Genomic DNA, 72,089 nt, shown 5'->3' with positions numbered 1-72,089 from the left:
TCTTTCTTGCTCTGGCTGCATTCCTTCCAAATAGATAAGATCATCCAATTTGATAACATGTATCAAGTGACCAATTTAGGAAAACTTTTAATACAGCAAATTGGTGCATCGGGGGAGCAGAATAGATATTTTTCATCCCAAGTTAAGAATGGATGCTTTAGCAGTTGGTTATATGGAATTACAAGAATAAAATAAAGGAAGAGAAGAGGAAGTAGGAAACGAAATGGTTACAAGAAACATGACCGATTAATAAAAACGCTAAAAGGAAATTATAGAAAATGCTAATTGGCTGATCAGAAACAAAGACTAATTGTCAATCGTACCAACCGGATATATTGGATTTGACTTTTCTCTATTATACTTTCTCTTCATTTTTTTTTTTTTAATAAATTCCACTAGGCTTGTGGCCTAGGGCTGATTTTATATATTTTCTCAAAACAAAGCAAGGTAATGTCTTTACAAAGGTGGTCATACAGACCAATAGAAATCATGATTAATCTAATGACCAACTTAAGTCTTATATGATGACTTAAGTTGGTACTACAAATGACTAAAATAACAAAGTAGTAAAAAACTAAAACTTGAAGAAGAAATCTGCTAATCCAATCCTGTAAGCAAATGAGGTTAATATTTTCCTGCATGTCAACCAACTTGTGTCCCAAGTTTGAAACCTTGATGCACAACTTGGTCATCAACCCATGTATATCAGCAGTATATTTGTGTATACCAGCATGATACACGTGTATATCAGCCCCTGCAATCTCGCCCAACCTCATGTCTGCACTTATGTAACCTTTAACTAACAATAACTCATGTTTGGTACTTAAAAAACCAGCTGATATACTGCAATATACACATGATATACTGCAGAATACTAGAGTGGTCCCATTGATCTGAGTGTTGATGAACATCCTCCAAGGTTCCTTGTAGGAATTTACACCTTGTAAGATATGTACACACAACCTGTCTCCTGGAAATGCAGCAAAACCAATTCTGCATGGCCATACAGCTGCTACTGATGTAGTTGCTTCCCAAGTTTGTCCTTTGCATATTGTTCCTCTGTTGTTCCTTGTTACCTTCTTGCAATTATGTATGTAGCAGTGTAGGTGTATTCTTAAAGCATAAATCCCTTTGTTGCAGCCAAGGCAGTCTCCATTAGATGACAACTCTTCTGCAGATTGAGCACAAAGTGCTAATACCACTGCACGAAGTTTTGCCAGCATATAAAGACTGGTTGACCTTGTAGATTGCCTTAAATCCCATGACACCAGATCTGAATCATGTACACATGCCCTCCTTATGTAACTTCTGTGAAAATCACCTTTTTCACACTGTTGCACAGGACCTTCAAAATCAGATTCAAACCAGCTGCCTGTACTTGAATTATCAATATCCATCCTCCTTCTTTCTAAACCTTCTTGAATCTCACCACACTCCTTCCTTGATGCCAAAATTGCAGTGGAATGAGCACCAAGTGCTAATACCACACATTGCAGCCTTGATACCAAAGAGTTCATGTGTGTGCAATTCTTCTGCAATTTCCATACTGCAATTATCAAAGGTATCAAGTTCTCCAGGATTTCCACATGTGAATCCATGAAAAACCAGCAATCTTGGCCCTTGGTACACTGATAAAAATGCATACTTATCATGTTTTGTGCAAGAATCAAAGTAGCATTGATCTCCTCTCTATTGAACCACTTCTGTTCCATAGCATGACAGATATGATTCAATGTAGGAATCTTCCTGATGCCTTGTACCTTGTTCCCACTACAAAGTTTGTAACCTGCAAAAAAGAACACCTGGTTAGAAATAAAACTTCTCATCTTACTCTCCTCCAAATGGACTTGAGTAAGATGAGACATGATGGATTCCACATCAGACCCCATCCTCAATATTTCCTTTTTGTTCTGATTCTTAAATAGGGACACTGCAGCTTGTCACTATTAAGAATCTTTCTTCCCTTTGAATCCAGTTCTGCAAATGAGTTGACCTCTACCTCCCCATGATCAAGGGCATAATTACCAAGATGATCACCCAACTGGTTACCCTCTCTCATAATATGCAACACCTGTACCTCTGCATGGTCCATGATATCTAGCAGCTCCTCAACCTCAAATGTAATGTTCCATGGAGGTTTCCACTCTCTATCCAATATATTCTTTAATAATAAAGAATCAGTTTCTAGAATGAAGGAATAGACATGTTTGGACAAGCAATATCTTGCAGCCTGCAGAAGTGATTTAGCCTCAGATTCAGTATTTGTACACTCTCCCATTCTCCTAGCCTCTGTATATATCAGATCCCCTGATGAATTTCTCACACAAAAGGCAAAGGAACTTCTGCCTGGATTACCTCTACTTACCCCATCTGTGTTGCACTTCCAAAAACCCCCAGGTGGAAATTTCCACATGACCTTGGTGACTTGTAATTTTGGCACAAACAGTTCCAAAATCTTCAGAATGTCATGCCATCTATGTGGAATTGTTTTGATTCCAGGTTTCCTACTTCTCACCAACTGCTGAACATCAGTAGAAGCCTGATAAATAACTCTGCTAGTTGACACCTTGTCCCTATGCTTATCTCCATTTCTTTTCTTCCAAAGCTGCCAAACTATGATAGATGGGATAGCATAGAAAATATTCTGAAGTCTGGATGGAACATCAGCTGTCCACCATTGCATAATCACCCGATGCAAGTGCATACCATCAATATTTATTCCAGCTGCTGCACAAAAATATTTCCATGTTGCTTGTGCAGTGGTACTTCTCAAGAATATATGGGGGACAGTCTCTTCCTTTGATTCTAACAACAAAAGCACCTGGAAGGCATATGATATCCCCAACTCTTTACTACCTCATCAAGAGGAACTTTGAAATGCCATACTCTCCACATTAGAAAAGCTATCTTGAATGGCAATCCCTTGACCCAAATTTTCTTATATACTTCATTCTTTTCACCTTTGCTCCCTAAATATTCCCATGCAGATTTGACACTAAATTATCCATTTTTCTCCAACATCCACCAAGGCTTGTCAATCTCTCCAGGTTTAGCAGGTGGCTTTACCTCATTCAATATGTATTCAGCCAAATCCTCAGGAAAATTATTTCTGATGGCAGGCACATGCCACCTACCATCAGTAACTACATCAGAAACATTCTCTATGGCTTCATTACATTGAAATTCAGGAGGGACAATAAAATATAATAGGCCTAGACCAGACCAGTTATCAAACCAGAATAATGAAGAGCCCATTCTCAGCTGCTACCAAATTTGATGATCCATCAGGTCCCTAGCCTGCAACATTTTCCTCCATACATTTGACCCTTGTTTCCAAAGGACTAGAATTGGATTATTCTTCTTTAAATATTTGTTGCTCATTAAAGCACTCCATAAGGATGGTTTAGTCCTCAAATTCCACCATAACTTAGCAAACAATGCCATTGACATGTCTGCAAGTGATCTAAATCTCAAACCTCCCTCCTGTACAGGCAAACAAACCTTTTTCCATTTTGCCCAATGCCTGCCACTCTCTCCTATATTATTACTCCAGTAAAACTGAGCAAAGATCTTGTGCAACTTGTCTATTACAAAAGATGGAGGATGCACAGCTGCCAAAAGGTGCATAGGCATTGCCTGCAGAACATGTTGTAGGAGTACTGCCCTTCCTCCAAAGGACAAAAGTTTTCCTTTCCAACTCTGCAGACTGTTTCTTACCTTTGCAAGCAGTTCTGAGTAAAATGCCATCTTACTCCTGCTGTAATATATAGGGCAACCAAGGTACATCAGAGGAAACTCCTTCCTAGAAATACCAGTTACTCTTTCCACCTTTTGAAATATCTCCTCTTCTACCATATCATGTAAGTACACAGAACTCTTTGCTTTGTTGATCAACTGTCCTGAGGCTGCTTCATACTCAGTCAACACCCTCATGATCAAGCCAAGTGAAATCTCACACGATGATGTGAAAATGATGGTATCATCTGCATAGGCAAGATGATTGATTTTTGGACTCCACTTAGGCAAGCCAAAACCAGTAAACCACAAGTTATTATGCAATAAATTTAAGGCCCTTGACAGAACTTCAGCTGCTATGATGAAAAGTGTAGGAGACAAAGGGTCACCCTGCTTAACACCCCTAGTTGAATGAAAGAAACCATGTGGTTGGCCATTGATAAGCACAGAATACCAGTTATTCCCAACTAGTTCATATATGAAACTTATGAACATCTCACAAAATCCCATTTTCCTCATCACTTTATTGAGAAATATCCATGACAGCCTATCATAGGCTTTTGTCATGTCAAGTTTCATCACTACATTAGGCACAACCTGATTCCTTTTCTTGGTTCTGAGTCTAATATCAGTGATAATCTCCTGTGTCAACAAGATATTCTCTACTATACTCCTACCCCTCACAAAACCTGCTTGATTCTGAGAAATTAAATCAGGCAGTGGGTGAACCATCCTTTCATGTATAACTCTAGAGAAGATCTTATTAACAAAGTTGCTCAAACTTATTGGTCTCATGTCACCAAAGGTCTGCACATCCTGCTTCTTAGGCAACAACACCAGATTTGTGTGAGTTATGTACCTCTGAAAAAATCCCACATCATGCTGAATATATCCCCTCCAATAATTTCCCAGCATGCTTGAAAGAACATGCCTGTAAAACCATCAGGCCCTCCAGCACTTGCATTATTCAATCCAAAAACTGCATGCTTGACTTCTTCCATAGTAGGATCAGCAGTCAATTCTTCATTCTGTTCATCTGTGACCATGCAAGGGACATGCTTCAAAATGTCAAACTGAGTAGGAACTACTGTTTCATGGAATTGAGCTTGATAGAACCTAACAACCTCCTCAGCAATTTGATGTTCATTTTCAAGCCATTGACCCTGAGAATTCTGTATTCTTTTCAACTGCAGTATTTTCCTCCTTCCTTTAACATATGCATGAAAGAATTTAGAATTTTTATCTCCTTCTTGGAACCATGTCATGCCAGATTTCTGTTTCCAATATTCCTCCTCTATATGCAATGCTCTTGTCATCTCAGCTTGCACTTTTTGAAGTTTCTCCCTATTGGCATTTGAAGGATCTGCCTTAAATAGTGCCTCATGAGCTTTGATGACTTCTTCAAGATTTGTGATATTTTGGAAGAAATCACCATATGTTATTTTACTCCACTGAGACAACACCTTCTTCAGCTTCTTAAGCTTGACATTAAAGGTCATGAAAGAATTGACCACCACATCTGTCTGCCAATTATCCTTCACAACCTGTAAAAAATCTGCATGCTTTGTCCAGAAATCTAAGAACTTAAAGGATTTCTTAAATTGTTGCACCTCTTGTTTACATTCTACTAGAAGTGGAGAGTGATCAGACCCCAACTTAATTAAGTGACTAACTTCCAGGCCTGGAAATTGCTGTTGAAGTTCAAAATTTCCAAGGCATCTATCTAGCCTCTTGAACACACATTCATCTGCAGCCCTTCCATTCCACCAGGTGAAAATGCTTCCTTTATAACCCAAATCACTAAGATTACAGGTCTGAATACAGTGTCTGAAGTCCTCTACTTCATTCAAAGTTACAGGTAAGCCACCATATTTCTCCTCCTCATCTACAATGACATTGAAATCCCCACCAACAAGCCAAGGGAGAGTCATGTCTGATGCAAGATTATACATGGAATTCCACAGTTCAATTCTCTCAATTCTGTCACACTTAGCATAAACTAAAGTGACTATCATATCAAGACCAGTATTCAAATTGAATAATTTCAAAGTAAGCTGCTGAACAGTGTCCATTAACACTGTGACTTCATACTCCTCATCAATGAAATCCCATATTTTTCCAGATACATTGTTCATAGCAGTCTTAATTCCAAGCCTTCTCCTATAAGATTCTAACTTATAAGCCTGTTGAAATGGTTCCATCAAGCCTATAAGAAAGAACTTATATTTTGTATGCATTGTTAAAAACCTCTTGAAAGCTTTTTTAGTGTTTACTGATCTTATGTTCCAAATTAGTGCATTCATCACTAAAGTTGGGATTTAGATACAGTTCTTCTTGTGTGCACCCCAATGGTATGAGATGCATGATTCTCTTTGACAGGTTTTCTCCTTCCTTTGCCAATAACCTTCTCTACCTGCTTGGGAGATAAATTCCCCTCCCTTGCAGCATTCATAAAGTTCTGAGCAATAGACTCTTCATCTAAGTCTATTTTTGGCTCTTCCCCTCTAACTGTTGCTACTTGTAAGTTACCAACCTTGGGAATAAGAGGTCCTTCTGATACTTGTATTGCAATCTGATTATGCTTTCCACCTGTATTATCTTGGCTTTGTTGATGACTAAGAACTTCAGCATTTTCCTGTCCACTATGCATGGACTGATTAGAGGCATAAGCCTGTCTCTTTGCACTATTCTTAGCTTCATGCACTATATCTGTATTCATGACTTGTTGGATTTTGGTTGGACCTTTGGATGGAGTTTCATTGGCCTTAATATCTGCTACATACTTCAGCTGCATTGCTGGAGATTGCTCAACTTGAGTTTGTCCCTTTGCCCTATCATGATTTTGATCCAGCTGCTTCTAAGTGACATTTCCTTCCTCCACAGCATCATCCATCCTGTCAAAAATATTGTGGATTTCTTGGGAGGCTGAAATAGAGTTAATAGACTGTGTAACACCAGATTTTGTGCCTCCTACTATTTCACATTCCTCCCCATCTTCCTCTACCTGCTCACTCCACAACTTCCTTGCACTACTAGTGCCTCCAGCCTCAGCAAATGTAGATGAAGGAATATCATGACAGGTCTGATTAATGGTGACCTTATCTACTTCTGATTGAAAAACTGTTTCAACCCATTCTTTAGTCTTAAGAGGTAAAGAATGTGGCTTACCAGGAGTAAATACAGTTGCATTAGTATTCAAGACCCTCTCAGCACAATCAGCTGCCACCTCATTAACCTCAGGTGCAACAACCAACTGTTTCTGAGCATCTACTACATTTACATGCTCTTGCTGTACTTGTACCTCATCCAAGGCCATAAAAACACCTTCTTGTATACCATAATCATTTTCTAATGGTGCAAACTTGTTGATAGTTTGCACAACATCAGATTTATGTACTTCACTTGTTCTATTTGCACCACCATTCTCCTTTCTTGTTGTCAAAGCAGCCTGGTTTTGAGCATTGCTTCCAATCTCAACCTGTTTCTTTCCATTATGAGTCTTCCATTTATACAAATTCTGCACATTACCAACTACCTTGCCACTCTCCAACACCTTAATTACTTGTCTGGGATTTCTATTGTCTTCATTTTGTGCCTGCTTGCTGTTAACCTGTTTTGCCTTATTTGCCATCTTGTTTGGTTCCTTAACATTGTTAGGGACTGCAGCATGCTTCCCTTTATTTCCATTAACACCATTAACTTCCTCCTCACTCTCCTTCTCTAGTAACAAATCAGGATGCAACTTCCAACATCCTTCTTCAGCATGGCCTTGCAAATAACATTCCTTACAATATTTAGGCATGAAATCATAATGAATTTTCACCCACCTTGATTTAATTTCTCCAGTTTTGCTGTCGACAGCCTGTAGTTGCACTCTTTTAGGATGTTCAACCAACAAATCCACTTCAACTTTCACACGAGCACAACTTGGCCTTGTTTTATTTTTGGTTGCCACATCCAAAGTCAATGGCTTGGCTACTGCTGAGGCCATTGAAAACAACTGCGACTGACCGAAATAGTTTGGTGCTAGTGTAGGAAACAAGATCCAAGCAATGGCAATGGAAGTCTCCTCCTCAGGATTAAACCAAGGATCCCATTTGAGTGTCCTCATGGGATAATATCCTCCACTCTCCTTGATCCAAAAGGCCGATTTCGACAATAATGTTACATAATCTTCGAACAATTCACATTTGATCAGAACATGTCTATTGAATAGGAGTCCTATGGTGGCAGTACTCTTTAGTTCACATTGTTGTGGAATCAACATATGTAATGCATGCAAATCTGGCAGTCCATAGCTAAATTTCCCCACTACTGCATATTGTAGTTTCTCATGAATTATCATCCTGTCTATTTCTTCCATGGTATATTGTATTGTTGGTTCACCATGGTGATACACAATAGGTTTCATAGGAATAGGTAAAACAGTCGTGGCAGTCGACTGTTTTGACTCAGTAGCATTCAAAGTTGAAGGTTTCAATAATTTGGCATAGTCTAGGGTTTGCATGGGGTGAGATGGAGGCAATGTAGGTTGCGCAACCTCTTGTGGAGGCTGCATGGTGGCCGGAGAGGCCATGAATGGCCTGAAAGTTGTCCTCTCTCACTAGGTTACCGCTCGCCACCTAGAGAGAGAAGCTTCTTCGTTTTAATTAATTACACATTTAGATAACTTTTTTTTTTAATTTTAATTTGTAGGAATGAAATCCCACAAAAACAAAAACACTAATTTAGAAAGCACAAATGAAAATAGGTGGATCCCAAAATTGGAGTGCCATCTTCACGCCGGTGGTTATATGGTAGCTGAAGCTTTTAGCAATTGTTGCTGAGAATCGCGGCTGGATGTTGAAGATCGAGTGAGTAGCCGAAGCTCGATGTTAGCATTAGCTAAACTAATGCGTATATGAGTTTTGATGATTGACAAAAGATGAACAATGATTGACCATGACACCATGAAGAAGACAAAGCAGGCCTGAACAAAGCTAGACCTATGGTTCATTGATTGAAGCAGATGTTCCAAACACTGTACGATGTCTGAATGAGCAAGAATGAAATGCACATGGAACTAGTCAAAGACCTGATCGATCGCAAGAGACAGCTGCAAGCAATGCACACGAATTAGGTCCACAAACATGTTCCATCATGCATAGTCAAGCAGACATGCAGACGGAGAAGATGACCTAACCGGGCAAACAGAGATATCCAGTGTATAACATCAATGATATATGAATAGAATAATTGTACAAAGCAGGCATCAAAAGGGAGAGTAAATGACTCAGGAGGAGAAGCAGTTCATTGAAGAAATAGAACAAGTATCCAAAACATGTTCTATATCAAAGAGTCTTCAGATGCAGAGGAGGAATGATCACAGAATCAGGTGCAGTGGATGAATAAATAGCAGTGGTGAGAAAATGAAGGAGAGGAGAGGTGAAGTGACTCAGACTCAAAAGACAATGTTCAGAAGGAAGAAATTGTTCAGCTAAAGAGTTTGCAGACAAAGCATGTGAATCAGGTTAACAGAAGAGCCAGGTCTGCAAACATGCTCCACCACAGAGAAAGAACAAAATCAGAAGTCAAAGAGTGAGTCAAGATTGAAGGCATGAGTTATTCCAGCAATGAATAAATGCATGTGAAGAAGACAAACACAGAGCTACACATGATCAATGAAACAAGTTTGTCAACATGTCCATCATCCATACCAAAAGAAGACTCAAGAAGACGTCAGAAATATGAACGTGAAAGGAATGATGAAACAAGTATAAGATCATGTTCCATGTCAGGCAGTGCAGAGATTCAGAGGCAGACGAACCAGGTGGATGAAACAGGTTCGTGAACATGTTCCAGGGCAAGTCCTACATCAACTAGGATTTGTAGATTTATGGAAAGAACTTGGCGGTCAAGTATGAAAGATTGCTTGCCATATTTGTAGGGATTAGTAAGCCTTCTACATGTATTAGAAGCGGACTCAACAAGGCAAGAATCCAAATACTACACAAACCCTACGTGCGTGTCATTGACCGACTAGAAAAAGGTTTTGAGTTTTCCAACCTGCGGAACATAATGTTATAAATACCCAGGTCTTTCCAAGAAGAAGTTTGCACACCCACAAAGAGAGAGTTCATAATATCATGCTGTCAAATGAAATATCAAGCATATTCAAGAATTTGGGGTTGTGTCCCTATTTCACAAAGAAGGATCGATGGAGTTGTTTTACTGAATGATGTGTCCTAGTTCTGAAGTCTAGATTTGTGTATTAGGTTGGTATATCGAGTTATCTTTATCCGCCTATTTAAAAGCTTATAAATAGATACAAATAATTGTAACTCCAAGTAGGAAGTTTACTACTTAGAGATAACTTGCTAGTTAGAGGCTGGGTAACAAGGTTAAGGTAAGGGTTAGATTACAGAGGTTGTAATTTGTAACGCGCAATTGACTCATTGTTTTAGTGAAGTTGTTGGGGAAATCCTACAGGTCCGTAGGTCGTGGTTTTTATCACCTTTTGAGTCGGGTGGTTTTCACGTAAATATCGTGTGTCCTTTACTTACCTGCAGTTTACTATTACGCATAGACGCTAGCATAGAACAAGTAAAGTAGCATGTTCCTTCCTATAAACGTGAATTGGATACGCATAGGATAGGCAGTAGGTCGTGCAATCTAACAACTGGTATCATAGCAGGTTCTCCTCAAAAGCTTAATACCTTGGAGAAGTTCATGATGAATGCCGCACCTCCTACAGGACACTCAGAAGGTTAGTCCACCAGAAGGTCGCCATTTTTCAATGGACAATATTATCAATGGTGGAAGGCGTGGACGGAAGATCACCTGTAAGCAGAAGATTTTGAGTTGTGGGATGGGGTGATTGAAGGACCTAAGTATCCCATGAAGAAGGTTGAAGATGGGACTGCAGTGGGGAAAGAAAAGGCTGAGCACACAGAAAGTGACTACAAGATTCTTGAAAAGAATGTCAAGGCCAAGAATGCGTTAATTTGTGGTCTTGGACCTGATGAATACAATAGAATCTCACGGTGTACACAACCATGAAAATTTGGTATTCTTTAAAGAAAGTGCATGAAGGAACCAACCAAGAAAGGAAATTCAGAAAGGCAACGCGCTCCACTAATTATGAATATTTCAGGATGAAGCCAGGAGAGACCATTGTTGAGATGTTTACCAGGTATACCTCTATTTTCAATGAACTGACCTCACTTGGAAAATTCATCTCCACGGAGGACTCAGTAGATAAGATATTGCGAACCTTGCCAAAAGAATTTAAGATGAAAGTCATAGCAATTAGGGAAGCAAAAGACATAGGGGAGATGTCTCTAGATGAACTAGTGGAAAACCTAAAGACATACGAGATAGACATGGAGAATGCAAGAACTGAAGAAGCAAGCTCAAGAAGGTCTTTAGCTCTTAAAACCACAAACTCAGAAGAGGAAGAGGACATGGCTCTGATCATCAGAAATTTCAAAAAATTCCTAAGAAGGGAAAATCAGACGAGCAAAAATTCTGAAAGAGGCGGGAGTAACGATAGAGGACAAGTGGATGGTTGTTTTAAGTATGATAAAACTGATCACATAATCAAAGACTGCCCACAATAGAAATAGAATGGAAGAAGAGAAGGGCAGAGAAGGAGAAAGAAGAAGTAAGCAAGAACATGGAGACAACCAAGGCTATGGTGGCAGCCTGGGGCTCTGATGATGACTCAGAAGACGAAGTTGATCACACAACACTCATGGGCAATGATCATTTAGAGTCAGATATAGAGGAAGGCATCAATATGAGTACAATGAGAGATGAGTCACTTGGTAAGCCTACAAGTTTAAAGGATCAATTAATAAAGAGTGAGGTTAGCAGAGGCAAAGCTGAGAAGCAGAAGCAGCTATTGAAAGAACAGGTTGCTCAACTTAGTTCATCCATCTTGGGTCTTCAATATGAAGTTCTAAAGCTGATGCTTAGATTGGGAAAGCGTGAATTGAGTAAAGAGCAACCAGGGGTCGAGTCAGAGCAAAAAAGTATAAAAAGGGAGCTGGTCTTAGAACAAGAAAAATCGAAAGATATCAACTCAAGACTACTTCAAGCAGAGCATGATCTTGAAAGAGCTAATATGTGGACTCAATCCTCTCAGCTGCTCTCAAATCTTACGAGTCAAACGCACAACATTAGTACTGGATTGGGATTTGACAAGACGATAGAGCTTGGAGTATCAGGAGAAGTACTATGCAGTTTGTGTGGTAAGATAGGGCATTGTAGACTCAAATGTCCAGTAAATATGAGCCATGAGTTGAAGAATGTAAAGATTGCGAAGAAAAGAAATAATATAATAGATGTTGGCAATACAGCGACGTTGCCTGATTGTACAAAGAAGGAACTGATCCATCCCAAGATTGATGGAAAGGGACCCAAGTTTGTATGGGTGCCCAAAACTAACCCCTGATTGATTTGCAGGTAAGATGAGCAGAAGAGCAAGCTAAATCGATATATGAATAGTGCTTGCTCAAGATATGGAGAGAGAAAACATCATTAATTCTGCTCACTCTCAAGATAGAAGGAAAATAATATTGCAAAAAGAAAGTTATGAAAAGAGAAGGTAATCAGATAGGGGGAACTTTGCGTGGAACAGGTAGGTAAACCTGGTTCACCGTAGGAGGGTTAAGCCACCGAAGAATGAACATGTGATAAGGAAGAGAAGGGCTGAAAAGGGGAAGAAAGTAGCCATCCAAAACATCACAAAGGGTGTTTATCAAGATTGTGGATACTCATGCAGCCATGAAATAGGTTTAGGAACCCGTTCCTAATAACAAAAGAAGATGGTCAACATAAACATGTGGTGTATACTCCGGAGATTAAGGATTGAAATTCAGGATCCTAAAGCAAGCAAAATCGGATGACACATTCCTAGAAAATTGTGCTAGCATTGGGAATGATTAATGCTGCACGCGTATTCCTCAAAATTGGCTAGGAAGGTTGTCACCGATTGTGTGGTTTACAGAGTAATTAAAATATATCACTCAATCTTGTACATTAAGTTATACATCCTATACAAGGTAGGTTCATGATCTTGTAAAGTCTAAGCATGATGATTGTCACAGAAGCACGCCTCAAATCAAGGATTGCAAATATGCTTCAGGTATGTTTCTTTTCCCTACAGTCAATTATATACTTAGATCATGAAACAACTTAGACAACCTGTTCTACCTAACCTAGCCATATCTAGCAATCCTTATTATGCATAGAAGAGAAAAAAGGGAGTAATGATGATAAGCCTTGAAAAGACACAACTATCAAATCCTACTCTTCCCAAAAAGGACTATTCAGCTACCACCGTATCCCCACATAAAAGGATACAATCCCTTCACAAATTTCATCCTATCTCTCTCACCTCAGAGCCCTAATGAATAAAATGTGCTAATACTTCACAAGCTCCGAACAGTCTCCCTCCTCCCCACACTTCCTTGATCCCTCCAAATCAGACAATATACTTCACCTTACCCTCACAAACACACCTTTACCTGATGTCCAAATGATTTTACTGACTTGAAAAATGAAGGGGGAAAGAACATTGGGTGGAGCTCGAAAATAGGGAGAATATGTGAAAAATACCAAAATAGGGGATATAATGGAAGAAACCAGTGTTACAACAACTTTTCAGGAAAATAAGATAGATGCTACCTTAAGCTAATCTAAAAAGGATTCATCTAAGCTATTAAGAAACTAAAGCTATGGAGTTATGAGGGTTCATGGAGAAGTATGGAAGGTTGAAACAGAGAAAGAACCCCTCACCATCAAGAAAAGAAGTGTAATCTGGATCTTGGTCATCATGGGCCTAATCGGTTGAAAAAGATGGTGGATCTTCTTGGGGGGAAAAGGCGGATGAAGATGAAAATCTATTCAAGGGAAGGAGAAACAGATGACGAAGAGATATCCTCCCAACTGAACCACCCCCTAACTAGAACTCCATCGGATTAGAACCTCCACATTGGTCACATTCACTTTGAAGTGATTAGGAGCTCCCCTAAACCTATTCTTTTACAAATCTTGGAAGTCCAGTTCCATTGATCTGTTGTATATGGTTGTAACTCAAGGACTAGAATTTTACTTTTTGACATCAATGAAAAAGTTATTGCATATCTTACTAATTTGTGCCTAAAATTGTATGACATGAATGTTTTCTTGATTAAACAAGTAAATGTTCATATCTGTGTATATGCGATAGCCCAGTGGCCATGAGTTAAGTATTGGATGAATATTACTAACCATAGTCTGGGATTATTTTTTTAATGAAGCCAAAAGGGGGAAGATTGAACTGTGCTAACCAGCTTTATGACTTTGATGGTAACATGATTAAATTAAGTTCAAGTCGAAGTTGTGAGTGTTTGGAACAAGTTAAAACATGGTGCAATGAGCACAAAAAAGATATGGAGTTTGTCATCATCAAAAAGGGGGAATTTGTTGGCATTAGCTAGACTAATGCATATATGAGTTTGGTGAACAATGATTGACCATGATACCATGAAGAAGACAAACCAGGTATGAACAAAGCTAGACCTATGGTTGATTAATTGAAACAGGTGTTTCAAACACTGTGCAATGTCTGAATGAGCAAGAATGCAATGCGCATGTAACTAGTACAAAGACCTGATCGATCACAAGCGATAGTTGCAAGCAATGCATATGAATTAGGTCCACAAACATGTTCCATCAGATACAGACAAGCAGACAAGCATAGTCGAAGAGGTGAAGAAGATGACCTAGCCGGGCACACAGAGATATCCAGTGTATAGGATGAATGATATATGAATAGAACAACTAAAAAAAGCAGGCAGCAAAAGGGAGAGTATATGACTCAGGAGGAGGATTAGTTCGTTGAAGAAATAGAACAAGTATCCAAAATATGTTCTATATCAAAGAGTCATCAGATGCAGAAGAGAATGATGAAAGAATCAGGTGCAGTGGATGAATAACCAGGAGTGGTGAGATAATGCAGGAGAGGAAAGGTGAAGTGACTCAGACTTAGAAGACAATGTTCAGAAGGAAGAAATTATTTAGCTAAAGAGTTTGCAGAGAAAGCATGTGAATTAGGTTAACAGAAGAGCCAGGTCTACAAACATGTTCCACCACAGAGCAAGAACAAAATCAGAAGTCAAAGAGTGAGTCAAGATTGAAGCATGATTTATTCCAGGAATGAATAAATGCATGTGAAGAAGACAGATACAGAGCTACACATGATCAATGAAACAAGTTTGTAAACATGTTCCATCATCCATACCAAAAGTAGACTCAAGAAGAAATCAGAAATATGAACATGAAAGGAATGATGAAACAGGTATAAAAACATGTTCAATCTTAGACAGTGAGAGATTCAGAGGTAGACGAATCAGGTGGATGAAACAGGTTCGTGAACATGTTGCAGGGAAAGTCCTACATCAACTAGGATTTGTAGATTTATGGAAAAAACTTGGCGGTCAAGTATGAAAGATTCCTTTCCATATTTGTAGGGATTAATAGTAGGGATTAATAAGGCTTCTACATGTATTAGAAGCAGACTCAACAAGGAAAGAATCCACATACTACACCAACCCTACATGTGTGTCATTGACCGACTAGGAAAAGGTTTTGTATTTGCTGACCTGTGGAGCATAATGTTATAAATACCTAGGTCTTTCCAAGAAGAATTTTACGCACCCACAAACTGCGAGTTTAGAATATTGTGCTGTCAAAATATATATCCAGCATATTCAAGAATCCGGGGTTGCGTCCCTATTACACAGAGAATGATCGATGGAGTTGTTTTATTGAATGATGTTTCCTAGTTCTAAAGTCTAGATTTGTGTATTAGGTTGGTTTATCGAGTTGTATCTTTATCCGCTTATTAAGAAGCATAAAAATAGATACAAACAATTGTAACTCCAAGTAAGAAGTTCACTACTTGGAGATAGCTTGGTAGTCAGAGGTTGGGTAGCAAGGTTGAGATAAGGGTTAGATTACAGAGGTTGTAATTTGTAACTCGCAGTTGGCTCATTGTTGTAGTATGTTAGGGAAATCCTGCAGGTCTGTGCATCATGGTTTTTATCACCTTTTGAGCCGGGTGGTTTCCACGTAAATATCATGTGTCTTTTACTTACCTGCAGTTTACTATTTCGCATAAATGCTAGCATAGAACAAGTAAAGTAACGTGTTCCTTCCTATAAGCGAGAATTGGATACGCATAAGATAGGCAGTAGGTTGTGAAATTTAATAACTCGAGATTGAAGGTTGACATAACCAATGATGTGCGTTGCTTTTTGGTTCTTCTGGTACTTTCTTCTTCATTTCAGCTGCTATGACTATGCTTTCTTTGTTCTTTATGTTCCAATTTATACTGAGCATATTGATTAGAATCGTCATATATCCATAGTATATTTTCAATTGTTGTTAGTTTCTAATTGTTGTTGTGTGATGTATCTTGTCGTTGTTTTGGTATTCTCCTTCGCTTTTTGTTCTTGATTGTTGTTAATTTATGCATGTCTTCCTTTCATATTGCTTGTTGCTTGAATTCCTCAGAGCTGCTTCTATGTTTATGAGTCGCCTATTACATTTATCTTGTTTGTGCTCAATGGAATGAGTACTCAAAGGTGTTGCGGGTACTAATTTGGTTGTTGAGGCTGCTGCTATTAAGATGTGATCGTGTATTATTCATTCTTTGACACCACTAGTGATGGAAACAGACTCTATGACAGTGAAAATTATCTTAATAGAAAAATGAGAGGTCCCTTGGAGTATAACAACATTAGTGAAAGACATTAATGTGCTGAGAAAGGATCATGTAGTTCAGGTGGAACATTTACTCAGAGAAGGAAATGGACTAGTAAAGTTTTTTAACCAACTTTATTTTTCATTTTGCAGGTGTCCAATAGTTCAATATACTCACTGATCTTCCTCTTGTGGCCAGATAGATATTAAACACAGATAAAGCTTAGATTCCTTATTTGAGGTTCAGAAATGAAAGAAAGAGGGACATTAACATACCAGAAGACTAGTACTGAAATCAGAAACTCTACAGTTACAAAATAAATATGCAAAACTCTTCCTTATTGCCATGGATTTTCTTAGCCAGAGATTAATGACACAAACTGTGGTATCAGCGTGTTATCATGCTCATTCTATTATAATGCTACAAAATTTGTGTTCATTAAGATCTGGTCAATTACCCTCATCATGGCTCAAAGATCAAATACAGTTGTTGAATGTTACTGCTGACGTTGGATTAAAACAAGACACACTTCACTCCATCCTTGAAGCTTGAAGTTAACTTCTCTAGACTGTTGATATGATCCATAACAATAGGTAAGATCGTTGTAGGTGTATGAGATTGTATCAAGTCAAGGACCAAGGATCTGAAGTAGATAAATTCTTGTTGTAGTTCTGATATCCAGTTCTTAGTTGTTTATGCCTCCAGTGGTTTATCTGGAGTTTTGTTATTTTTTTAAATTTCTGTAAGACTCTTTTGATTTTGAATACATTGCCACCAAATAGCTAGATTTGGTGGTTTTAGGAAAAAAAAGAGATACACGCCGGATTAATATAATTGGTTTATTATTTAAGTCAAATAAACATGAATTTAACTAAACTCAAATTTCATTGGGCTAGTCCATTTAATTGGGCTACAAATGATGAGCCTACTTTGTCAAGCCCACGATGTCATCTTGTTATAGAGGCCCAAATTGGTGCCACGTGTCAAATAATGTGGAACGCCAAGCCAAAGAAGGAACCAGTAGGATCATGCCACATGTCAAAATAGCGTAGCATGCCTAGTCAAATCAAAGGCCAATAATGATGCGGCACATGTACAAATGATATATTCCGGCCAATCAAATATAGTCATGTAACTTCAATTGGTCGGAATGATATTGTCCTTACCACAACGCTTCCATCCTACAATTATTTATAGGGGTCTCATAGTTTAGAAAAGAGACCAAAATTCTAACAAGCAGCCAGAGAGAGCTCGTGGATCAAACACCGCAAATTTCTCAACAAACTACAAGCATTCAAACGCTCACGTATTTCTCTAAAAGTTCGAGAGATCAAGACGAAAATTCAAGATCAAGCTCTATGCCCTTGAATTCAAGTACAAGCCAAGATCAAATTCATATTCAAGATCAAGCTTCAGGCCTTGAATTCAAGTACAAGTCAAGATCACGTCCACAGAATTCAAGATCAAGCTCAAAAGCCCTTGAATATATTATCAAAAAGAAGAATCATAGGAATCATAGAGATTGTAACACTCCCTATATTGAAATAAAATACTATGATTGTTGTGATATTTTCTTATCTTCACCATTATTTTCTCAATGTGAACTTTATTGTCTACGGTTACAACAACTATTGGTTGGCCTTTAGACAATAAAGTAATACAAGATCAAACTTTATTCTCGATGTGAACTTTATTGTCTACATTTACCTAATACTGGATATTCGTACAAAATAACACTCAAGGCCTGTACCAGTTAAATGAGATGATAAAAATAGGGCGCCCCATGAAATATTTACTCATAGATTGGGTTTCTTAGATGTTCTATAAATAGAAAAATTGACTAGTGTTAGTGCTAGAATTTCAATGATAACAAGTCTTATTGGGCAGGAAAATACTCAAGTATTTCATCCCAACTCTTTGGACGCACACAACCCATATCGTCAAGGCCCAGTTCACTTAAAAGAGCTCAGCCCATCGAAGTGAAGGATCACGGTACTGTGTCTACACAATCCAGACGCAAAAGGAAAGAAGAAATCTAGATGCGTTAATCAATTAATGTAGTCCAATAGAACATCTGCATAAACAAAAGCAAGTACCAAGGATTTGATTGATGAAGTAATTAAGGAAGCAAGTACCAAGGACTTAATTAATGGAAGCAAGTACTAAAGGCTTGATGAGAATCAAATCTTACCAGCGTGAATCAACATCTCACAAAAAAACAAATATGAAGTGAATATTGAAGACCAAGGAAGGTTAAAGCGCAACATTAAAGCTCTTACTTTATTCTTTGAAATAGGATCATCAATTCCTTTTTACAAGGATTAATTCTCTTGTGTTGCCATCTCTATCAAAGAGAAAAACAGTCATACTCCAGCAATTATTTAAAGGCTCTTCTGGACTGATGAAAGACATACTTTTGTCTCAACTTCTCAAGTTCTTTACTCTACTTTTCATAAGCATTGTATTTCTGAGTGATTTACTGTGTAAACAAAAAAGAGAAGAAAGATAAAATAGAGTTTGTGAGGCATTGTATCAAAAGATTACGAGAGTTTGAGTGCAAACGTATGTAACGACCCATTTGGTCGTTTAGGCCCTTTTGACTCTTTTACCCCTACTGACCCTTCCCCTAGGTCCGTTAGAGCATGTTTGACTCGTCGGAATGGGTAGCATGGTTCCCTAGTATCACGAACCAAAATACAGTCGTGATGGCACCCATACTAACCCCCTGGTGGGCGAACCATCCCTTTAATTAATTACTTATTCAATTACGAAAAGACTTAAATAACAAGATCAAATAATGATAAGTCTAAGTCAATACCATAAATATAAAGTGTGAAAGATACTAAGTCATAATACAATCCCCAGAAATGAAGTCACTGTACAAGAACAACTAATCAACGATGTCTAAGAGTAAATACATATGTCTGAAATACACATGAAAATGTCTAATGGAATAGTAGTAGAAAAATAGGAAGGAACTCCAGGGCTGCATGGCAGGTAGGTAGCTCACCCTCGAAATCATGGCAGCAAAGAGCCTCAAGGCTAGATATGGGGTCTAGAAGAAGATCCTGCCTCAAAATCTACACTCAGGAAAAGTGCAGCAAGAGTAGTATCAGTACGCACACGTACCAGTAAGCATCATATACCGACTAAGTTTATTTTATGCATATAAGCACAAAATCAACATGATAAATAGATAGGCACAAATAACCACTCAAGTCACAGAAGATCACACAACCGAATCATCGCCTAAGGTGAAGCACCTAAACACAAGTCTGCCAAGTTTCCAATATTACCGCAAAGTAACCACAATCACGAATACAACCAACAAATCCAGTCAATCGATGTAAAATGTGATGATGATATATGCAATTCAATAAAATGGATGTCATGCAATGCAATGGCCCATACTCACTCTGTACACACATGCTTCGGGCGGAATATCGACGTCTCGGCAGTCATGACCCTCAGGGGACCCATGGCGTCCCTGTACCACTCGCTCCGGAATGTCCCATCGGATCACGAGCACACATATCTTCCGCTCCGGTAACAACCTAGGATCGCGGATTCACATAATGCTTTCATCAAAAGTGTCATATTTTCTTGCATAGTTGCTATAAATCTTTCATCATCAGTACCACATTTCGTTCATCAAATCACTTCCACACTATTTCCATCATGTATGAGTGTATGAATACAAGAATGCTAAATCAAATGCAATCAATGCCAATGAACATGCAATGGAAGTCACAAACACCATAAGCCATATCAAGACTTGCATAAATCACAACAATCATAGAAATGGAATCAACATCATGTTTCAATCACCATAGTGAATCTATCATATCACGCCACTCCAATCATCTAACGAAATACACCACATGTTACGATACATAAAATAACAACGACGAGCCCACATAATCAGAAGTCATACCAACGTAATTGTATATCCATCCCAACATCCTGTCCGAACACCTTACATGCTTTCTCCCGTCAATTCTACACATACATACGTTTCACTAATCAAAGTCTAACTAAAGTAAGTTGTAAAGTTCCTCAAATGCCGAACTGGTGCCACGAACTACTCCACCTGGGCCTTCCCTTACCGAAGAGCCTCAGAACGATCGAAGTCTAACAATTACTAATTCTAAGTAAGTAAATCACCACAGAATATTCAACTATTCAGAAAAAGAATCGGCTGTGAAAGTTACCTAAAATTCCCAAAATGCCCCTAACGAACCTCAAGGGAAAAACCGAAAATTAAGGGCGAAACTATATTACTCAAGGTCTAGACAGTCATTAACCTTAATTTCTTTAGAATTATAACCACAATTGGTCCTTCAGTTTCATCAATTACACCAAAATCCCCAATTTAGAAAGGAATCCTAATTTCATAATTTGAATTCTTGAAGCAAAGGGAGATTTAAGCCTAGAGTCTAATTACCTCATTATTAAATAGTAGAAAACAGTGATCAAATCAATCAATACTCAATTAAATCAAGGGTTTTAAATCAAAAGTCTAGGTTTCCATAACCTATCTTCCCCATAGTTCATTAACCACCATGGATGCTAATAAATCAAGATTAAATATAAGGACTTACCCCAAGATGATAGCACCAATACTTCTTCAGAATTCGCCCACAACACTCCCTTAGATTAGCAATAATGATTCGAAATTGGGGAATGAAATAAGGTTTCTGATTCAGCAATCTTCGCTGGGGCGAACGAAGTCTCGCTTCCACGATCCCGACTCAGTGGATACTCATCCGTCAGGGCGGACATCATTAAATGACTCAACTTTCCATTCCTACGACCAAGTCTTGCTTGGGCGGACCCGCAGGGGCGAACCTACTCCCACCGAGGCGAGACCTCAGAAACTAAAAAATTCCGGTTTCACTAAGTTTTAACCTAAAATCCTGACATCCATCTGAGACCTCCCGGATACAAACCAAATATGCAGACACAAGTAAAAACCTGCTACCAGCCCATCTGTGACCTCAGAATTCTTAACGGAGGTCACATAGACTCGGTCAACCCCCAAACGGCTAAAATCAAGTTTCCAACCAAGTACCTAAAATGCCCTCGAAAGCCTCGGGAACCGAACCCCCCCCCCCCCCAACCAAGTCATAAATGACCCTCCGGACCTCACGTGAATCGATAAAAATCCAATAAAGGTCCGTTTACCCAAAGTCAACTATAGGTCAAATGTTGTCACTTAAGGGTTATAATTCTTTCAATTTTCACTAGACGAATACCTCAAAAACTGGGTCGACAGGAGTAATATGGTCAAAACACGTATAACGACCGAACGATTCGTTACATTAGATACCAATTAAACAACCGTTCGTCCTCAAACGGACAAGGAATGAAACGAAGGAAAGGTACCTGACTGGGTGAAAAGATGGGGATATCTACTACGTATATAGCCTCGGTCTCCCAAGTTGCCTCCTCGATTGGACGGTGCTTCCACTGAACCTTCACCGAATCTATTTCCTTTGACTTCAACTTTCAAACCTCTCTATCCAAGATGGCTATCGGCTACTCCTTAAAAGACAAATTTTGATCAAATAGAATCGAATGCCATTGAATGATATAAGATCCATCCGAATGGTATTTCTTCAGCACGGACACATGAAACACCGGGTGAATACCTGACAAACCTGGAGGAAATGCCAACTCATAAGCTACCTCTCCCATACGAAAAAGGATCTCAAATGGCCCAATGAACCTAGGGCTAAGCTTGCCCTTCTTCCCAAACCTCATCACACCCTTCATGGATGAAACCTTCAAAAGAACCTGCTCCCCAACTATGAAATGTAAATCTCCGACCTTTCGGTCTGTGTACCCCTTCTACCTGCTCTGAGCCGCTAGAAGCTTTTCTTGAATCAATTTCACCTTATCCAACGACTCCCTCAAATGATCGGTACCTTAAGGTATCACCCCAAAAGCATCAAACCAGCCAATCAAAAATTGGCATCTTCTCCCATATAAAGCCTCAAATGGAGCCATGTCGATACTCAAATGATAGCTGTTGTTGTATGCAAACTCTGCCAAGGGTAAGAACTGGTCCCAATGACCACCAAAGTCGATAGCACAAGCTCGGAGCATGTCATCTAAAACTTGAATCGTCAACTCAGACTGACCATTCGTTTGAGGGTGAAAAATATTATTAAGATCCTACTGAGTCCCCATCTCGGCTTGGAAAGTCCTCCTGAAATGGGTCGTGAACTGAGTACCTCTATCAGAGATAATGGAAATGGGCACTCCATGCAATTGAATAATATCTCGGATGTAGTTCTTGGCCAACTTCTCTACATTATAGGTCATCCGAACTGGAATGAAGTGCGCAGACTTAGTCAACCTATCAACAATAACCTAAATCGAATCGAACTTCCCCAAGGTCTTCGGAAGACCTACCACAAAATCCATGGCTATCCTCTCCCACTTCCACTCTGGAATGGGCATTCTCTGAAGCGTACCCCCTGATCTCCAGTGCTCATACTTAACCTGCAGGCAATTCAAAGACTGAGAAACGAACTCAACAATATCACGCTTCATCCTATCCCACCAATAGTGCTGTCTTAAGTCACGATACATCTTGGTAGCACCAGGGTGAATAGTGGGCCTCCTCTAAAATCAACTTGGTCAAGCCACCAACCCGAGGAACACAAACACACCCCTTAATCCTAAAAACCCCCTCACCATCTAGAATTGCTTCCTTGGCCTTTTCACTTAACACTTTATCACAAATCTTACACAACTTAGCATCCTCGAACTGCTTTTCCTTAATCTGATCCAAAAGCGATGACCTCGCCTCAACACAAGCCAAAACCCTACTTGAATCTAAAATATCGAGTCTCACCAACCCATTTTCCAAAGTCTGAACATCTCTAGCCAAAGGCCTCTCCTTAAATAATAATCAGACCAAATGACCCATACTCACCGCCTTACGACTCAAGGTATCCGCCACCATATTGGCCTTGCTCGAATGGTACAAAATGGTCAAATCATAGTCTTTGACAACTCCATCCATCTGCGATGTCTGGATTTCAAATCCCTCTAGTTGAACACATGCTAAATACTACGGTGATCAGTGAAGACCTCACAATGAACCCCATACAAGTAGTGCCTCAAAATCTTCAAAGTAAAAACTACCGCCGCCAACTCCAAGTCATGAGTGGGGCAGTTCTTTTCATGAACCTTCAATTGCCTCAAAGCATAGGCAATAACCTTACCATCTTACATCAAAGAACAACCCAAACCTATACGTGAAGCATCATAATACACGGTGAAATCCTTCCTCTCAACTGGTAGAGATAGAATAGGAGTCGAAGTCAATAAAGTCTTGAGCTTTTGAAGCCTTCTTCACGCTCATCAGACCACTGAAATGGCACATTCCTATGAGTCAGACGATTTAAATGGGAAGCGATCGAAGAAAAGCCCTTCACAAACTAACGGTAACAACTGGTGAGACCCACAAAACTCTGGATCTCGATCACAAAAGTGGGCCTAGCCCAATCTCATACTGCCTCAATCTTCCTGGGATCCACCATAGTCCCGTCCTTATACACAATATGCCCCAAGAAGGCTACTGAATCGAGCCAAAGCTCACACTTAGAAAACTTAGCATAAAGCTCCTTTTCCTTCAATAATCCAAGCACACTCCTCAAGTGTTTCTCATGATCTTTCTTGCTGCACGAATACACCAAAATGTCATCAATGAAGGTTATGACGAAGGAATCCAAGTATGGTTTGAAAATGCCATTCATCAGGTTTAACGACACGCTTGGTTGTTATAGTCTTTCTGATACTTTTTCACCTTTCCCTGAGCTTGTTCGCTCACTTGTGACCAGAGGAAACTATTGACACGTTTCTTGAGGTGTTTAGCTATGATCTGAGAGACGTTTTGGGAAATTTGGACATTAAGCGAAAAAGAATTGACTCAAAGTTGACTTTTAGGCAAACAGACCTTTTTTAGGAATCCGTCGATTCCGAGAGGTCTAGATGGTCATTTAGAATTTGTGTGAATATCGGGTTCAGTTCCCAATGTGTTTGGGTGCCTTTTTGGACTTGAGTTGGGAAGTCAGATTGAGGTATCAGGGGTTGACTCGATCAACAAGACCTCCGGTGGGAAATCTAAGGCCACGAGTGTGATCGTAGCGTGTTTTCATGTATGTCTGTGTATATGGTATGTGAGCAGATGACCTCGGGTGATAGTCGGGATTTCGGGATTGAGTTTGTGATTATTTAGGGAAATTCTGGTTCTGGTGCCGCTATACTGCATCAGCGACACCGCTATAGTGATTGCCAGGCCGCTTTTATTTGTGACTGACCGTCATGGCGATCTGAGTGGCATTCGAGGAGGGACCGCCATAACGGTCCCGTAGCCGCAGAAGCGGTATTGGGCAGGGATTATTTCATTAACTAAGTATTAAAAGCCCTAATTCCCTCATTTTTTATTATTTCGACTTTAGAGATCTTGAGAGATTTTCAAGGTGATTCTTGGGGGGGAACTCTTGGGGGTACATTCTCCTATCTCCTTTACTATTCCATTGTCCTTAATCACCTTAGAAATTCTTTTATCATGATAGTTCATTAAGTGGTTATTGATTAAAAGAGGGTTACATGAGTTCTTCTTCCTAGGCTTCTAAACCTTGATTTGTTGGTTGGGTTAGCTCTATTAAGCATGGAATTGATGACTAGAACATATAATTGCTTGCTTTCTTCCTAATTAGTGGTTAAATTACGAGATTTGAAGTTAGGTTTATACCCAAATTTGGGGGTTTTGCCTAGAATTCGAATTTAAGTAAATTGTTGGTTATTCTAGCTTGATATTGATGGGAATTGACCACCTATATCTTTAATTTCATCTTGGAACCTTTAGATTCCTAATTTCACCCTTCTAATTCATAAAACCCATTCCATAAGTTGGGGATTTGGGTCTTGATTAGACTTAGGTTTGATCGATGTTCTTCTTGATTCTAATTCCTTGATTCGAATATGCTTAGACTTTCTTTATCTTGAGACTCAAAGGAAAGAAAAGGCTGACATGTGATTGTGGAGACTTTGATGTACGGCATTCCAGGTAGGTTACAGTTTATCCTATGGTGAGACGTCGTTTAGCTAAGCATATATTTAGATGATATTGTCGGAGAATGCATATAAACCTTCGGGTATGAAGTTGGGTTGGATGTTGTCACACCCTAATCCTACTAGGGTGTGATGGGCACCCGACCCTTACTTAGGGCCGAGCGAACCCTCTAACTCTTATTACATACATAATCTCTTTGGACTCTTATATCAAATAAAATGAAATACATAGTAAGACTTTCAGAGACTTTCTTTTCATCGTGCTCAAATCAAACAAAATCTGTAGTCATAATACATAATGACACAACGGCTGGTGGAGCCGCTTACAAGACTGACATCCTATCCCCACGACTCTGTAGGCAAAGTCTCTAACTTCAAACAAAACCTCATAGCATAATACTCCGACCCGACAACACTCCAGAGGCAAATGGAGCTTGCCAACTTTGCTGGAACATCTTCTATAGTGACTGCTACTCATATGGGTGTACCTGCGTGGCATGAAACGCAGCCCCCGAAGAAAAGGGGTCAGTACGGAATATGTACTGAGCATGTAAGGCATGGAATACAGAAAAGAGGATCATAACTGAAACAGAGATTTACCAGAATCAAGTATGACCCTTTTAAAACATCAAAGCACTTGCCCTTTTTAAATGAAAATCATGCATATCCACATCATATATCATATATGCAGATAACGTGTCCCGGCCCTCCAGTGAGGGACTCGGTGGATAAAATCATACCTGTCCACATCATATTTCATATATCCGTAACGTGTCCTGGCCCTCAAGTGAGGGGCACGGTGGATAAGGTCATGCATGTCAACATCATATATCATGTGTACATATAACGTGTCCCGGCCCTCTATTGAGGGACTCGGTGGATAGAATCATGCATGTTAACATCATATACCATATATACATAACGTGTCCCGGCCCTCTATTGCGGGTCTCGGTGAATGAAGTCATCATATGCCATCCTGGCCGCCATCCCCGTATCATCATATCATCATATACATATACATATAATGTGTCCCAGCCCGCAAGTGAGAGGGACTCGGTGAACAATGCAGTGGAGTACGCACGAGAACATATCCTGGCCCGGGCTCAGTGAAGGACATACTGAGGATTGCACGAACAGAGTAGTGCGAAACCATATGCACATAAATAAAGACTCGATAGACAAGTATACTTACTGACACTTGAAGGCTCAGAAACAAGTTTCGGGTCAATCCGACTTAGTATAAGGAAGTTATGGCGTTTTAAGTACGAAACCTTCTTCGAACGTTTCAGAAGCTATTTTTGGAAAATCAAAGCAATAATCATGTTAGGTACCTTTCGAATATCGTTATGGATCAAATCAAATAGAGCTTTTGGAACCATGTGTACGTATCAAAATATATCAAAGACTCAATGGAATAATCAAACGTGCTATCATTTGAAAATCAAGACATTAGTCATATAAATTATCTCTTGAATGCCATTCGGAAACATATCAAATAGATCTTCGGACATCATAGGTACGCATCAAAACCATATGAAATAGCTTATGGAAGTCAAGAATATTAGCCATCCTAGTGGCGGCTCTAAGAATAGGAATTTCTTTGAAATCGTACATATACGTCATCTGCTCGTTTCATAAGGATCATGCCAAAAGAAAGAAAGGGCAAGCCTTACATACTTGCTCCACGTCCTATTAGCTACGCTTATTCGTCCAAGCTTGCTAGTCTACATTCAAGAAGATTCACATAATCATTAGATTCATCATCGTATACATGTCTTAGTCCTTCAAATGAATTCATTTATAATCTGCCAAAATTTCGGCAGCATTTCCCCTGTAAATACTCCATCCCCGAGGATCTAACTCGGCCAATTTATCCACAACAATCCGAGAATTCAACTCGGCCAAATTATCAACAACAATACCAATAATCATACTAACAACTTCAATAATCAATCCAATATATATTCTAACATTAACAACCCTTGTCACATAATTCAACGACTTTTCATTTATATCCAATTCAATCACATATAGTCAAGTTAACACCAATGATCCCACATTCAAGTATTAATCCGAAATCATTCTAACATGGTTCAAGATTACTTTAAACAATTCACATAATATTCCAAACAACCCAATCAACATATTACTTCACCCGAAACCTTCCAAATTCAACAAGAACAATGACAACACATTTCCTTCCTTTAATTCATGAACTATACCAATAATTCACACACTAACAACATTATTCTTATAATTACAAGAAACCATATTAGAATCACATTAATTTTTCCAATAATTTCTCAACGATTACAACTTCATTTCAATTCATCCAACCTTCATTTTCATCATGGAATTCACAACCACAACAATCAAAATACTAAATAAAATCACTTCATCACATCTTATCAACATACTCTCTATGTTCGGCCACAACTTACACACACCTACTTTCATGAATTTCATTCATTTCTTCACTCTACAACATTTACAAACCATCCACAACATATAAAAGAGGATCAAACCTTACCTTTTCCACTTAGCTCTTCAACTTGGCTAGAGTTGTGCCTTGCAAGAATGAATGGTTTTATTGCTCCAACAACCACTCCATGTTAATTAGGGCCTTCAAATTAGTTGGAATACTAGAAGAAAATAATTTTTCTTTGTCAATTTTCCATGGCTCAATTTTAGGAGCCACGGTCGAATGCCTTTCTCTTTCTTTCTTCATTCTTTTTTTTTTCTCTAAGGTTCTAGAGTTAAAATGATGAATTGCCCTTATTTAGTCATCACTTTCCATATATATACTTAGGACCTTCAAGTAAAAATATGGACACATGGCCATGGGTGGGACCCACACAACACACTCCACACGGCCAAGGGCCCTTTCATGAACCTTCAAGATTTTTTTTTGTGAAATTCCCTTTTTGCCCCTACCCTTCCTCAATATTACCATGAACCATCTTGTGATTTTCCCTTTTTACCCTTAGCCTTTCTCAATATTTCCATACTATTAAACAACTCATACATTGAAATAATTTTGGAAAATAGTCTTACCCTTAACTTACCACGACTACCTTGAAATATCTGAATGTGCAAAATACGGGATAAAACATCCTCCCCCCCCCCCTTTAGAACATTCGTCCTCGAATGTTCAACTGACCTCATGGGGTGTTATAATACTTCGGGGGGTCCCTCTTATAGTTGTCCTTTTCTTCATGCCTATTCCTTATCTTTTACCCTATTTTCCTTATAATCGAACTTCTGGGTCTTTACATGAGTCCTCATTCCACGTCATGGGTTTTCTAATCCACTGCGCCAACTCATTATCCTTGTCCTTCCCAGGTCATGTCTCCTCTGTTACTGTTTCGTCACAATGTCTTAATAGAAGTCACGTTTTGGTACGTAACCTTCTCTTCTGACGATCCAATATGGCCACAGGCTGTTCCTTGCCCTCACATTTCTCGACACAAGTATACTTGTCTTTGATTTCTTTGTATTGGCGATCATTTCATCCATCATTATTTCTTGTTGGCTCTCCGGTGTGGATTCCTTACAAATATGATCGAGCATCGCTTCACATCGATGATTCATATAAGTTCATAGCGTATATTCTCATGCTCCGTATAATTAATGGTGCATGAACTATTTTCTAGTATTCGATGAACTCTTTTATTTCATTCATAGGCACTGCGTTCTTTCTTTCTTTAAAAAATTTACAAATTACCAATCATTGGTACTTTTATTATAATAGTCATTGTCATGCCCTCCATTATCCTTTGTGAATTTAGCTGGTAGACCTTTCCTGCTCTTTTTATTACTCTTTAAAACATGTCGCTACGTACTTAGGTACGACGCCCATTTTCCCGATACGAGGGATTCAAATCATGGCATAAACATATCATAATTCATGTTGGCATGAAGCATTCTCTTAAGGTGTCTTCCATCCTTTCCCTTCATGCCGGCCTCACGGTACATTCATTGTTAACTCGTTTCTACTTCTTTCATGTATCCTCTTGATATGCCAATATGTTTTGAACTCTGGCCTCGAGCTAATAAGTTTTCCTCCTTTGGAGCCTGAAAGTGTTGCGATTCCTTTAGAGTCTGATATAATATATTCTCCCCCCCCCCCCCCCCCCCCCCCCTTTTTAAAAGGGCTCCTTATACGCCAACAGTCCTTTTGTGAAGTCTTCGCTTAGTTTATACCTTACTCCTTATCTTTCTTTCCAACTCTGTGCATAACATATCGAAATTTCTTACCACAAGTATTTTCTTTCATTTTGCACCTATATCATCATTCTTGTCAATATTCTCATACCTTTCTATCCATTATTAGTCCTTGCACTCATTTAGCTCACTTACTTGTAATTCCTCTTAACTATGCGTTTGCGTTGCAGCTGTACGTCCATATTTTTCGAGCGTCCCGTTACTTTTTCTCTTAGCACAGAATCCTTACAGTTTACACTCTCTCTATCCCCGCTCATCGAACCTTTAACTATATTTATGATGTTATGACCGAGCGGCCTCCTATGTACGTTCCTTGCATTTCATTCCATTTCCTCTAAGATCAAATCTCTCAGACCTCACATGAATTCGTATTCCATACCACTAACTTCCCAATCAGCAGCGTCGACTCATCATCCTTAACCCTTCTTGGGTTTTCTTCCTCCTCGATCACTTTTCTTCTCTTGTTATTTGTGGCATCGGCTCTGAAGTTCGTGAAATTTTACCTTAAACGCGCAAATCCGTCTCATTCCCAAATCATCCTTTCAGGAAAGCATTTCCATGTCCGAGGCAACCACATTAATATAGCTGCACGTTTTATTCCTTTATATACCTTTCAAGGGCCTAAGTCTCCTAACATTGTCACAAGGTTTTATCATTCTTTCTCTTACTTCGCATTCCTTGTCATGGTCACTATTCCTTTAGCCCTACTTATTGAAATTGGTTCTCGAACCTCACACACTCCTCTTTTGTTCCATATTACCACAGTTTACCATTTTCACGTATCCATCCTTGAATTTTTATGCAAATAGTCTCGTGCTTTGCCCGTCATTTCTTACTTTTCACTTCTTTCTGACATTTTGATCTCCTTGCCTTTCATTAACTCACTCTCTTTCTTTTCCAAGTGTCATTGTATTAGAACTTTCCAATCTTAACCAGTAAAGAAAATAACATCAGCTTACCTTATAATATTTGTGCCGTTTATCCTTGTTGTCACCTGAACTTCGGTACCCTTCTTGATTAATGCCTTCTATACCGTAGCGCCGATTGCTGGGGTACACATCACATGCCCGTCGATACAATCACATATGAGATATCATACACATTCATATATATATATATACAATTACTACCAACTCACCCATAAAATACTTCCAAACGCTATTCAACCCTATCCTAATTCCAGAGTTGGGATGCACTTTCTGTCTCTTCACCAGTCTAATCTGCCTCGTCCTACGCGACCCCTTATGGTCTCCCACCATACCGTATACTCTAATTTCCCTTAGGATACTCTAACTTCTTATTTGTCTCTTATGTCTAAATCTATAGAATTTCTTGCACACTTCCCAAGGGGTCACCCATCCTAGGATTTCTCCCATCTTAGCACGCTTAACCTCGAAACTTCGATGGAATCCAGTGCCTTAATGCTGATATAATCACGTCCACTTCCTCGCATGACCTTTATTACATGATCTGGAGAAAGTCGAAGTCTTACAGATTCCGAGACATTTTCGTAACACGTCCTTCCGTTTATAATTACTATTTTACCCTTTTCAATCCTCAATATTCACCTTTCACTTTCGTGTATAACTCCCTTTTGTCCTAGATTCCAAGATTCCCGATGGTAACAAATATACCTTCGTCGCCGTTACTTATGCATACTTCGGATATCAGTCTGTTCGGATTTCCACTCACCATCCTTACATAATAATCTACAGCAAACTAATTGTCGACTTTCTCTCAATCCTCTAACAGACCTTATTTCTACTAAGCCTCGAATGTTATCCATTACAATCCTTCGGACTGCTAATCGTCCTTCTCGCTATTATTCTTCATGTCATGCCAAATCCATATCTCTTCTAAAATATCACATCACATTTATTGTCTTTTTACGATATTTCCTCTCCACGCTTCTTCCTGTTAGGTGTCCCTAGTTAAATGACCTGATTTTGAAAAATTCTGACCGAGTCTCTTTTACCATTCTTACTATTCAGAATCTGTACGCAGCAAATATCGACAATACCTCACAGAACACACGGCTATATGACACATTCCAGTCATCCCGTGCCCCCAGTTTCAGGTAATAGAACAAATATATCAAGACTTACTCTTATGACTTTCCATATCATCATTCACCCCCTTCCGTCGTATGTAAGGCTTATATAAGGAATTTCATTTTCCTATGACTTGGCTCTATCGCACGATCTAAGACAGAAAGAAAGTCAATGATCCCTAAATGCCCTGTAGCCTCCTGTTTATAAGTGTGGCCGACTTCACACCATAAACAGGACTCTACTGGACACGACTTTGCAGAAAAATCCCCAGGACGACCTGCTCTGATACCACTTTGTCACACCCTAATCCTACTAGGGTGTGATGGGCACCCGACCCTTACTTAGGGCCGAGCGAACCCTCTGACTCTTATTACATACATAATCTCTTTGGACTCTTATATCAAATAAAATGAAATACATAGTAAGACTTTCAGAGACTTTCTTTTCATCGTGCTCAAATAAATCAAAATCTGTAGTCATAATACATAATGACACATCGGCTGGTGGAGCCGCTTACAAGACTGACATCCTATCCCCACGACTCTGTCTGCAAAGTCTCTAACTTCGAACAAAACCTCATAGCATAATACTCTGACCCGGCAACACTCCAGAGGCAAATGGAGCTTGCCAACTTTGCTTGAACATCTTCTATAGTGACTGCTACTCATATGGGTGTACCTGCGTGGCATGAAACGCAGCCCCCGAAGAAAGGGGGTCAGTACGGAATATCTACTGAGCATGTAAGGCATGGAATACAAAAAAGAGGATCATAACTGAAACAGAGATTTACCAGAATCAAGTATGACCCTTTTAAAACATCAAAGCACTTGCCCTTTTTAAATGAAAATCATGCATATCCACATCATATATCATATATACAGATAACGTGTCCCGGCCCTCCAGTGAGGGACTCGGTGGATAAAATCATACCTGTCCACATCATATTTCATATATCCGTAACGTGTCCTGGCCCTCAAGTGAGGGGCACGGTGGATAAGGTCATGCATGTCAACATCATATATCATGTGTACATATAACGTGTCCCGGCCCTCTATTGAGGGACTCGGTGGATAGAATCATGCATGTTAACATCATATACCATATATACATAACGTGTCCCGGCCCTCTATTGCGGGTCTCGGTGAATGAAGTCATCATATGCCATCCTGGCCGCCATCCCCGTATCATCATATCATCATATACATATACATATAATGTGTCCCAGCCCGCAAGTGAGAGGGACTCGGTGAACAATGCAGTGGAGTACGCACGAGAACATATCCTGGCCCGGGCTCAGTGAAGGACATACTGAGGCTTGCACGAACAGAGTAGTGCGAAACCATATGCACATAAATCAAGACTCGATAGACAAGTATACTTACTGACACTTGAAGGCTCAGAAACAAGTTTCGGGTCAATCCGACTTAGTATAAGGAAGTTATGGCGTTTTAAGTACGAAACCTTCTTCGAACGTTTCAGAAGCTATTTTTGGAAAATCAAAGCAATAATCATGTTAGGTACCTTTCGAATATCGTTATGGATCAAATCAAATAGAGCTTTTGGAACCATGTGTACGTATCAAAATATATCAAAGACTCAATGGAATAATCAAACGTGCTATCATTTGAAAATCAAGACATTAGTCATATCAATTATCTCTTGAATGCCATTCGGAAACATATCAAATAGATCTTCGGACATCATAGGTACGCATCAAAACCATATGAAATAGCTTATGGAAGTCAAGAATATTAGCCATCCTAGAGGCTCTAAGAATAGGAATTTCTTTGAAATCGTACATATACGTCATCTGCTCGTTTCATAAGGATCATGCCAAAAGAAAGAAAGGGCAAGCCTTACATACCTTCTCCACGTCCTATTAGCTACGCTTATTCGTCCAAGCTTGCTAGTCTACATTTAAGAAGATTCACATAATCATTAGATTCATCATCGTATACTTGTCTTAGTCCTTCAAATGAATTCATTTATAATCTGCCGAAATTTCGGCAGCATTTCCCCTGTAAATACACCATCCCCGAGGATCTAACTCGGCCAATTTATCCACAACAATCCGAGAATTCAACTCGGCCAAATTATCAACAACAATACCAATAATCATACTAACAACTTCAACAATCAATCCAAAATATATTCTGACATTAACAACCCTTGTCACATAATTCAACGGCCTTTCATTTATATCCAATTCAATCACATATAGTCAAGTTAACACTAATGATCCCACATTCAAGTATTAATCCGAAATCATTCTAACATGGTTCAAGAATACTTTAAACAATTCACATAATATTCCAAACAACCCAATCAACATATTACTTCACCCGAAACCTGCCAAATTCAACAAGAACAATGACAACACATTTCCTTCCTTCAATTCATGAACTATACCAATAATTCACACACTAACAACATTATTCTTATAATTACAAGAAACCATATTAGAATCACATTAATTCTTCCAATAATCTCTCACCGATTACAACTTCATTTCAATTCACCCAACCTTCATTTTCATCATGGAATTCATAACCACAACAATCAAAATACTAAATAAAATCACTTCATCACATCTTATCAACATACTCTCTATGTTCGGCCACAACTTACACACACCTACTTTCATGAATTTCTTCATTCTACAACATATACAAACCATCCACAACATATAAAAGAGGATCAAACCTTACCTTTTCCACTTAGCTCTTCAACTTGGCTAGAGTTGTGCCTTGCAAGAATGAATGGTTTTATTGCTCCAACAACCACTACATGTTAATTAGCGCCTTCAAATTAGTTGGAATACTAGAAGAAAATAATTTTTCTTGCTCAATTTTCCATGGCTCAATTTTGGGAGCCATGGCCGAATGCCTTTCTCTTTCTTTCTTTTTTTTGTTTTTTTTCTCTAAGGTTCTAGAGTTAAAATGATGAATTGCCCTTATTTAGTCATCACTTTCCATATATATACTTAGTACCTTCAAGTAAAAATATGGACACATGGCCATGGGTGGGACCCACACACCACACTCCACACGGCCAAGGGCCCTTTCATGAACCTTCAAGATTTTTTTTTGTGAAATTCCCTTTTTTCCCCTAGCCTTCCGCAATATTACCATGAACCATCTTGTGAATTTTTCTTTTTACCCTTAGCCTTTCTCAATATTTCCATACTAATAAACAACTCATACATTGAAATAATTTTGGAAAATAGTCTTACCTTTAACTTACCACGACTACCTTGAAATATCCGAATGTGCAAAATACGGGATATAATAGATGTTGTCTTAGGTTAGGCCCTATTGTGTGATTGGAGTTAGCTACCCCCTTATGTTGTGACTTATCTTGTTCTATTATTGCTGGCTCGATGCCACGTAGAGATAGTAGATATTGGAGACTATTGATATATCTTGATTTTGATATTATGGTATCTTACTTATTGTCGTTTGAGACGAGAGTAGTAATTCTATTATGGCTTATTGTGTAGCCTTTTCATGATACTGTTGGTGTGCCCATACGTGGTATTTTGATATTGATTTGATTATTGATGTTGAACTCATACATTGCACACATTATCATCCTTCATGATATACTATCGATACATTGATAATGCATAAGGAAACATTGTTATGAGCTGGGCTCAGTTGGATGAGAGTGACGTGAGAACCGATGTCCGATGTTTATCCCAAAATCGAGGATGAGTGGTAGCGATTGCCGAGGTTGTTGCTAGAGTCGTGAGGTAGTGATTGTCAAGGTTGTTGCTAGAATCGTGAGGTACATGGACTTTGTGGGTCCCCTGGGTTGTGCTGCCGAGATGTGATGTTCCATTAACGGAGTACATGTGTACGGTGCATATGCATTGCATTCATATCCCATACATTATTGCATTGCATTGTACTATGGCTTCTATTGTGATGTACTTGTGATATACGGATTTACATTGATATATTGAGACTTGGCACATTTGGGTTTAGATGCTATAACATAAGTGATGTCGTGTACTTAGTTACTGGCTCGTATTTAACTTATATCTTGTTGATTTACCTGTTTATCTTACTTTATTGCTTTGATATATGTTAGCTAATCTTAGTTGGCCTATGATACCTACCAGTACTTGTTGTTTGTACTGACCTTCACTTGCTATATTCTTATATGAATGCAGAGTTCCAGGTGGGTTCGATCTCTACATCTCGTGGCTGATAGCTGTTCGAGGATCTGGTGATTCAAGTCTTCAGGGTGAGTAGGGGGACGTTCGCTTCCTGAAGATTCCTCTATCTATCATGTCTTTATTTCCATTCTAAGACATACGTTTGAGACTATTGATGTATTTTATTACTTTCAGACTTGTAGTATTTAGTTAGAGTCTATTGTATGGTTAGACCAGACTTTGGGTGGATTTGATGTATTTTCTTGCTTCTACATGTTTCTATATCATTATCGTCAGACTTACGTATTTTTATCTCTTCCGATTATTTATTTATTCATGCCTTTACGATTGTTGGGATAAGGGTTCGCCTATGGAGGTGGGAAAGGTAGTGCCCATGCGATTTAGTGAAAATGGGTCGTGATAAGTTGGTATCAGAGCCCCAGGTTACCCGGTCTATAATACAAGAGCGTGTCTAGTAGAATCTCGTGGATCGGTACGATGAGCTCCGTACTTATCTACGAGAGGCTATAGGATATTTAGGAAACTTTACTTTCTTTCATTCTTTCATGCTACTTTATTCTAATTGGTATCTGGAATAATCGAATTGGTATCTGACTCTTATCTCTTCTCTCATAGATAGTGAGGACTCGAGCTACGATAGCCCGAGACCAGGTGCCAGAGCCTGTAGCTACGGCTGGCACTAGGGGACAAGTGACAGCCAGAGGACACGGTCGATCTAGAGGCTATGGGGCTACCCCAGCCAGGGGCAGAGCTCCTGCAGTAGGACAGCGGCATGACAGATCTCCGTCTCTATATCCTGAGGATCACTAGGTTCAAGACCAGGCCGTCGAGGATAATGAGGCTCCAGCACGAGTACAACCTGAGGTCACTTCAGAGCACACTATGCAAGATACTATGGCTCGTGTCCTACTCCATTTAGATGCCCAGCAGGTTGCTGCTGGTGTTACTACTCTGGGTGGAGGTTCGTAGACTAGAGTTGGGGTGCAAACCCCTGAGCAGAGACCTACTCATGTAGCACACCCTGCTTCGGCTATGGCTCCCCGAATAGATGCAGTTCCAACCCTGGGAGATGATCTTAGACCCGTGGCGGGCCTTGTTATGACTTTGACTGATCAGAATCTAGTTGGGAGGTTTAGAAAGTTAGAGCCGCCGAGATTCCGGGGTACTTCTTGAGAGAATGCACATGAGTTCATCTTGGACATGCATGAGTTGTTACATAGGATGGGGATTGTTGAGTCCCATGGAGTTGATTATGTGTCCTACCAGTTTCGCGGAGACGCGAAGACCTGGTGGAGGTATTTCATTACTTGCAGACTTGAGGGTTCTCCTCCACTGACTTGGACACAATTTCATCGGGCGTTCCTTGAGAAGTACGTGCCCCGGGATTTGAGAGAGGCACGTAGGGAGGAGTTTCTCTATCTGCAGCAGAGGGGATTGTCTGTGGAGGCCTATGTTACTTACTACTTGTATTTGGCCTGTTATTCAGCGTCTTTGATTCCTACTGAGCCTGATAAGATTCAATGCTTTGTTGATGGGCTCGTTGGTGCTCTTCAGATTCCTTGCCTTCATCTTGAGGTCATGGGGGATTCCTTCCAGTCCATCGTTGAGCATACTTCTTTATTCGAGGCCGCTAAGGCTCGTGCATTTAGAGGGGGTAGTGAGAAGAGGCAGCGACAGTTTGGGAGTTATAGTGGTTCTAGCTCGAGGGGCGCCGGTCAGTCTTCTAGGCCGTATCAACCCTATTCCGTCCACCCTGTGCATTCAGCTTTGCAGGCTTCCTCCAATGGGCCACCCAGTCAGAGAGCTCCTCATAGCTCATTTTCTCGACGAGTAGACAAGGTTGTTCCAGTCGGGTCCTCAGCTTCAGTCTATCAGCCTCTGCCCTCTAAGGGCTGTTTTGTGTGTGGAGAGTTCGATCATTATACTGGGGGTGGCCCCGATCCAAGCAGGGTCATCAGTCTCAGAGGACTACGGCATCGTCAGGTAGTCGAGGAGGTGCTTCTCAAAGGGGCGATGCTTAGTCAGGCCGTAGTGGTTCTCAGGTTTCTAGGGGTGGATCCCAGGCTGGTAGAGATGGGTCCCAGAGTTCAAGAGATGGATCTCAGCCTGGACGTGGTGGGGCCCAGTGTTACCTATTCCCAGATACCCGAGGCAGATGCCTCGGATGATGTCATACCAGGTACCATTTCTGTCCGACATAGAGCAGCATCTGTATTATTTGAATTCATATGTGTCTGCATATCATGCCATTGATTGGGATTTTCCTTGTGATATCATAACTGTACCTATTCATGTGTCTACTCTGGTCGAAGATTCTATTATGGTTGATTGAGTTTATTGGCCGTGTTTGGTTACTTTTATAGGTTATGACACTTGGGTATATTTGATAATCTTGATATGATGGACATTGATATTATTTTGGGTATGACCTGGCTTTCTCCTTATCATGCGAACTTGGACTGTCATGCCAAGACAGTCACTTTAGCCATGCCGGACATTCCTAGACTTGAGTGGAGAGGTAATCCTAGCCCTGCTCCGAAGAATATTATTTCCTTTCTTCAGGCGAAGAAATTAGTCAATAAGGGGTGTTTAGGTTATCTGGCTGATGTGCGTGACACTACTATTGCATCTCTATCCCTTGAGTCCATTCCCATTGTGAGCTAGTTCGCGGAGGTATTCCCATCTGACATGCCTGCTATGCCACCCGATCGCGATATTAACTTTTGTATTTACTTGGATCCGAGCACTCGCCCTATTTCTATTCTATCGGATGGCACCTGCCGAGTTACGAGAGCTTAAAGAGTAGTTACCGGATTTATTCAGGAAGGGGTTCATTAGACCCAGTGTCTCTCCTTGGGGTGCTCCTGTGTTGTTTGTGAAGAAGAAAGATGGATCTATGAGGATGTATATTGATTATCGCCAGCTGAACAAGATTACTATTCAGAACAAATGTCCTATGCCTCGTATTGATGATTTATTTGACCAACTTCTAGTTGCTTCAGTGATCTCGAAAATTGACTTGCGTTCAGGCTACCACCAACTGAGGATCAAGGCTGAGGATATTTCGAAGACAACCTTTCGGACGAGATATGGACATTATGAGTTTCTTGTGATGTCATTTAGGCTTACCAATGTCGTTGCTACATTCATGGCATCTTTAGGCCATTCCTTGATTCCTTTGTGATTATATTTATTGATGATATCTTGGTGTATTCCAAGAATAGATGTCATGACCCAACTAGGGGCTGCGACGAGCACCCGGTGCTAGCCCACCCGGGCACCCCTTCACTTATACTTGCACTTACATCTAGGTGAGCCACATCATTAAACATGTAATTCTATTCATCCATCAAGCTAGTCCCATTGGACATCAACATCTTTATATCATCATTGGCAACTACGCCATGTCAATATACATAAGCCTGCACGGCTGACAAAATGATATACAAAATATAGGCCGACAAGGCCAGACATACCCAACCATATATACAGGCCTACGAGCCTCTAAGAAGAGTATAACATATAACATAAGCGGGACAGGACCCCGCTATGCCCATAATTATGTACACAAAAGAATAGGTACCCAAAAGCTATGGCTCCGAATGAAATGGAGCTCTGCTATGTAGTCTCTGAGAAGCAGCTATGGATCAAGTCTGTCTCTCTGTGCACCTGCGGGCATGACACAGTGTCCACAAACAAAAGGACGTCAGTACGAAGAATGTACTGAGTATGTAAAGCATGATCAATATCAACATAGAAGCACAATATACAATCATATGAGATAGCATAGGATGGAAATAGGAACATCACCGTCATAAGCACTTACTTGCCTTACATAGGAACTTTTCACTTCTAATGCGTATTCGTGTACATACATCAATCTCCGTACCCATAATCATATCCGTATCCATTTACGTATCTTCATTCACATTCGTATCATGTACATATTCTTAGTCGTGATCGTACGGTATTCGTATTTATTCTCATATCTATATCATACACATCATTATAGCATTTACAAAGCATACCCGACCATGAAGGATCGGTGTTGCATACATACTTGGCCAACCAAGGCTCAAGGTCACACATACCTGGCCCTACCAAGGCTTCAGGGTTACATCTACCTGGCCCTACCAAGGCGTCAGGGTTATCCGTACCATCTGTAGAGGTGTGCGTGCATTACATAATCATATACATACATACTTACATATCTTACCCAGCCTCAGAAGCTCGGGGTTCCATAATAGTTATACATCGATACATATACATAATAGCTCATAAGCATCTTTATTTTTATCATCTCTATCATCGTCGTCCTCGTTATCGTTATAGCTATTACCATTATTATCGTCATCCGTATCACTAATACTATTATCGTCATTCATCATATCTATCTTTGTAGACTTACACGTCATACGAGGAATTCAGTACAATCGTAGCGTATCAAGCATCGTGAGCTTACTAGCTCGGAAGATCAAATCATTAGAAGATATCATGGTCTTATAGAAGATTTAGACGTTTGGCCAAAGAACCATGCCTTATGAAAGAAGGGTTAGCCTTACATACCTTTCCGTTCGACTATTTACCACTTGTACGTTCTCCTTCGACGCTCGCGTTTCTACCTTCATTAAAGTCATACTATCATTAGAAATCGATAGCTAGCATATATGACTAAAACTAGAGAAAATCGGACAACATCTCCTTTATTTATGCGACATTCCTCCATAACGTGTATCAACTCTTAAACGTCATTAATGCATTCACAATATCGCAACAATAGCCTTTAATCATCTACATTGTCCATATTCTCAATTCACATAATTTCGTTCATTCATATACAAGGTCTATTCCATGCTCTCAATGTCATTTATAACATGATTATAATCATAATGTATCAAGAATCATACATCAATCCAAACATCTTCTCAATGGTGACACTATTTCCTCATTCATGACCCATTTCCTATTTCCTCAGATAATCCAAGTGTTTCAGCTTTCAAGTACCTTATACAACAAGGAAATGTCATAAAACTTACCTTAGATGGTGTAGGAATGAACCTTGAGTGCAAACACTTCACTTGAGAAAAACCCCAGTTTCACCGTCACTTGGATTTCTTGCTTTAGATGAACTTTAATGGGTTCCTTATGCTTGATTCACTTAACTTGATGTAGTTGATCATTAATATCTCTTGAATTCTTGTGGAATAAATGTAGAGAGATATTTTTAGAGAGAAGGGGTGAAACGTGGAAATGAACTAATGAACTTGGTCCCCTTATTTAATGACTTAAAATCTGATTTGGAATGAACAACAACAGTGGTCGTAAACTGAGTTTACGGTCCGTATTCAAGTTTATGGGCTGTATTTCGTGGACGTATTTAAGCATAACAGAACCAGAAAGTCAGGCTGAGACCTGGTGATTTACGAACACAGTTTACGGGCCGTATTTCAGTTTACGGTCCGTATTTCAAGTCGTCTTTAACCATTCAAGCATTTGACAGAAAGTTGAAGTTTTGGAAGTTGAAATACGACATGGCAGTTTACGGGCCGTATATAACTTTACGGTCCGTATTTCATTTTACGATCCACTGGCCAAAGTGAAAATCTGCAACTTTCCACATTTTCAGAACCTATAGTTAGTCATTATAAAGCGTGACCTACCTCTCATTGCAATTGCCTTTGGAATCTTGCTTAAGGCCATCAAATGTTATTTCTTACTCGTAGAAATATCGAATACTCGTACTCCTCGCTAGTCCATTCACTTGTGCAACGACGGAGGATTTTCCGAGGTGTAACATTCTCCCCCCTTTTAGAACATTCGTCCTCGAATGTTAAAGTCTTCGGGGATTCTATAAATATTTCGCCAGAGTTTCCCCTATAATATGGCACTACCATCCTGCCGCAACAACCCATAATAACAATGCCTCACAGGGCCACAAAATAATAGCAATAAAATTTTGGCCACACACGACCAAAAGCATAAAAGGAAGACGTACATACCTGATGATCTTGACATCTCATCTTGAATTTCTTCTAGGGGCAGAAATAAATGCGAGTATCTTAATCACATCCTTTCTTCCGCTTCCCATGTCATTTCTTCTCGTTTACTGCTTCTCCATAAAACCTTAACTGAGGCCACTTCTTTGTTTCTAAGCCTCTATACTTGACTATCTAGTATGGCAATGGGTACCTCTTCATACGTCAACTTTTCTGTCACTTGTACATCATATATTGGCACGATCCTAGTAGGATCTCCAACACATTTTCGAAGCATCGAGACGTGGAAAACTGGATGGACTGACTCCAAATCCGGAGGTAAATCTAGCTCATAGGCCACTTTGCCTATCTTTCGTACAATTTCATAAGGCCCAACGTACCGGGGCTGCTAACAACCGATCTTGTATGAGCTTGACTTTCTCTATAGCTTGCTGGACCAAATCTGGTCCTATAAATTTAGCCTCTCCCGTTTCAAACCACCCAATTGGGGATCTACACTTTCGTCCATATAGAGCTTCATACGGTGCCATTTGAATGCTAGAATGATAACTATTATTGTAAGAAAATTCAATGAGTGGCAAATGATCATCCCAATTACCTCCAAAATCTATCATACATACCCGTAACATATCCTCAAGAGTCTGAATGGTACGCTCAGCTTGTCCATCAGTCTGCGGATGAAATGCCGTGCTCACGCTCACTTGGGTCCCTAGACCCTCTTGGAAAGACTTCCAAAAATTTGCTGTAAACTGAGTCCCTCTATCAGAGATAATAGATGCTGGAATACCATGGAGTCTCACTATCTCTTTAACATAAAGTCTTGCATAATCTTCTGCCACATAGGTCGTTCTGACCGATAAGAAATGAGCTGAATTAGTGAGTCTATCCACAATCACCCATATGGAATCATACTTACGTCGAGAACGGGGTAAGCCTGAAATGAAATCCATGTTAATCACTTCCCACTTCCAAGTTGGGATTTCTATAGCTTGTAACAATCCACCCGGCTTTTGGTGCTCAATTTTTACTTGTTGACAGTTAGGACATTGAACTACGAATTTCGCTATATCTTTCTTCATTCCATTCCAACAATATATAGACTTAAGATCATGATATATTTTCGTTGCACCGGGGTGAACAGAATAACGGGAACAATGAGCTTCTCTCAAAATTTGGTGGCGTAGACCTGCCACATCGGGAACACATAGTCTGCCTCGGCAGCGGAGAACTCCGTCTCCAGAAATATCAAATGATGAATCCTCTTTCTCAGGGAGTGTATCTATGTACTGCGTTAGCATGGAATCTTCGTATTGCCGCTCTTTCACTTCCGCTACTAGCGACGAAACTGCTGAATTCTGAATAGTAGTTCCCCTGCTACCTGAGTCCACTACTCGAACTCCTAGGTTAGCTAGCTACTGGAGCTCACGAGCCATTTCAATCTTCTCTGGTCGTACATCACATAAACTTCCCATAGATCTGTGGCTAAGAGCATCAACTACGACATTTGCCTTTCCGGGGTGTATAAGATATCAACATCATAATCCTTTAGCAACTCCAACCATCGTCGTTGCCGCAAATTTAACTCTTTCTGCTTGAAGATATATTAAAGGCTATTATGATCTGTATAAATATCCACATGGACACCATATAAATAATGTCTCCATATCTTTAATGCATGAACTACTGCGGCCAATTGTAGGTCATGGGTTGGATAATTCTTCTCATGTTTTCGTAACTACCTTGAAGCATACAAATCACCTTACCATGTTGCATCAACACGCAACCTAGCCCAATGCCTGAAGCATCGCAATAAACAACATATCCCTCCAATCCCTCTGGAAGTGTCAAGACTGGGGCAGAAGTCAATCTGCCTTTCAACTCTTGGAAGCTACATTCACAAGCATCTGTCCATTGGAACTTTGCTGATTTCTAGGTCAACTTTATGAGTGGTGCAGAAATGGAAGAAAAACCTTCAACAAATCTCCTGTAATAACCTCCGAAGCCTAGAAAACTACGAACCTCCGTAGTAGTTGTGGGCCTTGGCCAAATCTTCACAGCCTCAATCTTTTGACCATCTACCCGAATACCATCGGCTGCAACAATATGTCCCAGAAATGTCACTGAATTCAACCAAAACACGCATTTGGAAAACTTTGCAAACAACTCTCGAGCTCGAAGAACTCCAAGGACAGTACGCAAATGATCCGCATGTTCTGCCTCGGATCTAGAATACACCAAGATATCGTCGATAAATACGATTACAAATAAATCTAGGAAGGTCCTGAACACATTGTTCATCAAACCCATGAACATTGCCGGTGCATTAGTTAGCCCAAATGACATTACCTGGAACTTAAAATGGCCATATCTTGTTCTGAAGGCTGTCTTAGGAATATCTTTCTCCCTAACTCTCACTTGATGATACTCGGACCTCAAATATATCTTTGAAAACCATTTGGCGCCTTGCAATTGATCAAATAAGTCATCAATCCTCGGGAGAGGATATTTGTTCTTAACCGTTACCTTATTCAATTGCCGATAATCAATGCACATTCTCAAGGAGCCATCTTTCTTTCGGACAAATAATACGGGTGCTCCCCACGGGGATGAACTAGGCCTAATAAAGCCTTTTTCAAGCAAGTCTTTCAACTGCTCCTTCAACTCTTTCAATTCCGCGGGTGCCATTCTATAGGGAGGAATCGATATGGGCTTAGTGCCTGGCAACACAGCAATAGCAAAATCAATCTCCCGCACGGGAGGAAGGCTTGGAAGTTCTTCCGGGAACACATCCGGAAATTTATTTACTACAGGAACTGACTGAAGAGTCGGTGATTCAGCTTCTACATCTTGAACCCGAACTAGATGGTAAATGCAACCTTTCGTGATCATTTTCCTTGCCTTTAGATAGAAAATGAACCTACCTTTTGGTGACGCAGTATTTCCTTTCCATTCTAAAATTGGTTCTCCCGGAAATTGGAAACGAACCACTTTCATTCTACAATCAACATTGGCGTAGCAAGAAGCCAACCAATCCATGCCCATAATAACATCAAAATCCACCATTTCTAACTCATGCAAGTCAATCATGGTACGACGATCACAAATCACAATTACACAATTTCTATATACTCGACTAGCTGTTACCGATTCACCCACTGGTGTAGACACCTCAAAGGGCTTGATCGACTCCGATTCGACTCTAAATCGACTCGCAACATACGGAGTAACATATGACAATGTGGAACCCGGGTCACTCAAAGTATATAAATCATGAGAAAATACCGATAATATACCTGTGACCACGTCAGGAGAAGACTCAAGATCTTGGCGTCCAGCCAAAGCATAAATACGGTGCTGAGGACCGCTAGAACTGGGGACTCTCCCTCTGCCTCTACCATGGCCAACTGGCGCCTGTGAACCTGGCCCCACTGGGTGTACAAACAATGACGATCCGGCTAGCGACCCTGAAGGCTCGGTCCTACCTCTACCATGAACGGAGGGGCAATCTCGCATGATATGGCCTGGTCGACCATATGAATAGTAAGAGTCTGAACCCAGTCGGCATCGACCCCAATGCAACTTCCCACACTAGGAACATCGTGGTATGGTGGCCTTGCCTGACCTGAATCATCTCTGAACTGAGACCCCGAATAACTCTGACTCGGCCCGGAACGAGTAGATCTATCGAATCTCTGACCTGAAAACCGTGGAGGTGCACTAGTCATAGAATAGCCCGAGTGCCTAGAAATATGCTGTTTGTGCTCACCTCTGAACTCACTCATCGGACCTGAAGATCTGGCCCTCTTGCTGTGACCCCTATCATGCTCGCGTTCACTTCTCTGCTGTTGCAGACTTTATTCCAAATTCTGAACATGGGCCGGGATGCGTGCAATATCTATACCGTCCTGAAGGGATGCAGTCAAACACCTATCCATCAAATGTGGCCCTAGGCCCTTCACAAAATGGTGCACTCGATCACCCATATCCGCTACCATGGCCGAAGCATACCTAGCCAAAGAATTGAAGCGGACACTATACTTTAGAGCGCTCATGCTACCTTGCCTCAAATTTAAGAATTTATCGGCCCTAGCTCGCCGAACTTCTGGAGGCATATAGTGTCGGAGGAAAGCATCAACAAACTCTTGCCATACCATGGGAGGTGCATTGGCCCCATGTGAAGCCATCCAAACTGTGTACCATTGGATCGAGACATCCCTTAGCCTATATGACGCTAGCTCCACCGATTCGGTGTCCGAAGCATGTATCAATCGAAGTGTCCTCGACATACCATCAATGAAGTCTTAGGGGTCCTCCTCCGTCTTTGACCCAAAGAATTCCGGAGGGTTCAAAGTAATGAAGTCACGGGCCCTTGCTCTAACAGCCCGGTTACCATGCCCTGCATTCTGCCGCTGAGTCTGAGCAGCAACCAATTGTGTAAGCAAATGTATGGCCTCTTTTACATCTTGGCCTGAAGCATCCGGTGGAGGAGCCGGAGGTGCTGGAGCTGGGGCTGAGGCTCCCTTACGCTCCTCTAATATAGGTACTGAACGAGAGTACTGAGATTGAGCCGCACTTTGGGACTCACTTTCCTCTACTACCGGTGGCGGTGCTCTTTCAGCCCATTTTTCTGCCACTGTCTTGCCCTTTTGGGCTGCTGTAGCCTTTCTCTTTACAGGAATTTCTGAAATACACAATGCACGGTTAAGGAACAAGAAGTTCTTATATCATAGCTCTATCGCACGATTCTTATGAAGAAAGAAGGTCAATCATTCCTAAAATGTCCGCAGCTTCTTGTTTATAAGTGTGGCGCACAACACACCCATAACCAAGACTCTACTAGACATGGCTCGTAGACACACCCTAGGACTGAACTGCTCTGATACCACTTTTGTCATGACCCAACTAGGGGCCGCGACGAGCACCCGGTGCTAGCCCACCCGGGCACCCCTTGACTTATACTTACACTTACATTTAGGTGAGCCACATTATTAAATATGTAATTCTATTCATCTATCAAGCTAGTCCCATTGGACATCAACATCTTTATATCATCATTGGCGATTATGCCATGTTAATATACATAAGCCTGCACGGCTGACAAAATGATATACAAAATATAGGCCGACAAGGCCAGACATACCCAACCATATATACATACCTACGAGTCTCTAAGAAGAGTACAACATATAACATAAGCGGGACTGGACCCCGCTATGCCCATAATTATGTACACAAAAGAATAGGTACCCAAAAGCTATGGCTCCGAATGAAATAGAGCTCTGCTATGTAGTCTCTGAGAAGCAGCTATGGATCAAGTCTGTCTCCCTGTGCACCTGCGGGCATGACGCAGCGTCCATAAACAAAAGGACGTCAGTACGAACAATGTACTGAGTATGTAAAGCATGATCAATATCAACATAGAAGCATAATATACAATCATATGAGATAGCATAGGATGGGAGATAGGAACATCACCGTCATAAGCACTTATTTTCCTTACATAGGAACTTACCACTTCTAATGCGTATTCGTGTACATACATCTATCTCCGTACCCATAATCATATCCGTATCCATTTACGTATCTTTATTCACATTCGTATCGTGTACATATTCTTATTCGTGATCGTACCGTATTCGTATTTATTCACATATCTATATCAGACACATCATTATATCATATGAAGGATCGGTGTTTCATACCTACTTGGCCAACCAAGGCTCAAGGTCACACATACCTTGCCCTACCAAGGCTTCAGGGTTACATCTACCTGGCCCTACCAAGGCATCAGGGTTATCCCTACCATCTGCAGAGGTGTGCGCGCATTACATAATCATATACATACATACTTACATATCTTACCCTGCCTCATAAGCTCGGGGTTCCATAATAGTCATACATCGATACATATACATAATAGCTCATTAGCATCTTTACTATTATCATATCTATCATCATCGTCCTCATTATCGTTATAGCTATTACCATTATTATCGTCATCTGTATCACTAATACTATTATCATCATTCATCACATCTATCTTTATAGACTTACTCGTCATACGAGGAATTTGGTACAATTGTAGCGTATCAAGGATCGTGAGCTTACTAGCTCGGAAGATCAAATCATTAGAAGAAATCATGGTCTTATAGAAGATTTAGACGTTTGGCCAAAGAACCATGCCTTATGAAAGAAGGGTTAGCCTTACAAACGTTTTTCGTTCGACTATTTACCACTTGTACGTTCTCCTTCGACGCTCGCGTTTCTACCTTCATTAAAGTCATACTATCATTAGAAATCGATAGCTAGCATATATGACTAAAACTAGAGAAAATCGGACAACATCTCCTTTATTTATGCGACATTCCTCCATAACGTATATCAACTCTCAAACGTCATTAATGCATTCACAATATCGCACCGTCTACTCAGACTGTCACACCGGCAATAGCCTTTAATCATCTACATTGTCCATATTCTCAATTCACATAATTTCGTTCATTCATATACAAGGTCTATTCCATGCTCTCAATGTCATTTATAACATGATTATCATCATAATGTATCAAGAATCATACATCAATCCAAACATCTTCTCAATGGTGACACTATTTCCTGATTCATGACCCATTTCCTATTTCCTCATATAATCCAAGTGTTTCAGCTATCGAGTACCTTAAACAACAAGGAAATGTCATAAAACTTACCTTAGATGGTGTAGGAATGAACCTTGAGTGCAAACACTTCACTTCAGAAAAACCCCAGTTTCACCTTCACTTGGATTTCTTGCTTTAGATGAACTTTAATGGGTTCCTTACGCTTGATTCACTTAACTTGATGTAGTTGATCATTAATATCTCTTGAATTCTTGTGGAATAAATGTAGAGAGATGTTTTTAGAGAGAAGGGGTGAAATGTGGAAATGAACTAATGAACTTGGTCGCATTATTTAATGACTTAAAATCTGATTTGGAATGAACAACAACAGTGGTCGTAAACTCAGTTTACGGTCCGTATTTCGTGGACATATTTAAGCATAACAGATCCAGAAAGTCAGGCTGAGACCTGGTGATTTACGAACACAGTTTACGGGCCGTATTTCAGTTTACGGTCCGTATTTCAAGTCATCTTTAACCATTAAAGTATTTGACATAACGTCGAAGCTTTGGAAGTTGAAATACGACATGGCAGTTTACGGGCAGTATACCACTTTACGGTCCGTATTTCATTTTACGATCCACTGGCAAAAGTGCAAATCTGCGACTTTCCACATTTTCAGAACCTATAGTTAGTCATTATGGAGCGTGACCTACCTCTCATTGCAATTGCCTTTGGAATCGGCCATCAAATGTTATTTATTACTCATAGAAATATCAGATACTCGTACTCCTCACTAGTCCATTCACTTGTGCAACAATGGAGGATTTTCCGAGGTGTAACATTCTCCCCCCTTTTAGAACATTCGTCCTCGAATGTTAAAGTCTTCGGGGATTCTATAAAAATTTCGCCAGAGTTTCCCCTATAATATGGCACTACCATCCTGCCGCAACAACCCATAATAACAATGCCTCACAGGGCCACAACATAATAGCAATAAAATTTTGGCCACACACGACCAAAAGCATAAAAGGAAGACGTACATACCTGATGATCTTGACATCTCATCTTGAATTTCTTCTAGGGGCTGAAATAAATGCGGGTATCTGGATCGCATACTTTTTTCTGCTTCCCATGAGATTTCTTCTCGTTTACTGCTTCTCCATAAAACCTTAATTGAGGCCACTTCTTTGTTTCTAAGCCTCCGTACTTGCCTATCTAGTATGGCAATGGGTACCTCTTCATACGTCAACTTTTCTGTCACTTGTACATCATCTATTGGCACGGTCCTAGTAGGATCTCCAACACATTTTCGAAGCATCGAGACGTGGAAAACTGGATGGACTGACTCCAAATCCGGAGGTAAATCTAGCTCATACGCCACTTTGCCTATCTTTCGTACAATTTTATAAGGCCCAACGTACCGGGGACTAAGCTTCCCGTTTTTGCCAAATCTCATCACACCTTTCATCAATGACACTTTCAAGAATACGCAATCTTTCACTTGGAATTCTAAGTCTCTTTCGACGATTATCCGCATAGGACTTTTGACGACCTTGGGCTGCTAACAACCGATCTTGTATGAGCTTGACTTTCTCTATAGCTTGCTGGACCAAATCTGGTCCTATCAATTTAGCCTCTCCCGTTTCAAACCACCCAATTGGGGATCTACACTTTCGTCCATATAGAGCTTCATACGGTGCCATTTGAATGCTAGAATGATAACTATTATTGTAAGCAAATTCAATGAGTGGCAAATGATCATCCCAATTACCTCCAAAATCTATCATACATGCCCGTAACATATCCTCAAGAGTCTGAATGGTACGCTCAGCTTGTCCATCAGTCTGCGGATGAAATGCCGTGCTCAGGCTCACTTGGGTCCCTAGACCCTCTTGGAAAGATTTCCAAAAATTTTCTATAAACTGAGTCCCTCTATCAGAGATAATAGATGCTGGAATACCATGGAGTCTCACTATCTCTTTAACATAAAGTCTTGCATAATCTTCTGCCACATAGCTCGTTCTGACCGATAAGAAATGAGCTGACTTAGTGAGTCTATCCAAAATCACCCATATGGAATCATACTTACGTCGAGAACGGGGTAAGCCTGAAATGAAATCCATGTTAATCACTTCCCACTTCCAAGTTGGGATTTCTATAGCTTCTAACAATCCACCCGGCTTTTGGTGCTCAATTTTTACTAGTTGACAGTTGGGACATTGAGCTACGAATTTCGCTATATCTTTCTTCATTCCATTCCACAAATATATAGACTTAAGATCATGATACATTTTCGTCGCACCGGGGTGAACAGAATAACGGGATCAATGAGCTTCTCTCAAAATTTGGTGGCGTAGACCTGCCACATCGGGAACACATAGTCTACCTCGGCAGCGGAGAACTCCGTCTCCAGAAATATCAAATGATGACTCCTCTTTCTGAGGGAATGTATCTCTGTACTGCGTTAGCATGGAATCTTCGTATTGCCGCTCTTTCACTTCCGCTACTAGCGACGAAACTACTTAATTCTGAATAGTAGTTCCCCTGCTACCCGAGTCCACTACTCGAACTCCTAGGTTAGCTAGCTACTGGAGCTCACGAGCCATTTCCCTCTTCTCTGGTCGTACATCACATAAACTTCCCATAGATCTGCGGCTAAGAGCATCAGCTACGACATTTGCCTTTCCGGGGTGATATAAGATATCAACATCACAATCCTTTAGCAACTCCAACCATCGTCGTTGCCACAAATTTAAATCTTTCTGCTTGAAGATATATTGAAGGCTCTTATGATCTGTATAAATATCCACATAGACACCATATAAATAATGTCTCCATATCTTTAATGCATGAACCACTGCGGCCAATTGTAGGTCATGGGTTGGGTAATTCATCTCATGTTTTCGTAACTGGCTTGAAGCATACGCAATCACCTTACCATGTTGCATCAACACGCAACCTAGCCCAATGCCTGAAGCATCGCAATAAACAACATATCCCTCCAATCCCTCTGGAAGTGTCAAGACTGGGGCAAAAGTCAATCTGCCTTTCAACTCTTGGAAGCTACATTCACAAGCATCTGTCCATTGGAACTTTGCTGATTTCTGGGTCAACTTTGTGAGTGGTGCAGAAATGGAGGAAAAACCTTCAAAAAATCTCCCGTAATAACCTGCTAAGCCCAGAAAGCTACGAGCCTCCTTGGCCAAGTCTTCACAGCCTCAATATTTTGACTATCTACCCGAATACCATCGGCTGCAACAATATGTCCTAGAAATGTCACTGAATTCAACCAAAACTCACATTTGGAAAACCTTGCAAACAACTCTCGAGTTCGAAGAACTCCAAGGACAGTATGCAAATGATCCGCAGGTTCTGCCTTGTATCTAGAATACACCAATATATCGTCGATAAATACGATTACAAATAAACCCAGGAAGGGCCTGAACACATTGTTCATCAAACCCATGAACACTGCCGGTGCATTATTTAGCCCAAATGACATTACCCGGAACTCAAAATGGCCATATCTTGTTCTGAAGCCTGTCTTAGGAATATCTTTCTCCCTAACTCTCACTTGATGATACCCGGACCTCAAATCTATCTTTGAAAACCATTTGGCGCCTTGCCATTGATCAAATAAGTCATCAATCCTCGGGAGAGGATATTTGTTCTTAATCGTTACCTTATTCAATTGCCGATAATCAATGCACATTCTCAAGGAGCCATCTTTCTTTCGGACAAATAATACGGGTGCTCCCCATGGGGATGAACTAGGCCTAATAAAGCCTTTTTCAAGCAAGTCTTTCAACTGCTCCTTCAACTATTTCAATTCCGCGGGTGCCATTCTATAGGGAGGAATCGATATGGGCTTAGTGCCTGGCAAAACATCAATAGCAAAATCAATCTCCCGCTCGGGAGGAAGGCCTGGAAGTTCTTCCGAGAACACATCCGGAAATTTATTTACTACAGGAATTGACTGAAGAGTCGGTGATTCAGCTTCTACATCTTGAACCTGAACTAGATGGTAAATACAACCTTTCGTGATCATTTTCCTTGCCTTTAGGTAGGAAATGAACCTACCTTTTGGTGACGCAGTATTTCCTTTCCATTCTAAAACTGGTTTTCCCGGAAATTGGAAATGAACCACTTTCATTCTACAATCAATATTGGCGTAGCAAGAAGCCAACCAATCCATGCCCATAATAACATCAAAATCCCCCATTTCTAACTCATGCAAGTCAATCATGGTATGACGATCACAAATCACAATTACACAATTTCTACATACTCGGCTAGCTATTAACGATTCACCCACGGGTGTAGACATCTCAAAGGGCTTGATCGAATCCGGTTCGACTTTAAATCGACCCGCAGCATATGGAGTAACATATGACAATGTGGAACCCGGGTCAATCAAAGCATATATATCATGAGAGAATACCGATAATATACCCGTGACCACGTCAGGAGAAGACACAAGATCTTGGCGTCCAGCCAAAGCATAAACACGGTGCTGAGGACCGCTAGAACTGGGGACTCTCCCTCTTCCTCTAGCATGGCTGACAGGCGCCTGTGAACCTGGCCCCACTGGGCGTACAAACGCTGACGATCCGACTACCGACCCTGAAGGCTGGGTCCTACCTCTACCATGAACTGAGGGGCAATCTTGCATGATATGGCCTGGTCAACCACATGAATAGCAAGCGTCTGAACCCAGTCGGTATCGGACCCAATGCAACTTCCCACACGGGGAACATCGTGGTATGGTGTCCTTGCCTGACCTGAATCATCTCTGAACAGAGACTCCGAATAACTCTGACTCGGCTCGGAATGAATAGATCTATCGAATCTCTGGCCTGAAAACCGTGGAGGTACACTAGTCATAGAATATCCTGAGTGCCTAGAAATCTGTTGTATGTGCCCACCTCTGAATTCACTCATCGGACCTGAAGATCTGGCCCTCTTGCTGTGACCCCTATCCTGCTCGCGTTCACTTCTCTGCTGTTGCAGACTTTCTTCCAAATTTTGAGCATGGGCCTGGATGCGTGCAATATCCATACCGTCCTGAAGGGACACAGTCAAGCACCTATCCATCAAATATGGCCCTAGGCCCGTCACAAAACGGTGCACTCGATCACCCATATCCGCTACCATGGCCGAAGCATACCTAGCGAAAGAATTGAAGCGGAGACTATACTCTAGAGCGCTCATGCTACTTTGCCTCAAATTTAAGAATTTATCGGCCCTAGCTCACCGAACTTCTGGTAGTGTAGGAGGAAAGCATCAATAAACTTTTGCCATACCGGGGGAGGTGCATTGGCCCCACGTGAAACCATCCAAACCGTGTACCATTGGATCGAGACATCCCTGAGCCTATATGACGCTAGCTCCACCGATTTGGTGTCCGAAGCATGTATCAATCGAAGCGTCCTCAACATACCATCAACGAAGTCTTAGGGGTCCTCCTCCGGCTTTGACCCAAAGAATTCCGGAGGGTTCAAAGTAATGATGTCACGGGCCCTTGCACTAACAGCCCGCTCACCCTGCCCTGCACTCTGCTGCTGAGTCTGAGCAGCAACCAATTGTGTTAGCAAATGTATGGCCTCTTTTACATCTTGGCCTGAAGCATCCGGTGGAGGCGCCGGAAGTGCTGGAGTTGGGGAAGAGGCTCCCTTATGCTCCTCTAATATAGGTACTGAACGGGAGGACTAAGATTGAGCCGCACTCTGGGACTCACTTTTCTCTACTACCGGTGGCGGTGCTCTTTCAGCCTATTTTTCTACCACCGTCTTGCCCTTTTTGGCTGCTGTAGCCTTTCTCTTTACAGACATTTCTGAAATAGACAATGAACGGTTAAGGAACAAGAAGTTCTTATATCATAACTCAATCGCCCGATTCTTATGAAGAAAGAAGGTTAATCATTCCTAAAATGTCCGCAGCTTCTTGTTTATAAGTGTTGCGCGCAACACACCCATAACCAAGACTCTACTAGACACGACTCGTCGACACACCCTAGGACTGAACTGCTCTGATACCACTTTTATCACGACCCAACTAGGGGTCGCGACGAGCACCCGGTGCTAGCCCACCCGGGCACCCCTTGACTTATACTTGCACTTACATCTAGGTGAACCACATCATTAAACATGTAATTCTATTCATCCATCAAGCTAGTCCCATTGGACATCAACATCTTTATATCATCATTGGCGACTATGCCATGTCAATATACATAAGCCTGCACGGCTGACAAAATGATATACAAAATATAGGACAACAAGGCCAGACATACCCAACCATATATACGTGCCTACGAGCCGCTAAGAAGAGTACAACATATAGCATAAGCGGGACAGGACCCCGCTATGCCCATAATTATGTACACAAAAGAATAGGTACCCAAAATCTATGGCTCCGAATGAAATGGAGCTCTGCTATGTAGTCTCTGAGAAGCAGCTATGGATCAAGTCTGTCTCCCTGTGCACCTGCGGGCATGACGCAGCGTCCACAAACAAAAGGACGTCAGTACGAAGAATGTACTGAGTATGTAAAGCATGATCAATATCAACATAGAAGCATAATATACAATCATATGAGATAACATAGGATGGGAGATAGGAACATCACCGTCATAAGCACTTACTTGCCTTACATAGGAACTTTTCACTTCTAATGCTTATTCGTGTACATACATCCATGTTCGTACCCATAATCATATCCGTATCCATTTACGTATCTTCATTCACATTCGTATCATGTACATATTCTTATTCGTGATCGTACCGTATTCGTATTTATTCTCATATCTATATCATACACATCATTATATCATATACATAGCATTTACATAGCATACCCGACCATGAAGGATCGGTGTTTCATACATACTTGGCCAACCAAGGCACAAGGTCACACATACCTGGCCCTACCAAGGCTTCAGGGTTACATCTACCTGGCCCTACCAAGGCGTCAGGGTTATCCGTAGCATCTGTAGAGGTGTGCGCGCATTACATAATCATATACATACATACTTACATATCTTACCCGGCCTCAGAAGCTCGGGGTTCCATAATAGTTATACATCGATACATATACATAATAGCTCATAAGAATCTTTACTATTATCATCTCTATCATCGTCGTCCTCGTTATCGTTATAGCTATTACCATTATTATCGTCATCCGTATCACTAATACTATTATTGTCATTCATCACATCTATCTTTGTATACTTACTCGTCATACGAGGAATTTGGTACAATCGTAGCATATCAAGTATCGTGAGCTTACTAGCTCAGAAGATCAAATCATTAGAAGAAATCATGGTCTTATAGAAGATTTAGACGTTTGGCCAAACAACCATGCCTTATGAAAGAAAGGTTAGCCTTTCATACCTTTCCGTTCGACTATTTACCACTTGTACGTTCTCCTTCGACGCTCGCGTTTCTACTTTATTAAAGTCATACTATCATTAGAAATCGATAGCTAGCATATATGACTAAACTAGAGAAAATCGGACAGTATCTCCTTTATTTATGCGACATTCCTCCATAACGTGTATCGACTCTCAAACGTCATTAATGTATTCACAATATCGCAACAATAGCCTTTAATCATCTACATTGTCCATATTCTCATTTCACATAATTTCGTTCATTCATATACAAGGTCTATTCCATGCTCTCAATGTCATTTATAACATGATTATAATCATAATGTATCAAGAATCATACATCAATCCAAACATCTTCTCAATGGTGACACTATTTCCTCATTCATGACCCATTTCCTATTGCCTCATATAATCCAAGTGTTTCAGCTATCAAGTACCTTAAACAACAAGGAAATGTCATAAAACTTACCTTAGATGGTGTAGGAATGAACCTTGAGAGCAAACACTTCACTTGAGAAAAACCCCAGTTTCACCTTCACTTGGATTTCTTGCTTTAGATGAACTTTAATGGGTTCCTTACGCTTGATTCACTTAACTTGATGTAGTTGATCATTGATATCTCTTGAATTCTTATGGAATAAATGTAGAGAGATGTTTTTAAAGAGAAGGGGTAAAACGTGGAAATGAACTAATGAACTTGGTCCCCTTATTTAATGACTTAAAATCTAATTTGGAATGAAAAGCAACAGTGGTCGCAAAACTCAGTTTACGATTCGTATTTCGTGGACGTATTTAAGCATAACAGAACCAGAAAGTCAGGCTGAGACCTGGTGATTTACGAACACAATTTACGAGCCGTATTTCAGTTTACGGTCCGTATTTCAAGTCGTCTTTAACCATTCAAGCATTTGACAGAAAGTTGAAGTTTTGGAAGTTGAAATACGTCATGGCAGTTTACGGGCCGTATACCACTTTACGGTCCGTATTTCATTTTACGATCCACTGGCCAAAGTGCAAATCTACAACTTTTCACATTTTCAGAACCTATAGTTAGTCATTATGGAGCGTGACCTATCTCTCATTACAATTGCCTTTGGAATCTTGCTTAAGGCCATTAAATGTTATTTCTTACTCGTAGAAATATCGGATACTCGTACTCCTTGCTAGCCCATTCACTTGTGCAACGACGGAGGATTTTCTGAGGTGTAACAGTAGAGAGGAGCATGAGAGACATCTTCGCACTGTACTTGGGCTGTTGAAGAAGAATAGCTTGTTTGCTAAATTTTCTAAGTGTGAGTTATGGTTGGAGTCTGTGGCATTCTTGGGCCCCGTTGTGTCTAAGGATGGGATCATGGTTGATCCTCAGAAGATTGAGGCTATGAGGCATTGGGCGAGGCCTACTACTGTGATCGAGATTCGTAGTTTCGTGGGTTTGGCCAGCAACTACCATCGATTTGTGAAGGGTTTTGCTTCTGTAGCTTCGTCCTTGACCAGATTAACTTAGAAAGAGGTTCCCTTTCAGTGGTCTAATGGTTGTGAGGAGAGATTTCAAAAGCTCAAGACTCTTTTGACTTCAGGCCCGATTCTAGCATTACCCATGGAGGGTAAGGATTTTGCCGTTTATTAGGATGCATCCCGTGTGGGTTTGGGTGCTATTTTGATGCAGGAGGGTAGAGTTATAGCCTATGCTTCCCGTCAGTTGCAGATCCATGAGAGGAATTACCCTTCCCATGATTTGGAGTTGTTGGTCGTAGTCTTCGCTTTGAAAATTTAGAGGCATTATTGGTATGGTGTCCATTGTGAGGTTTTCACCAATCATCGTAGCCTTCAGCACGTGTTTACTCAGAGAGATCTTAATTCCAGGCAGTGCCGCTAGATGGTGCTCTTGAAGGACTATGACATCTCTATTCTCTATCATCCAGGGAAAGCCAATGTTGTTGCAGATGCCTTGAGTCGCAAGGCCACGAGTATGGGGATTTTAGCCCGTTTGGTTGTTTTCGAGCGTCCGTTGGCCATAGAGGTTTATACTTTGTCCAATAGTTTCGTTTGTCTTGATATTTCAGCCCCGGGCAGAGTTTTAGCTTGTGTGGAGGCGAGGTCATCCTTATTATATCATATTAGGACTCATCAGTTTGAGGATACTCAGTTGAGCAAGATTCAAGATAGGTTTCTGATGGGTAAGGCCAAAGAGGCCATGATTGATTCTGAAGGTACTTTGAGGATAAAGGGGTGCGTGTGCGTTCCTCGTGTTGGTGACTTGATTCATTTGATTTTCACTGAGGCCCATAGCTCTCAATATTCCATTCATTCGGGAGCGACTAAGATGTATCGTGATTTGAGGCAGCATTACTGGTGGCATCGTATGAAGAGCGATATAGAAGATTTTTGGCTAAGTGTGGTAATTGTCAGCAAGTTAAGTATGAGCACCAGTGACCTGATGGTATTCTTCAGAGGATGCCCATTCCCGAGTGAAAGTGGGAGAGGATTGCCATGGAATTCGTTGTGGGTCTTCCGAAGACCCTGGATAAGTTTGATTCAATTTGGGTGATAGTTGATCGGTTGACTAAGTCCGCTTATTTTATTCCAGTTCAGATTTTTTATATCGCGGAGAAGTTAGCCAAGTTGTACATTCGTGATATTATGAGATTGCATAGGGTTCCTATTTCTATCATATCTGATCGGGGTACTATCTTCACTTCACATTTTTGGAGAGCTTTTGATGATGAGTTGGGTACCTGATTGGATCTTAGAACAACTTTCCACCCCCATACTGATGGACAGTCCGAGCGAACCATTCAGGTGCTCGAGGATATGTTGAGGGCTTGCGTTATAGACTTTGGGGGTCATTGGGATCAGTTCTTTCCATTAGAAGAGTTTGCATAAAACAACAGTTATCACTCGAGTATCGATATGGCGCATTTTGAGGCTTTGTATGGTAGGAGATGTAGATCTTTGGTTGGTTGTTTTGATGCATTTGAGGTTCGACCTCGGGGTACGGATCTTTTGAGAGAGACTCTTGAGAAGGTGAGGGTCATCCTGGCCAAGCTTTTGGCAGCTTAGAGTCGACAGAAGATATATGCGGACCGGAAGGTCTGAGATTTAGAGTTTGTTGTTGGTGATCAGGTTCTATTGAGGATTTCTCCCATGAAAGGTGTTATGAGGTTTGGAAAGAGAGGCAAACTGAGTCCGAGGTATATTGGGCCATTTGAGATTCTTGACCGTATGGGCGAGGTTGCTTATGAGTTGGCCTTGCCGCCAGGCTTGGCAGGAGTTTATCTTGTTTTCCATGTGTCTATGCTAAAGAAGTACCATGCTGATGGTACTTATATTGTTCGTTGGGACTCGATATTGCTTGATGAGAATTTGACTTATGAGGAGGAGCCTATTGTAATTTTGGATAGGCAGGTTCGAAAGTTGAGGTCTAAGGAGATTGGTTCTGTGAAGGTGCAATGGAAGCATCATCCTGTTGAGGAGGCCGCTTGGGAGACTGAATCCAACACGTGTAGCCGATATCCTCAGTTGTTTGCTGAATCAGGTACTTTTCCGTTCCTTTCCCTTCATCGGTCGAGGACGAGCGATTGTTTAATTGGTATCTGATGTAATGACCCGCTTGGTTGTTATAGTCTTTTCGGCACTTTTTGACTTTTCCTCGAGCTTGTTAGCTCACTTGTGACCCGAGGGGACCGTTGACAGGCTTCCCAAGGTGTTTGGATATGATCTGGGAGACGTTTTGGGAAATTTGGACTTTAAGCGAAAAAGCGTTGACTCAAAGTTGAATTCTGGGTAAACGTACTTTTTTCGAGAATTCATATCCAGATGGTTATTTAGAATTTGTGTGCATATCTGGTTCGGTGCCCAATGCGCTCGGGTGCATTTTAGGACTTGGGTTGGGAAGTTGGATTAATGTATTGGGGGTTGCCTCGGTCAACGAGACTTCCGTTGGGAATTTCGAGGCCACCTGTACGTTCGTAGCATGTTTTTATGTGTGTCTGTGTATGTGGTATGTGAGCAGATGGCCTTGGGTGATAGTCGGGATTTCGAGATTGAGTTTGTGATTATTTGGGGAAATTCTGGTTCTGGTGCCCGCGATAGCGGCACCCCTATAGCGGTTGCCAGGCCGCTGAAGCGGCAATGTTTATTTGTGGCTGACCGTCATGGCGGTCTGAGTGGCCATCGAGGCGGGACCGTTGCAGCGGTCCCGTGGCCGCAGAAGCGCTATCAGGTAGGGATTATTTTATTAACTGAGTATCAAAAGTCCTAAGTCCCTCATTCTTTATTATTTCAACTTTAGAGTTCTTGAGAGCTTTTCAAGGTGATTCTTGGGGGGAACCTCTTGGTGGTAAGCTCTCCTATCCACTTTACTATTCCATTGTCCTTAATCACCCTAGAAATTCCTTTATCATGGTAGTTCATTAAGTGGTTGTTGATTAAAAGAGGGTTGCATGAGTTCTTCTTCCTAGGCTTCTAAACCTTGATTTGTTGGTTGTTAGCTATATTAAGCATGAAATTGATGACTAGCACCTATAATTGCATGATTTCTTCCTAATTAGTGGCTAAATTATGAGATTGAAAGTTAGGGTTTATACCCAAATTTGGGAGTTTTGCCTAGAATTCGAACTTGAGTAAATTGTTGGTTATTCTAACTTGATATTAATAAGAATTGATCACCTAGAGCTTTAATTTATGTTGGAACCTTTAGATTCCTAATTTCACCCTTCTAGTTCATAAAACCCATTCCATAGGTTGGGGATTTAGATCTTGATTAGAAGTAAGGTTTAATCGATGTTCTTCTTGATTCTAATTCCTTGATTTGAATATGCTTAGACTTTGTTTATCTCGAGGCTTAGAGAAAAGGAAAGGCTAAGGTGTGGTTGTGGAGACTTTGTTGTTCGGCCTTGCAGGTAGGTTACAGTTTACCCTATGGTAAGACTTCGTTTAGCGAAGCATATATTTAGACGATATTGTCGGAGAATGCATGTAAACCTTCGTGCATGAAGTTGGGTTGGATGTTGTCTTAGGTTGGGCCCTATTGTGTGTTAGCGTTAGCCACCCCGTTGTGTTGTGACTTATCTTGTTCTATTGTTGTTGGCTCGATGCCACATGGAGATAGTAGATATTGGAGACTATTGATATATCTTGATTATGATATTGTGTTATCTTACTTATTGTCGTTTGAGATGAGAATAGTAATTCTATTATGGCTTATTGTGTAGCCTTTTCATGATACTATTGGTGTGCCCATACGTGGTATTTTGATATTGATTTGATTATTGACATTGAACTCATACATTGCATGCATTCTCATCCTTCATGATATACTATTGATACATTAATGATACTTAAGGAAACACTGTTATGAGTTGGGTTCAGTTGGATGAGAATAATGTGAGGGCCGATGTCCGATGTTTATCCGGGAATTGAGGATGAGTGGTAGCGATTGCCGAGGTTGTTGCCGGAGTCGTGAGGTAGCTATTGCCTAGGTTGCTACCGGAATTGTGAGGTACATAGACTTCGCAGGTCTCCTATGGGTTGTGCTTCCGAGATGTGATGTTCCATCATCGGAGTACATGTGTACGGTGCATCTGCATTGCATTCACATCCCATACATTATTGCATTGCATTGTACTATGGCTTCTATTGTGATATTCTTGTGATGTACTTGTGATATACCGTTTTGGATTGATATATTGAGACTTGGCACATTTGGGTTTAGATGGTATAACATAGGTGATGATGTGTACTTGGTTATTTGCTCGTATTTGACTTATATCTTGTTGATTTACCTGTTTATCTTACTTTTTTGACTTGATATATGTTAGCTAATCTTACTCGGCCTATGATACCTACCAGTACTTATTGTTTGTACTAACCTACACTTGCTGCATTCTTATATGAATGCAGAGTTCCAGGTGGGTTCAACCTCTACATCTCGTGGCTGATAGTTGTTCAAGGATCTGCTGATTCGCGTCTTCAGGGTGAGCAGGGGGACATTCCCTGCCTGAAGATACCTCTATCTGTCATGTCTTTATTTCCCTTCTAAGGCATACTTTTGAGACTATTGATGTATTTTATTACTTTCAGATTTGTAGCATCTAGTTAGAGGCTCTTGTATGGTTAGACCAGACTCTGGGTGGGTTTGATTTATTTCCTTACTTCCGCATGTTTCTATATTATTATCGTCAGATTTACATATATTTATCTCTTCTGCTTATTTATTTATTTATTTATTTATTCATGATTTATAATTGTTGGGATAAGGGTTCGCCTACCGAGGTGGGAAAGGTAGGTGCCCGCACGACTTAGTGAAAATAGGTCGTGACATCAGGTCCATAAAAGCTGTCGGGGAATTGGTAATCCCAGAAAACATAACAAGGAACTCGTAATGACCGAGTCCTAAAGGTCTTCTTGGGAATATCCTTGGCCCTGATCTTCAACTGGTGATAGCCCGACCTCAAATTAATCTTGGAAAACGCGGAAGCACCCTGAAGCTGGTCAAACAGATCATCATTGCAGGGAATAGGATACTTATTATGAATGGTGACCTTGTTCAACTGGCGGTAATCAATACACATCCGCATCGGCCCATCTTTCTTTTTCACAAAACGTACGGGAGAGCCCCAAGGGAGACGCTCGGTCTAATGAAACCCTTGCTAAGAATGTCTCGCAACTGTTCCTTCAACTCTCTCAACTCAGCCGGTGCCATCCGATATGGCGGAATAGAAATAGGATGAGTTCCTGACACTAGATTAATGCAGAAATTGATATCACGATCGGGTGGCATACTCGTAAAGTCTGTAGGAAATACCTCCACAAACTCGCTTGCCACAGGAACAGACTCAAGTGATGGAGTGTTAGCACTGGTATCACGAATATGGGCCAAGTAGGCCAAACATCCTCTATCAACTAACTTCCTGGCTGAAAGGAATGAAATGATCTTCTTCGGGGGTCTACGAGTACCCTTCCACTCAAGTCTAGGAATACCCGGCATAGCTAGTATGACTGTCTTGGGTGACAGTCTAAAATCGCATGATAAGGAGACAACCAACTCATACGCAAGATTACATTGAAATCTACCATATCAAGAATCACCAAGTCTACCCACGTACCATAACCCATAAACGTAACTGTACAAGACCGATAGACTCGATCTACCAGAACAGAATCTCTAACAGGAGTAGATATATGAATAGGCACGTCAAGTAGATCACAAATCATATCCAAACCCATAGAGAAATATGTAGACACATAAGAGAAAGTAGAACCCGAGTCGAATAACACTGAAGCTGCCCGGTGACTGCCCGGTGACAGACTGAGATATTACCTGTGATAACAGTATCGAAAGCCTCAGCCTCTGGCCTGCCAGGGAAAGCGTAACAATGATCCGTCTGCCACCAGCCTGTGAACTTCCACCACCACCCTGACCTAATTGTGCTCCACCCCTATCGGGCTAATGTCTACCTCTACCTGATTGGGATCCTCCTCTACTATGCTGGGTGCCACCTTTACCAGATGTTTGGCCACCCCTCCCAAGCTGTGCAATGCCTCTACCATAAGATCTACACCCTCTAGCAGATGAAGCTGGAGCTTCGGGGGTTTGATACTGAGTACCCTGACCACTCTGTCTGAGTCGGGGATAGTTCATCTTGAAATGCCTCGGCTCACCACACTCATAACATACCTTGTCAAGCACAGGCTGCTAGACTAAAGCTGAAGAACTTGAATACCCACCACGATCAGAGAATCGGGAATACGAACCTACTGGTTGCCCTGAAGAATGACGACTGGGCCCTGAAGACCCTCCAACAGATGTTTGCATAGCTGACTGAATCGGGCGACCGGAATAGATCTGGGGAACTCTGCCCATATTGGCCCTGCCTTCTGGAGAGTGAATCACTAAAGCTGCCCCCTTTGCAGGCCCTCTTATCATCACCCTTACCAAAACTATCTTGTCTCACTAACTCAACTGTAGTGACATGATCCACTACATCCTAAAACGAAGCCCCTGTGGATACTAACTGAAGAGCTGACAACTGCAAAGCATTATTCATCCCCTTAACGAATCTCCTCACTTTCTACACCTCTGTGGGTAGCAACTGAAGCTCATACCTGGACAAGGAGTGAAAGTGAGCCTCATACTCAGCAATCGAAAACCCTCTCTGCTCAATATGACTGAACTCATCATACCTCTTATCTCTCAAATTACGCGTGACTTACTTATCCAAAAAGCTCTGGTAAAACTGAGTCCATGTCAACAAAAGCAACCTAGCTGGTCTACACTCTACCTACGCTCTCCACCAAAGCTTGTAATCACCCAATAACTGAAAAGTCAAAAACTTAACCTCATAGCTGTCTACCGCCCCCATCTTGTGGAGCCTGTCATGACAATCGATGATAATTCATAAGCATCCTCTTTCTGGGTGCCGTAGAAGATGGGAGGCTTCATCTTGGTGAACTTCCAACACAAATCATGCTCTTCCCCGGTCATCACCAGGCCTGCCACAGGCCTACGGAAAAGGTCCGGTCCAGGAATCTCGTCCATACATGGAGCCACAGCTGCAGCAGGCTGCACCCTTAGAGCACGAAATCTCTCAGGAATCTGCTCAGCCAATCTCACCCCCTGACCATCTGGGGTAGCCTGTAACACTCCTGCCTGAGTCAATCCTTCAAGCAGGTTCATCACACGAACCAAAGCATCAGACAACACTGGAGTAGCTATAATATCAGGCTGAGCTGGTGCTGCTTCCAACTCCTCCTTATCATCATGACCCGCCGGTGGCTCGGGAGAGACTGATCTAATGCGGGCCCCTAGCCTAGCCCCTACCACGTGCTGCGACCGTCACTGGTGCCTCCTAGACGGAGAAAACAAATACCAATTTAAACCAACTAGATACCAATTAGAATCAAGTAGCACGAAAGGAAGAAAGAACAGAGTTTTCCTAGTGTCCCATAGCCTCTCGAAATTAAGTACAGACATTTCCGTACCGATCCAAAGACTGTACTAGGCATGTTCTTGTACTGGTGAGATTGGTGAACCTAGGGCTCTGTTACCAACTTGTCACGACCAAAAATATAGTCGGGATGGGACCTACACTAAACCCCTGGTGGGCGAACCATCCCCTTAACTAATTACTTATTTAATTACGAAAAGACTTAACTAACAAGATCAAATGATGATACGTCTAAGTCAATACCATAAATATAAAGTGCAAAAGATACTGAGTCATAATATAATCCCTAGAAATGAAGTCACCATACAAGAACAACTAATCAACTATGTCTAAAAGTAAATATATATGTCTGAAAAACACATGAAAATGTCTAATTGTCACACCCTAATCTTATTAGGGTGTGATGGGCACCCGACCCTTACTTAGGGCCGAGCGAACCCTCAGACTCTTATTACATACAAAATCTTTTGGACTTTTTAAACCAAGTAAAGATGAAATACATAATAAGCTTTCAAAAACATTCTTTTTCTTGCTTTCAAATCATATAAAATCTATAATCAAATATAACTTATATCATAATACAAATAACGCATCGGCTGATGGAGCCGCTTGCAGAACTGACAACCAATACCCACGACACTGTCTGCAAAGTCTCTAACATTCATCAGAAACCATGACACGTACACTCTGACTCGGCAATTCTCCAGAAGCAAATGGAGCTTGCCATCTTCGCTGGAACATCTTCTATAATGTCTTCAACTCATCTGGGAGTACCTGCGCGGCATGAAACGCAGCCCTCGAAGAAAAGAGGTCAGTACGGAAAGTGTACTGAGCATGTAAGGCAAGAGGTACAGTAAACAGAATCATAATCGGAATCAGGAGTACAGAAGTATAACAGACAGATGATATCATATGTCAGAAGGGATATAGAACGTACAGATTGCCAAAACGCTTACTTTCCAAACACAGATCATGTATGTCAGAACCATATATCACTATGCATATGACGTGCCCCGGCCCTCCCGTGAGGGACGCGGTAAATCATATATATCATGTAAACATATAACGTGCCCCGGCCCTTGGTGAGGGACGCGGTGGATCATATATCATGTATGCCAATGTCATGAATCATATATGCATGTAACGTGCCCCGGCCCTCCCGTGAGGGACGCGGTAAATCATATATCATGTAAATATATAATGTGCCTCGGCCCTTCATCAAGGGACGCGGTAAATGAAATCATGTATACCAATGTCATGTATCATGTATGCATATAACGTGCCCCGACCCTCTTTTGCGGAACGCGGTGAGCAAATCATGTGCCATCCTGGCCACCGCCCCGTCATCACATCATACATATATAACGTGCCCCAGCCCTCGGTGAGGGACGCGGTATTACATGCCCCGGTCCGCAAGTGAGAGGGACGCGGTGAACAATGCAGAGGAGTACGCACGAGAACATACCCTGGCCCGGGCTCAGTGAAATCCAAACGGAGGCTTGCACGAACAGAATAATGCGAAACCATGTACACGTAAATCAAGACCCGAAATACAAACATACTTATATACAAACATACTTATCGACATTTGAAGGCCCAGAAACAAGTTTCGGGTTAATCAGAATTAGTATACGAAAGTTTGAAGTACAGAACGCTCTATAAGCGTTTCAGAAGCCATTTTTTGGAAAATCAAAGTTGTAATCATGTCAAGTACCTTTCGGACATCGCTATGGATCAAATCAAATAGAACTTTTGGAATCATGCGTACGTATCAAAGTATGTCAAAGACTCGGTGGGATAATCGAACGTGCTAGCATTTAATAATCAAACTTTAGTCATATCAATATACCGACATCATATATCATATACGTATATAACAGATTCATACGTGCATACCCATAGGATATCATACAATGTGTTGCTGCGGAACGTGCAGCCCGATCCATAGATATAACGTATTAGTGCCGAGGAACGTTCGGCCCGATCCGAGACTATGTGCAAAAGTTAAAAACATTAGTACTCATAGAATCATTTTAAGGACATGAATTCTTATACTTAGCTTATTATCCAATTATGTGATAATCTTAACCATACTACGAATGCCCATATCGATAGACCATAGGAATCGTAGACAAACTCGGAACTTATCAAATAGAGCTTCGGAATCGTGAATACGTATCGAGACCATATGAAGCGGCTTATGGAGGTCAAAGATACTAGCCACCCTAATGGCTCTAAGAGTAGGAATTTCTTTGAAATCATACATATACGTTATGTGTTCATTTCATGAAGGTCATGCCCAAAAAAAAAAAAAGGTAAGCCTTACATACCTGTGCCACGACCAACTAGGTACGCTTATTTGTCCAAACTTGTTAGTCTACATACAAAAGAATTCACATGATCATTAGCTTTTATCGTCATTCACTTGTCTTAACTTCTCATATAAATTCGCTTATATCCTGCCGAAATTTCGGCAGCATCTCCCCTGTAAATACATCATCCCCGAGAGTCTACTCGGCTAAATCATCAACAACAAACCCGAGAATGGAACTCGGCCAAAATTATCAACAATAATACCAACAATCATATCTCCAACTTCAACAATTTATTCAAAAGACAATCCAACATTAGTAGCTCCTTTTACACAATCCAACAACATTTCATTTATATTCAATTCACAATTGTTCACACATTCAAATACTAATCTGAAGCCATTCAAACAATATTCAAGAACATTTCAAACAATCCGCACAATATTCAAAATAATCTCACCATTATTCCACTCTACCCGAAAGCTTCCATTTGCAACAAGAACAAGAACAACACATTCTCTTTATGCTAGATTCATAAATTATACCACAATCCACCTGTTACGATACCATTCATACAAATGCAAGAAACTATGTTATCAATGTACTAACTTCCACAATAGCTCACAAACGATTTCAACTCCAAAATATTCCATAGAACAACCCACACATTATTCTCCAAATTTTCCAACCAACCAATTCGCGATATAACTATTTAATAATTTTTATTTTCGTAAAGAAGTCGAAATTAATACTAACAACATCAGTAACAACATCCTCCACATTCTACAAGCTAACTACATTTATTTTCATCCAAAATTCTCTTCAAATCTCATTCCATAATTCACAATGCCAACGGACGAATTTATATCGCTATTTTCTCGTTCTAATCCGTTAAAACTTTAAATAAACTTGTTAGCAATGAAAATGAATCTTATCCATACCTTAAGCATTCAGCCACCACGTTATCACCCTCCTCCTTGGTTGATTTTTAGCTCAAATTGAAGACAACGCAGCGTACAACACTTTTCCCTTCATGGGCTTCGGGATTCGGGGCTCGTATTTTGATCAAAATTGGTTTTTCTTCTCCAAGGCCTTTTTTCTCTACCTCTCCAGAATTTTCTGGTTGTTCCAGGTCTTAAAATAAGGAGGGAAGGGCTGAAATATCACTTAAATAACATGGGTCATGGGCCTAACCCGGTTCGGCCCGAGTTGGGCCTAGCCCACTGACCTTTCGACCTTAAAACGTCCATATCTCCTTGTACCGACGTCACCTGCGAACCCACAACCTATGGTTGGAAAGCTAATTCAATAATATACAACTTATATTTCTTGGTATTTTTCCAAATTCCAAACTTATAATACCGTGTTTTCCCCTCGAAGTCAGGTCACCCGAAAACGTTTTCTTAAAAATATTCGTTTGGAGGGCTTCCACTGTGATTTGGCCCAAGGGCCCTTCGTGAGTTGTGTTTAACTTTACATATGTGATTCATATAACTTGTCACATGTTCCAAAAAAAAATTGACGTGTGGGCCCCACCTCAGCTTACAATTAATCCGACGTTCAAAAATACGAGATACAACACTATCAACGTGAGTTTAAATTATGTAGCAACAACATGATTGTCAATTTTTTTGAGGAAGCACGTGTCACGCTCATGCTCTGAAAATGCGGGGTATAACAGAAATAGTAGTAGACAAATAGAAAGGAACTCCAGGGTTGCATGGTAGGTAGGTAGCTCACCCTCGGAATCTTGGCAGCAAAGAGCCTCAAGGCTAGAAATGGGGTCTGGAAGAAGGTTCTGCCTCAAAATCTGCACTCAGGAAAAGTGCAGCAAGAGTAGTATCAGTACACACACGTACCGGTAAGCATCATAGGCTGACTAAGTTTATTTTACCATATAAGCACAAAATCAACAAGATAAATAGATAGGCACAAATAACCACACAGGTCATAGAAGATCGTACGACCAAATCATCGCCTAAGGTGAAGCACCTAATACAAGTCTGCCAAGTTTCCAATATTGCCTCAAAGTAACCACAATCATGAATACAACAAACAAATCTAGTCAATCGATGTAAAATATGATGATGATATATGCAATGCAATGAAATGGACGTCATGTAATGCAATGGCCTATACTCACTCTGTACGCACATGCTCCGGGCGGAATATCGACGTCTCGACAGTCATGACCCTCAGGGGACCCATGGCGTCCCTGTACCACTCGCTCTAGAATGTCCCATCGGATCACGAGCACGCATATATTCCGCTCCGGAACAACCTCGGATCGCGGATTCACATAATGCTTTCATCAAAAGTGTCACATTTTCTTGCATAGTTGCTATAAATCTTTCATCATCAGTACCACATTTCTTTCATCAAATCACTTCCACACTATTTCTATCATGTATGAGTGTATGAATACAAGAATGCTAAATCAAATGCAATCAATGCCAATGAACATGCTATAAAAGTCACAAACACCATAAGCCACATCAAGACTCGCATAAATCACAAAAATCATGGAAATGAAATCAACATCAAGTTTCAATCACCATAGTAAATCTATCACATCACACTACTCCAATCATATAACCAAATACACCACATGTCACAATAAGTAAAATAACGGCGACAAGCCCACATAATAAGAAAATATACCAACCTAATTTTATATCCATCCCAACATCCTGTCCGAAGACCTAATATGCTTTCTTCCGTCAATTCTACGCATACATACATTTCACTAATCAAAGTCTAACTAAAGTAAGCCGTAACCTACCTCAAATGCTGAATTGGTGCCACGAACTACTCCACCTGGGCCTTCCATTTCCGAAGCGCCTCAAAAGATCGAAGTCTAACAATTACCAATTCTAGGTAAGTAAATGACCACAGAATGTTCAACTATTCAGAAAACAATCGGGTGTGAAAGTTACCCAAAATCCCCAAAATACACCTAATGAACCGCAAGGGAAAAATCGAAAATTAAGGGCGAAATTACATTACTCAAGGTCTAGATAGTCATTAACCTTAATTTCATGGAATTCTGACCACAATTGGTCCTTCAATTTCATCAATTACACCAAAATCCCCAATTTTGAAAGGAACCCTAATTTCATAATTTGAATTCTTGAAGCAAAGGGAGATTTAAGCCTAGAGTCTAATTACCTCATGATTAGATTATAGAAAAAAGTGATCAAATCAATCAATACTTAATTAGATCAAGGGTTTTAAATCAAAAGTCTAGGTTTCCATAACCCATCTTCCCCATAGTTCATTAACCACCATGGATGCTAATAAATCAAGAATAAATGATAGAATAAGGCACAAAGACTTACCCCAAGATGATAGCACCAACACTTCTTCAGAATTCGACCACACACTCCCTTGGATTAGGTATACGGTGAATGGGAATAATGATTCAAAGTTGGGGAATGAAATAAGGTTTCTGATTCAGTGATCTTCGCTGGGGCGAATGAAGTCTCGCTTCCGCGATCTCACCTCAGTGGATACTCATCTGCTAGGGCGGACATCATTAAATGACTCAGCTTTTTGCTCCTGCAGGCTGAGTCCCACTTGGGCGAACCTACTCCCGCCCGGGCGAGACATCAGAAGCTAGAAAATTCTTGTTTTACCATGTTTCAACCCAAAATCCTGACATCCATCCGAGACCCCTCAGATACAAACCAAATATGGAGACATAAGTAAAAATATGTTGCGAACTCATCCGTGACCTCGGAATTCCCAACAAAGGTCACCTTAACTCGGTTAACCCCTAAACGACTGAAATCAAGTTTCCAACCAAGTACCCAAAATTCCCCCCAAATGCCTTGGGAACCAACCTGCCAACCCACCAAGTCATAAACGACCCTCCGGTCCTCACAGAATAAAAAAAATTCGTTTACCCAAAAGTCAACTATAGGTCAAATGTTTTCACTTAAGGGTTATAATTCTTTCAACTTTCACTAGAAAAGCCCAAATACCTCAAAAACTGGGTCTACGGGGGTAATATGGTCAAACCATGTAAAATGATTGAACGGATCTTTACACCTCGGCGATCCGAATTGGTTTTGAGGGAATTAGAGGATTAAAGTGAAAAAAACCGTTGACCAATAGATGACTTTTGGGTAAACAAACCTTTTTGGAAATTTTATCGATTCCATGAGGGTCGAAGAGTCGTTTATAACTTGGTCGGGTGATTGGTTCAGTTCTCAAGGCACTTGGGAGCGTTTTGGGTCCTTGGTTGGAAACTTAACTTTAGGGGTTGTCCGAGTCAAGATGACCTCCGTTGGAAATTACGAGGGCACGGGTAGATTCATAGAATGTTTTTATGTTGATATCCATAAATCGTTTGTATCTGGGGGGTCTCAGATGAGTGTCGAGTTTTGGGTTGGACTTGGTGAAAAACCAGATTTTTTTGTTGGTTTATGATGTCCCGCTTCTGTGGGACTGCTCATACGGGACTTTACTCGAAGACGCGAAGTAGTGATGTATTGAGTGACTCTGCGGAGGTGAGTCCGCATCTGCCGACAAGGTGTCCGCGGATGCGAAAATCGCTGAATCAGAAAACCCTTTTTATTTCCAAACTTCAAATCATTCCTTCTATTCACCAAAGTCATATCCTAGAGAGTATTGTGGGAGAAATTGAAGTGGTTTTGGGTGATTTCATCTTGGGGTAAGTTCCCTTACTTTCTCTTGTAATTTAATTATGGTTTAGGATTAGATTTCATGCTAGCTTCATGACTTAAGATGGGGAAGAGGTGTTAGGAACCCTAAATTATTTTTATGATTCCTTTCAATTCTAATGAGTTTTATGGGAAGGTTTCTTAAT

This window comes from Lycium barbarum, chromosome 11 (genome assembly GCF_019175385.1).
Source record: "Lycium barbarum isolate Lr01 chromosome 11, ASM1917538v2, whole genome shotgun sequence".
Taxonomy (NCBI): domain Eukaryota; kingdom Viridiplantae; phylum Streptophyta; class Magnoliopsida; order Solanales; family Solanaceae; genus Lycium; species Lycium barbarum.
The sequence above is the reverse complement of the archived record's forward strand: the minus strand, read 5'-3'. Positions refer to the sequence as shown.